The sequence below is a fragment of the Condylura cristata genome, unplaced genomic scaffold, assembly GCF_000260355.1.
Source record: "Condylura cristata isolate star-nosed mole 26May11 unplaced genomic scaffold, ConCri1.0 scaffold00004, whole genome shotgun sequence".
Taxonomy (NCBI): Eukaryota; Metazoa; Chordata; class Mammalia; order Eulipotyphla; family Talpidae; genus Condylura; species Condylura cristata.
The window spans coordinates 49,885,822-49,947,916 of record NW_004567105.1 but is presented as its reverse complement, the minus strand read 5'-3'; the positions used below and the strand labels follow the sequence as shown (position 1 = coordinate 49,947,916).

General features: G+C 38.0%; 1 long non-coding RNA gene across 1 annotated transcript; it reads left to right on the top strand.

The window, feature by feature from the left end:
• The first annotated feature begins 16,553 nt into the window (after nt 1-16,553).
• On the top strand, nt 16,554-48,528 carry LOC105854772. Its single transcript, XR_001146293.1, has 3 exons — nt 16,554-16,653; nt 25,659-25,709; nt 48,416-48,528. It is a non-coding gene; the product is annotated as an uncharacterized LOC105854772 (long non-coding RNA).
• The last annotated feature ends 13,567 nt before the right edge of the window (nt 48,529-62,095 follow it).

Below are 62,095 nucleotides of genomic sequence, written 5' to 3'. Positions count from 1 at the left end.
TGCCATGTGGTCACCTCCAGGGCAGGCAGGAATCGAACTCATGCTGAAGTGGCTTTAGCTTGTCAGTGCTGTGCTTTAACCCGCTGCGCCAGCAGGGAGGGCCCCTGAGAAAAACTTTTAACCAAAGCCCATCTTACAATAAATTGCTATCTCATGTACTTTATTGACTGCTGTATTGAGAGTCAAAACAGATTGGTTGTTTGGATCAAAATTCAAAATCTGAAGTATGCTCCTACCAAATCAATTTTGTGTCATGATAATGTCTAAGAATCCTAAATTGGAAATCATTTGTAGTTTGTTTAGCAATCTTCTGCTATTTATTTGACACATTTAAAAAAAAAATATTCTCAAAAGAGGTCCATGGCCTACAAGAAGTTAAGAAACCCAAATGAAGGGTAACAGACAAGCTTCCATAGAGGGACTTTGACATTCTTTCTCCACCTCCCAACACTGCTCCATCAACCTGCTACATCTACATAGAAACTACCCATCATGCTTGGCTTTCAAGACTGCATCTGAGGCTTTCTCTAGGGTTCTAATCTAATCCAGTTCTGTGGGAGGAGCACAATCAGTGATATTTAGAAAATAAACATACTCACCAATTTAGAATTAAGGCACAAGGCTTTAAGCCCCAGCAAGTAGCCACCTTCGAACTCAACACAACTACTTGGTTGCTTCAGGGGCATTTCCCACCCCTCTACCCCCCACCCCCCCACCAATTGTGAGGGTCCCTTTGTGAATAACATGTCTGAATTAGTTTGCTGAACAATTGCCTCCTCTTACTTAGCCTCTGATTGTCCTTGCTTTTGTGAGTCAAAAATCCTTAATCTTATTTGAATGCAATTTAATTCCCTAGAGAGCTGAGTCTTTAGTCTCAGTTTTATAAAGTGAGCGCTTAGAGACAATGCATGAGAGCTGACATGCTACTCCCTGAAAGCTAGGTCAATCTACCAAGAAAATAATTAGATAAATGTGTACTCCAATCAGGGATTGGGGGAGGAAAGGAATTTCTCCACAAATTACTTTTAGGACATTTAAGTGGAACTGAATTAGAATGTCAAGGACCAGTCAGCTCTCAGGAGGTCATTTGATCTAGGCCCCTATTGCCAGGCGAGAGCACAGATGTGAAAATCTAGCCCATACTTAAGTGGCTCAAGGCAGGGAACAAACATTTCACCTGAGTAGATTCTGCAAGGTAGGTGGGAAGATTGAAATTTAAAGGAATATTTATAACAAACCAAATAATAGCAGGTAGCCCATTAATTAGTTAATTAAGAAAACACATTATCTCGTGTCTTGGCCACTTGAGATACACTGATATACTCACCTTCCAGTGGGAGAAGGCAGAGAAATTACAGACTTGATAAGAAAATTAAGTTATTTTAGGAAGAGATGAGTGTATTGAAATACAAAATATGTATAGAGGGACCTCCCATGGTGCAGAGGTCAAGTCTCAACCCTATCACCACTGTGGGCCTGAGTTTGATCCCTAGCCAGGAAGCTGACACAGAATTCACAGCAGACCTCTTCTGTATTGCTTGCTGCTCCCCTCATCAGTGTATTTCAATAGATCTGCCTGTTCTGCTATCCACTCTGTCTCAGGTGAATCCTCTCACCTACCCCCTACCCCAACCCAACTCACCCCCCACAATCCTGAACTATACCCCAGATCTTGTATGCCTGCATGCATAAATCAAAATAAATCTAAAAATTATAGAGAATCATTAGGTAGAATGATGCCTACCATGATAGGTTCCTAATAATTAATATACACACATATATGTGTATACATATTTAGTGACATATGTATGTATGATATTTTGGGTCTCTTATATATATATATATATATATGACACATTGCAGATTTTTGCCACTTTAAGTAAAATAAGAATTTCACTAGAAGGGTCATACTGGCAGCTCTAAAGAAGCAAGTCAAGCACCTGCTACCTGCAGAAACCTCTCAACCTCACCAGCCGGTGCCTAGGCAGGATGAAGGAGAAATTCATCTCAGAAAGGAAATTGAGGAAAAGATGATGTAAAGGGTCTAAAGATACTTTTATCTCAGTTAATATTCTCATCTAGGTCTGTAAGATAAATGATTTACCAAGAAAGGTACTGGAGGAAGATATTACTTGGCTCAAGTACTTACCAATATGATGCCAAACTTACTTGAAAGAGATTTAATTTTTTTTTATTACAAAAGTTTATTTTTACATCTTTTTGTACATTTTTTTTCCATCTCAATTGTAATCCCCGCGGGTTTCCCATCACCAAGTCACCCATGTGCCATCACCATAATCCCGTACATTTCCCTCCCCCCACCCCGTTTTTGATCTTACTCCCCACTCCACCCCCACAAAATATCTCTGGCATATGGTTGTTCATTATTTTTGTTATTTTCCACCTGGTCCATTATACTCCTGCTATGAGTGAAACCATCTGGTATTTTTCTTTCTCTTTCTGGCTTATCTCACTAAGCATGATCTTTTCCAGCTCCATCCAAGTTGCTGCAAAAGACATGTGTTTCTCTTTTTTGGTTGCTGAGTAATATTCCACTGTATATATGTACCACATCTTTTTTATCCAGTCATCTACTTTTGGGCATTTGGGTTGCTTCCATGTTTTTCCAATTGTAAATAAAGCAGCAATAAACATGGGGGTACAGGTATCTTTTTCAACCAGTGTTTTTGTGTCTTTTGGGTAGATACCTTGGAGTGGGATTGCTGGGTCATAGGGAAGCTCCATGTTTAGCAGTTTGAGGAACCTCCAAACAGAAAGGGATTTAATTTAATAGCATATAAGATTTGCCATAATTTTTCTACCTAAAAAGTTACCACATTTGTTAGGAGAAAGATAGACTATAATGACAACCACAGTAATGTCATTCTTGGAAATCTTTAAATATGTTGTAGAGTACTACATAGCTCTAATGAGGGGAATTGATGTCCTAAAGGAATTCAGCTGGTTAACAGACGATGTGAAACCAGGTCACACGTGTTCTGTTGACTTGGGATCATCTCTTTCAAATCAAACAGAACCAATGTTGGATAAAACAATTTGCCCTGTACTTGGCTGTACTCCATGACATGCCTTTTTGCTGCCTTTCTGTGGATTTGTGCATCCGCTTACAGTTCTGTCACAAAAATTTGTCTATTACCCAGAGCGAAACCTGACTGCAATGAAGCTGAAAGGTATGTGGTCTATTAAAATTTGCTGCAGTGTGTCTAAGAGTATAATTACCAGTTCACTGTGATTTTCAAAAACTTTCTCATCTGAGACACAATAATTAAACACATAATACTTTCACTTGAATAACTGAAACACTTGATTTCCATCTTAAATTCTCTCAGTACACACTGAGACTGGGATCCATTTGCAGACACGACCTCCATCAGCACATTTGACTTTTAGTCTCTGGGCACATAGCTCTCCATATCCTCATGGAGCCTCTTTTTGAGCAGAAATCTCCTATTTTTCAATGAATCATCTTTTTTTGGATGTCAACTGACACAGGTGTTTAAAGATTTAGAGGAAGGATTTAAGTCTGAGATAGAAATGATTTGGGGTTCAGATATGGAAGACCAGAGAGACTTATTTTTTTTATGACCAAATGGAATAGTAATATATTTGGACATATGGAATTCATGTTATGTCTAATTTTCTTCAATGTTGTTGGCAGGAAATCCATAGCAAGAGGAATAGCTTTCTTTCCTCCAGTGGTTTTGTTTAAGCAGCAGAGTCACCAACCAGCTCAGGCTAAAGAGTCATAAGCTGCCAGTTAACAACAGGGTCTTCTGCTGTCAAGTGTTGAGGGAGTTGAAACTATTCAAACAGACTCATTGCCCATTCTAGACCTTACCATTCTGAGGGAGTACAGAGGGAGACGGTACTATAATAATTTTATAGGAGGGAAAAACTAAGCCAGAGACGCCAAGTGTCTACTCCAGGAATAAAGAATTAGTACACAGATGGACTTTTTCAATTCTTAAAGACTTCAGCACCACAATGAAATCTAGAGCTGCTCTAAGACAGTATTCTGAAAGTGTGACACAATAGTTTGTGTTGGCTACTAGATATTCATGGCTTCTAAACACTTTAACTCACTAACTTATCTTAAAAATCACACAATGGTGGGGGGGATAAGCATTGTTGTAAAATGAACAATAATGTACAAATATAAAAAATTTAAAAAATTAAATTAATTTAAAAAAATCACACAATAATACTCTGAAGCAAATAATCTTACATTCCCAATTTTACACATGAGGAAACAGATGTAGCGATGTTAGATGGCTGGCATCTTATTACAAAGCTAGACAGTAGCAGAGTTGAGTTCTAATCCCAGGTTTTCTGACTCAATGCGCTCTCAGCTATTCCAATGTACCTATAGGCTTCATATGTATATATGTTAATGAATATCTGAATTAAAAAGCTAACTAGCTATTGGGCCCTCTCTTATGGTGCAATGGGCTAAAGCACAGTACTATGAAGCAATCTGCAGACACTGCAGCACAAGTTCGATTCCCTGCCAGGGATGTGACCCGCATGACGCAGCAGACCTCTCCTGACTAGCCTGCTGCTCCCCTCAGCAGTGTGTTTCAGTCAATCAGCCTGTTCTGGTGGATCCTCTCACCCCTTGCACCTCTGGCCTATACTCCAGTTCTTATTTGTATAAATAAATGTTAAAAAAAAAAAAAAAAAGCTAACCAGCTACTACTGCTCTAGATAAGCCTAAGCAAGGGATGGATGCAGGGTGATCTTTCTGAAATAACCATGTGCCCGAACATGCTTCTACATCAGCACATTGGAAGGATGGGTTTCAGGACAGTTTCTGCTATTAAATGAAAGGCAACACACATATATTAAGTTGCAGGGTTATTTTAAATTTATAGATTTACACATATACACTGGTATTTATATGTGTATTCTTTAGACAAAGCTATTTTGTAGATATACTAGCCCCTCAAAAAGAAAGAACAAAAAGAATTTTGAAATCTATGTATGAATGAATGATTTGGGAAACAATGATTTTACTCCACATTATTTGTTTTGTAAATGAGCAATTTAAAATCTGGATTGATAAAGCAGGCTTCTAAAAGTATCACATTTAATTAGATTTAGTAATAGTGAAATATTTCCCCAGGTACCCTTCTAACTATTGTTATCTCATAATATTTTAAACTAGATACAACTGTAAATAGCACTGTTATCATTTCCATTTACACATAAGGAAACTGAAGCTAAGAAACACTATGTAACTTGTCCCTAGATCTTATCAGCATAAGGGGCGGAACTTGAGCTTCTGTCTTTCCAGTTCCAGAGATCGAGGTATCACGTGGGCAGCCATATTTCTACTCACGTGAAATATTAGTAATTAGTTAATTACAAAGTAATGGCCTATCTATGTTCCTTTCAATACCCCACCATCTTTCAGTTCTCTCACTCCTCTGTTTACTGAGATTAGCTGCTATGGAAATACATGTTTAGAAGGAGCAAATAGGGGAGTGTTACGTGAAAGTGTACCCTCTTCTCCAAATAACTCCTTGAAAAATTTCAAAATAATTGCACTTCAAAGCAGAAAGCTATTAACATATCTGTCACAGTAGCAAACATTCTTCATTTTAATGTGATGAAATAATGCCATGGAATTGAAAAAAGGTAATGGTGTACTCACAAATGTTTTGTAATATCGTGATGTTTTCATAACAATATGATCTAACTCATTAAAGAGGAGCCAGATATAATTTAACTTCTCTAAGAATTCTTCCTATCATACCTCTCTCGCTTCACCCTTCATCTTGTTTTATATTTTAAAATTTTACCAGGCATTGATATTACTTCAATAACAAACAGTAGCCTTTAGGTAAGTCTTTCATCAGAAGGAGAATCTCCGGGTTTTCTTTATAAGTAGAACCTTGATTAACTGCCACTCTTTGATGATGATACAATGAAGCCAAGCTAATAATATCGTACTCTCATTTCCAGTTGAAGAGTGTTTGTGTGTGGGGGGGGGGAGGTGCAGAAGAAACACGCATGCTTAGTTTGGGGAGCAATCAAACCCGATATTCTGCTGGAAACACGAAAGCCAGTTTATAGAGCTGAGCTGCTCTGTAAATGTGAGAAAGTTCTACTCTATGGAGAACCCCATCAGTGTTCCTGAGTCTTCTCTTAATAGATGAGCCAAATGTTATCAATATTGTACAGACATGGGAAACTGAGGCCACACAACTAGTGGGGAGTGGAACCAGGGAGCACCCACATCACTCTGCTTGTAAACACACTCTCACCATCATTCCTTCCTAGGGCAGGAGGAAGGCTGGCAGTGTACTAGGTAGGGGGCCGGGGAACACACACATTTCTAATCACCGCCTTTCCTCATTATTTCAGTTTCCTAAACACTTTTCCTGTGATTAAGGAACTGAATTAATTATTGACAAGGCAGCTGGCCAGCACATAGCAAACATCCCCCATCCCACTTGGGTTTACCATTCCTTCTAAATGGGAGGAATAAGGTGGAGTATTGTTTTGCACTTCCTTCGAGAAGTGACCTAGACAACTGGTCAGTGCCCAATAGCCTGGCCTCTTAGGCGACACAGTGGCTGCTATAAAAGAGGGCTGTCACAGGCCAGTCAGTCTGTTCTCCCTACAAAGTGCATTGCACTGAAAGGTTGACCATCTCAAAGTGAAAAGTAGAAGTTCTTAACAAAACATTTCATCACTGAATAATGTGATGTGCCACAGCTCATAAAAAAACATTTATTCTAATCACTGGAATGGATTTAATATGTCTCACAATAAAAGGGATCTTTCCAAGATAAAAACCGCTCTCAGAAAAGTACCCATATGCCTTACCATGGTCCCAAAGGCCTCCCACAATACACCTTCATGGCTCTCTACTTTCCCAAAAGACTATGGCCACCAAAGGTTTGCTATTCCCTTGGGCTGAAATGTCATCTCCAGTAGTCTTCTCTAGGCTGGCTCCTCTTTTTTCCAATATCAGCTGAAACTTTGCCTTCCTTAGAGAGCCTTCCCTTTCCATCTATATGGCTGTTTACACCACCTTATCAATATTCACTTTCTCAGTATTGATTGCTGTCTGAATAGCTGTGCTTACATTTCTTGTTACTATCTGCTTTGGATCACTAAAATGTAAGCTCCCTGAAAGTAAGGATGGTCTTTGGTCTGCAGATGTTTCCTTATCACCTAAAGAGTGTGAGGTATATAGTAGCTGCTCATTAAACACTTGTGACGTTTAAATTAAATGAGACCAGGGACATAATGTAGCTGTGTGTGTACAGGTATATATGCACATGCATTTATTATATATATATGCACATACACACAAATAAAATTGTATCTGTGTGTGTGTATATATATGTGTATGTGTATATATCTCTCTCTATATGTATATATGTGTATATTGCAATAGAAGTACTCCAAATTAAAGGTAAGAGGTACATAAAATGGAAGAGTTATCAGTGGATTACTATCAGCTAGATCTCTTTATTCTTAATTAAGTTCTCTTATGTCTATTAAACATTATCTGTAAGGTTTTTCTTTCCAGTTCTCAAGGCCACTGATGTAGTCACATTTAATACCTTCCTTGCCCCAACCTCCTCATCTCGTCCCCAGCTGTTTCCCTCTCCTCTTTTTTTTTTTTGCCAAACTTGCCACACCATTCTCCAGCTTAAAGCAATTTTATCACATGCCAGTGCCATTAGCACAAAGTCAAACTTTTTAGTATGACTTAGAAAATATTTTATTATCCCTCCAGAGCTCAGATCTCTAGCTTTATTGCTTGGCCCTTGCTCCCATTCCTCTCCACTCCAGCCATTTTTCTTTCCATTTTTCCTGCCTCAGGGTTTTTCCCATTTCCTGCCTCTGTCTAGAACACCCCTGCCCTTCAGTTAACCAAATTAACACCTATTCATATGTTAGCTTTGATAGAGAGGTCATTTCCTTCAGGAAGCTTCCACAAACACACCTTCTGCAGTAGTTTGTACTCTGCCCAATTTAGTACCCTCCAGACTGTGTTGTTTCTCCACCTTGCTAGTTCAGCTCCCACATCAGATAACATTTCTCTTGCAAACCCTTATATCCTTAGAGTTGAGCACTAGGCTGGATATTTCTTTGTTGTTCAGTTATTTAAAATAAAACAAAAGGGTGCTATTACATGGTAGAAGGAGATCTCTAAGTTGCCACTTGGGGACTTTTCTCCAACTGTCAAAGTGTCTGATAAACCCACATGCCCAGAACTCATTGTGGTTGCCTCCCCTTTTCAGCGATTACCTAGAGATATTGTAACCCCTGGGGACTCCTAGCCATTTAGAGTGTAATGTAAGAAATCCATTTCTGGAAGCTACATTCTGCAAGGGGGTACCTTTCAGCATAGTGAAAACTCGAAAAATAGGGTGGTCTCAGCCAAGGTTCAGATTGCAAATACAATGCTTTATGTATTTGGCAGTGCTCTAGAGACAAATACATAATCACAGAGGTATGCAATCTGGTTGGAAAATTCGGGCCAGATAGAATGACATGGACAGAATGCTCACACACAAATACACATAACAATAAGCACTCTTATTTGTAAAAACCACATTAATGGATGGCAGCTCCCTACCTCTGAAGTGATTTATAAATTAAAGTAATTGCCTCTTTGAACTGTTCAGATATTAATTGACCTATCACTAATGTATGTATAGTCTCTAAACCATCCAAACATTACCTAAACATTTTTATTCCCTTTATTCTGGAAACCCAAAAAAACCACAAAAATAGGCTCTTTGTTCTGGTGCCAAGGGTCATAAAGGAAAAGCCATCATCTTTGATGACTTTGCAATTCTTATTCTATTTCTTCATCAAATTAATTCTAAGTGAAATGGTGAGTTCTCTGAACTTGAATAAGTCTTCCCTCTACCCTCCCCTATTAACAATCTCATCTCCCAGCACATGGATCCAGTTCTGGCTCAGATTTCTGGTAATGAGAGCAGGGCAATTCATTATTCTTTTTTTTTTATTATTAATTTTAGTTTTGGGTCCACATCCCAAACTACCCCAAGATTATGGGCGCCAGCATTTCCTTCCCAGGTAAAATGAGGGAAAAAATAAATTGGCCAAGGCACAGATGTGCAGACTATGCAAGCTTGTTGGGGGCCCACTCTGTAAGGGCGATCTTGACCTGAATTGAAAGACAGACAAAAAGCATAGCGTTTAAGACGAGTTCCAAGGCAGCGATTCCAAAGCAGGGGTGATTTTTCCCCGATGGACAACTGGCATTATCTAGAGACATTTTTGTTTGTTACAACTTGGGAAGGAGTGAAAACCTACTGATGAATAATGAGTAGAGGCCAAGGATGCTACCAAACCACCTATAATGCCCGCAACAGCCTCCCACAGCAAAGGGTTATCAGTCCCAAGTATCAATAGTGCAGAGATGGAGAAAACACCCTAGAATCTCATATATTGAATTTATATTTCAGCTTTGCTCTCTTATGGCTCTGTGACCTTGGGAAAGCATCTTGATCTCTCAGCCTCAAGGTTCTCTTCTGTCAAATCGAGATAATGATACTGATTTTGTTGGCATTTTCTCAAACATGGCACTTGTCAGGATGTAACAAGATATTCTATGTTTGTCCGTCTCTCCCCCCCCCCCAGGTAACATTTATGATTTATTTTTATTTTTATTTATTTTATTTTGTACATTTTTTCATCTCAGTTGTAATCCCCATGAACTTCTCACCACCAATTTACCCATGTTCCATCACCATAGTCCCATGTGCTCTTCCCAGCTTTGATCCTATTCCCCTGTCCACTCTCCATCAAATGTCTCTGGTTTATAGTAGTTCTTTGTTTTTCATTTTTATTTTATTACATTTGCTCCCCCCACCCCAGCCCCGATCTCTTATGCTCCTGCTATGAGTGAAACCAGCCAGTTTTTTTTTTTTTCTGGCTTATTTCACTAAACATGATCCCTTCCAGCTCCAGCCATATTGCTGCAAAAAGCATGGATTTATCTTTTTTGATCACTGAGTAATATTCCATTGTGTATATGTACCACATCTTTTTAATTCAGTCATCTATTTTTGGGCATTTGGGTTGGTACCACATCTTCCCTATTGTAAAAAGAACAGCAATAAACATAGGGGTGCAGGTGTCTTTTTGAATCAATGTTTTTGTGTCCTTTGTGTAGATATCTAAGTGTTGGATTTCTGGGTCATATCATCTTTTAATGTATTTTAAATGATATGTGAATAGCCACAATTTGAGGGGAAACTGTCAATTCAGTTTGTGTTTTCTATTTGTGTTTTCTTTTCCCTAGATTTATTTATTTATGCATACAGAACTGGGGTACAGGCCAGAGGTGTGGGGGGTAAAAAGAGTCACCAGAGACAGAGTGGGGAGCAGAATAGGCAGATATACTGAAATCCGTTGAAGAGAGCAGCGGGAGGTGACACCATATGGGTCACCTCCCTGGCCAGGGATGGAACTCCTGCAGCAGTGGCTGTGGTGACTTCATAGTGCTGTGCTTTAACCTGTTGTGCCACCAGGGAGGGCCCATTTGTGTTATTTTTATTAGAGTACAATAGGATATAGAATTCATAATTCTATCCATAAAATAGGGTTGGCTAGAATTGACTTTTTATTTGATGTGACTAAGTAATATTAATTTCAAAATGTCAAAGCCCTGTCAGTTTTAATTCAAGAATAAGAAAGGATCATAGATAATGTCTTCCAGCACCAACAGAGATCCATGAAATACAGTAACACCTGCTTTAATACAGTAAATAAAAAACTCTCAAGTTTCTAATGGGCAAAGATACAGCATCCAAAAAATGCCTATGGCAGTAGAAGAAAATGGAAGTACAAATCGTTTCTGATATTTTCCTATATTTTTTACAATATAACTCATATTTGGTAATATTAGGTTAAGCAAAAATGACATCTATATAAAATTTAACATTTATTGTACAAATAAACCATTATGAATTTACGACATGCTTATAAAAAAGGTTTTCTGAAAATTTTATTTAAGTAGCACATAAAATAGCCGGCTAGCATATTATATGAACTGAAAATAGTGTGCCAAATAATTTCATATCTGAAAAGTGCCATCAGTACTTTTTTTTTAAAAAAATTAAAGGGTCATAGTTTCACATCCTGGTGAGTGTTTCTACAGTATGGGTATCCTGCTCAGGTGTGGTCGCCCTCGTTCTCCCACTACAGAAGCACTCATTATCCTGCACCATCATCATCCCTTGTGGTCTTCCAGTCTATTCTCATCCCTGCTCCCTCCACTGGAGGCCTAGGATCTACGGTTAGCTTCCAAGGATTGGTATTAAAGTATGCCTTTGTCTGACCCTTTGGATTCTCTATATTCCACACATAAGTGACACCATCTTGTATTTTATCTTTCTCCTGGCTTATTTCACCTAGCATAATCTCTTCTGGTTCCATCCATGTTGCAGCAAATGGCATGAATTTATCTTTTTCATTGTGGAATAGTATTCCATTGTGTTTATATACCACATTTTCTTGATCTCCTCATCTGTTTTGAGGCATTTAGGTTGTTTCCATATCTTGGCCATTGAAAAATGTGTTGGATTAGACACAGGAGTGTCATTTTATATTTTAATACACATTAGTGTTTTTGTGGACTTTGGATAGATACCTAGGAAAGGAATTGCTAGTTAATATGGAAGATCCATTTTCAGTGTTTTGAAAGCCCTCCACACTCCATTGGGACTGGACTAGTCTACACTCCAACCAACAGTATAAGAGAGTTCCTTTTTCTCAATATTCTCTCCAGCACTTATTGTTTCTGGTCCATTTTAACAGATGTATTGTTCTTAGGAGAAATGCCCATTTAGTTCCACTGCCCACTCCTCTACCCATGTTTTTCTTTATTTACTTTTTCATTTCATTGAGTTGTATGAGCTCTATGGATCTCTGATACCCATTCCTTGTCAGATGGGTGGTTTGCAAATATTTTCTCCCACTCAGTAGGGTGTCTTATCATTTTAGTTATAGCCTCCTTTGCTGTGCAGCAACTTACTTTTATGTAGTGTCAATTGTTTATGTTCTCTTCTGTTTTCCTTGCTGCAGGGGATGAATCTGCAAAGCTATCTCTGAAGCTTATGGGAGGGAGTGTTTTGCCTATGTTTCCATCTATGTATTTTACAGTTTTAGGTCTCAAAGTCCAAGTCTTGCATCCATTTGGAATTGATTTTTGTGTATGGTGTGAGATAGTGGTGGAATTAGTCCCAACACTTCTTAATGCCATAGCACCTACCTCTATACATGTCCTCATTCAATAGACTAAGAGCAAAGTGATTTTATGATTCTGTAAATATCTATAAACTACCACTCATGTGTTTCCAAGATGGGTGCTGGGATGTATCATGGTTTGGAACTTGCACATGGTCACAAGACAACATAGCTCAGTGAATAGGGTCTGGGCCGTCTAGAGGCAGAGAGAACCAATCTCACTTCTGCCTAATCCTCCTGTTAGCTGGTGACCCTTCAACAGCCCATGGCTGTTACTTCATCTGAAGAAAGTAAGCTGAGAGTATTTCTCATGTGTTTGTTTTGAAGATGCTGGCAAAAAGCATAGAGCTTGGGGCTTGCTATTCATTAAGAAAACTGCTCAAAAATGGTAGCTATGTTATTGTGACCATAATGATATTTTTTTACAGTCCAGGATTAGTTCAGTTTTTGAAAATGGTGGCTGTTTTTTTTTTTTCCACTGATGGGAGAATTTAAAAAGCATTACACACCAGAGGCTGAACAAGCCCTATTTCTTAGTGCAATGTGTAGAAGCTTACCAAATGGAGCCAGCTGTCACAAAATAAACTCAGGGTGGTGGTGGTTGTTGTTTTTCAAACTTGTGATAGCCAACTCAATGCTTAATCTAGTGGCTACACAAACTTCTCCACATTGTGTTGTTTACATATTTTCTTTAGACCTGGATAGTATTATGCAACAATCATGCAGTGTGCATACACTCTAAGCTGCTTTCTAACTGAAATTTGGTTAAATAGCTTTGTTTTTTATTGATGGCCAGCCAGTAGCAAAGTTCTCAATGAATCTGAAGAAAAATCATGCAAACTGCTTGGTAAATGGCATTGATTTTTTTTTTAAGATTTATTTATTTATGCATATAGAACTGGGGTGCAGGCCAGAAGTGCAAGAGTGGTGAGAGGATTCACCAGAGGCAGAGTAGGGAGCAAAACAGGCAGATTGATGAAGTACACTGCTGAGGGGAGCAGCGGGTGGGTCAGGAGAGGTCTGCCACACCATGGGGATCACCTCTGGGGCAGGGGATTGAACTCTCACTGAAGCAACTGAAGCTAGCTTGCACTATTGCGCCCTAACCCGCTGGGCACCAGGGAAAGCCTGATTCATTTTCTTTTACAAAGTGTTGTAGAAAAAACAAAAATTAAAAAGAAGAAAAATACACAAATTTACTGTTCATCTCATTCTTCAAAGGTAACTTTTCTTGTATGCAGTGTGTTAGTTACATGCAGTGTGTTAGTTTCCTTCAAAAAATTTTTTCTTATTTCATTTAATATTAGATTAGGATCTCTAAATGTATACTAAAGTAATTGTCAGCAAACGCTTTCTGTGAAGGGCCAAATTGTAAATATGCTGGACTTTGCGCGTCATGGGGGCTTGGTAAGAACCACCCAATTCTGCCCTTGTAGTAAAAAGGGAGCTAAAGATAATATGTAAGTTGGCGGATGTGGCTCAGTTTGGCCTGCAGTGTTGGGATTATTCCCAGTTTATAGTTTACAAGACATAATTAACAGTTAAAGTAGATTTTAAATGTAGTCACTGAATGCCCTCAATAGTTACAGTTTGCCACAGTAGTTATAAGGGAATGTGTATGACTTTCTAATCTTCTAGTTCCTAAAGATTTCTTAAAGGTTTATCATGTGAGTGCATTTTTGGAACCTAGTTATATAAACAAACAATAACCAGGCCTTAAAGAAAAATAATTTTCTGGAGGTCAATTAAAAATGCAAAAACTCTGACACTGTTCAAGATTAAATGCATGCTTATTCTACCACCACAATTTCCTAAATTCCTAATGTTATTTTGGGACTATTCATTCTCATGTAATGTCAGAAAATACATTTTACCCTGGGCTGTAAGAATCTGTTGTAATTTACATGAAGAGTGTGAGTCCCATTCTGTGCTACAATCACTACCAAGGTCCAGTCACTTTCTCAAATAATAATGTCATTTGTTAGTAGATTGTTCCAAAGGGGGAATTTTTGAATTGAGTTTAATTATTTGAATTTAATCCTTTGAGTTTAATTATTTGAAACATAGAGGCATAGGCTATTGGTTATCACTGTGGAAAACTCATTCTGGGACAAATATTAGCATTTAGGAAAGTTAGTAGGAAGTGCTCTTGGAATCTACGCCAAAAGCACTGGGTATGTGTGTTGCATGGTTAAATGGTAACAGCATTGGAGATAATATAGCAATTCTTGGTTCTAAAAAGCAATGATTTACACAATCTTGTTCAAGTGAACAAGGATGGGGCAAAAGTAATATTCCATTGTGTAAATAGAACTCATCTTGATCCAGTCATCTATTTGGGGGCATCTGGGTTGCTTCCATAGCTTTACCTGCTGTTAATTGTGCTGCAATAAATATAGGGGTGCAGGTGTCCTTTGAATGAATGGCTTTGTGTCCGTTGGGTAGATTCCTAGAAGTGAAATTATTGGATTATGTGAAACCATCTTTAGTGGGCTGAGGAAACTCCACACAGCTTTCCATAGTGATTGGACTGGTTTGTATTCCCACCAGCAGTGCAGAAGAGTTCCTTTTTTTCACATCCTTGTGAACATTTATTGTTGCTAGTTTTTTTTAGTATGTGCCATTCTCACTGGTGTAAGGTAGTATCTCATTGTGTTTTTAATTTGCATTTTCCTGATTACAAATGATGTTGAACATTTTTTTATAAGCCTGTTGGCCATTTGCATTTCTTCTTTGGAAGTGTCTTATTAGCTCTTCTGCTCGTTTTTAGACTGGGTTGATTACTTTGTTTTTGTGGAGCCTCCTTAGCTCTCTGCAGATATTTGTGATCAGTCCCTTATCATTAGTATTGTGTACAAAAGTTTTCTCCCAATCAGTGGGATGTCTCTTTTTGGCTAATGTAGGGTGGAGTAGGCAGAAAAATTGGGCTGTGTTGGATTTGTAACAAAGGTTTAAGCTGACCCCAGGGAACTCTCTAGAGCTGGTGGTGGCCTTTCAGCATGTCGTGAGTTGGAAAGAAGGAGGCTTTCTTTTGTGCATTGATAGTTTCCAGTGATTGGCTTCCATACCCAGTAGGGAGAGGTAGCTATTTTTACATAGCAGCTGACAACCAAGGCTGCTTTCTGAAAGCGCCCCTAGAAATCAGGAGAGAAAGTCCTTTGTTGTTGAAGATGTTCCTGGGTGACATCAAAGCATCTATGCCTCCTAGCTCAAGTCCAGGTGAGAAGCTTGCCCAAGTCAAAGATCTGCTCTTAGTTTGCAAACTGAGCATAGTGACATTTTGGTGTGATTTTAACTCTGGTTTAATTAAGCCAAGAGGCTTATAATTTCATTCAGTCATCTCATAAATATCAAGACCTCTAAGTCCTGTAGGTACAAGGCACTGTAAGTTAGGTATAAAAGCAAATGCAAGGTATGGTTCTTATTCTAGTGGAGGTATAGCTTCTCCGGAGGAGTGCAGGAATATGAGTTGCATGGTTAAATGGCAATAGAATTGGAGATGATATTGAAGATCTTGGTCCTAATAAACCATGGTTTACCCAACCCAAATGCATACAGAAGGATATCATTTTTTTAAGCCCCTGTCTTTATAAGTTTCCAATAAATGAAAGTGATAATAATCACAGCCTGATTTCTGCTGCAGGGGAGCCTGGGGTTATAACCAGAATGGAGATATGTAGCAAAACTGGAGTTTGGCATTATGACCCAGATTTACGGTTTCCAATAGACACTTTGTTATTTGAAGTCTCCTATGTGAATTAATCCAGCTCTAGCACTATGATCTACAACCTTTTTTAGGATGTCACTTTTTCCTCCCCTCATGATTGTATATATTTTAGTAGCATATTACAATACATTGCAGATATTACTCAGAGGCTCAATTGTATAAAAATACTATGTTAAAAGTGAACTTCAACTCACAAATGAAATGCAGGTTCAGCTCTTTTTCACCTGCAAGCCTAAAATGAGATTCCTATACAATTAAAAAAGCTGAACTGTGACTTCATATTGGGACCTGAAGGACTGTGCACCCAGTTCAAAATTATGAAAAAGAATATGTGGAATTCAAATAAAAGTAAAAGAGATCTCATTCAGAACCTATGCAAGCCCAAAATAACTGCTTCCATATTACATATATGCAAGGCATATAGAAACATGAGATCTCATAGTTATTAGAAAATATTGACATCACATAACTTTTCTCCAATTCCATACCAGTGGTTTAATTTACTGATGCATCATTCATTTATTCATTCTTTCATTCAAAACAGACCTGCTGTGATGGACATTCGCTAGCAATTCTGTCAACATTATTGTCTATGAGATGGTACTCCTTGAATCAGAGTATGCAACCACATTTGGTGACCTCAGCTCAACAATATACACTAGGTGAGTGTGTGTGCCACACACTGTGCTAGGCACTGAGAACACAGCTGTTAACAAACTTTGATTTTATCTTCATGGGGCTTTATTTGATATGAAGTCAGACCAAAATAAATGAGTAGCTCAAAAAAACGTAAATTGAGATAAGTCCCATGAAATATAGGAGCAGAATAATATAAAGACCTTTAATAGAAAATGACTGTGCTGGCAGTGAAGAAATTTAAGAAAGCAACATTTAAGCTGAAGCCTGAAAGATACATGTGTTTATGGATGTCAAAACTGGCAAAGGGGAGAATGTTTCAAGAAGAGAGAATAATAAGTAGGTCAAGCAGAAGTTTGAGATTGCCAAGGAGTTAAACCAAATCAATATGGCTGGGTACAGAAATGGGAGACTGAGGAGATGGAGCAAGAGAGGCTGTCAGTGGTCAAATTTTACAGAATTTTGAACCAGGTATTGAGGATTTTTGTCTTTACTGTAAGAAATATTAGGAATGAGAATACTCTCATTAGAAGTATAAACTTTAACTCAGTCTTGCTGTATGAATTATGGAAGATATTTGACATGGACAAAAAGATAAATGGTTGCCAAAGTAGAGTCTGTTTTGGTAGTACAAATGAGAGATGATGGTGGCAGTCTAGAGTAAAGCCAAAGTAGATGGGAAGAAGTAAACAGATTAAAGGGTGTTTCAAATGAAATGCCTTAACCTTATTTGGCTATTTGCTAGCAAGTCGCAGTTATTTTGACCTGTAAGTGCTCCCAGAAATTACTGAATATCAGCTATTGGAACACTGTGATGTTAACATCAAAGACCATTGCAATCAAATTCTGAGTTTGCCTGGTAATATGTCATGTAGCCAATAAAATAGTCATTACCCTTTTAATTTTTCAGAAGCCTATTTGACAAACTGGAATTTAATTCACCTTGCCTCTTCCAGAGTACTTATCCATTTGGGATCATGTTGATGATTCAAAGATACAATACATATCTAAAGCACTTAGCTATGTCATATTGTAAATGCCCATTATGTCATAATTATTGTGAACTGCTATTGCTATTATTCATACCTTTATTATGTTGGAGGCTTAAGATGGATTTTAATCACATCCTTCTCCCTCTAAATTAGAAACCAAAATTTGAGAAAAGGAACATAGCAGTCATAACTGGAGAGATGAATATATTATCTTTCTTACTGATACTGATGAATTCAAGATCATGGACAGATTTTTCTTCCAACCTCTACTAAACCTAGAGGTTTAGTACATCTAACCCAAGGAAGCCTGTACATTTGTCCATCAAAATTACTCTTGTACCTCCATTAGGGACAGAAAGGATACAAACAGAATCTAAATGCTATGCCATCCCCAAGTATGCTTCTATCATGGAAGAACTGAGCAGAACACTCACTCCTCAGGTAAATCAAAGAGCTGAGAATTTGGGAGCATAGATCCAAGAATTAGATTGCACCAACCTAGTTCTGCCATTCATCAGCCAAGCAATAAAGCAAGTCTCCATGTTTCTGTGATTCCTTCTTCTCTTTATCTATGAATGAAACTAGTACAGCACAACCTCATAGTTGTGTGGACTGAATAAATGAACATGTTGGTGTCTGTCACAGAGAAACTCTTATTTTGGGGGTCAATTTCACAACCTAAGAGAAGACAGACTACAAAAGGCACTGAAACTCATGATTCTCCAATCACACCTACCAGAGAGGTTACTCTTCTTTCTAAGGGGAAAAGTAACTGAGGATAAAAATCTTTGAAAGGGGATCAAATGCTTCCTGGGCATTCTTTTCCTGGGACATAGAGTAGAAAATTCTTTCTGTGTGCTGAACACTGAGAAGAGGGGAACAAGAGTCTGCCTACATATAGTCTATCACTAACGATGGGTCTTGAATCTGTCCTATCCCTGCAGGTTTCTGTCTTCACCTGGAGAGAAGGCATTTTCTCATATTTACTTTCTGTCATTATCAGAACACAGGGACATGTGCTGTGCCTTCAGTCAGCACAATCAGTAGTGGAGGGATTCAAACATGAGCATCTTCTTCTAAGTGATTGGTCCCTAATGGACTAAGTCATGAGAGGATGTTGCCTGGCAGCAGAACACAGGTCCTGACCAGGAAATGAGAGGTTACATTTGACTGCTTCCCTTTCTCACAACCATTTGACTGCTTCTGGATCCTAATTCTCAGGACCACCTGAAAATCATAGAATTCTAAAATCTATCAATAATTTCCTTAGCACAGAGAAAAGACTTTTTACATTCACCTTCCTCATATGTACCATTTCCCTGACCTGTAGTTGTTGTAATTCTCTGTCGAAAGGAGAAAAAAAGCATTTGGAAAAAATTTATTAGAGGATGAACACCTTGATTAATTTATCCCCTTTATTTGTGTGCTCATAAGTTAGGTTAAACTAAATGTACAACATAGAGAAAGGATTGAAGAAAGTATGGCCTGGCAACTAGGGAGGATATTATGAGATCAGAAATATTACTAAGTGTGAAGATTAGGCAGCTCCATAGAAAACATTCACAAAATAATGAGCAAAAGGAACACCTAACTGAAGGTATACCATGTGTCTATTATGAGAAATACATGTTTCCTTCACTTTAGTACTCTCTGAAATGTTCGATAATTACAAATTGCACAATGGATATTTCTTGGGATTTTGCTTTGTTTGTTTCTTTAGTCCCATGACCTTGTAGCAGGATTTGGCAAAATGTGACCAGCTGACCAGATCAGCCCTACTGTCTGTTTTGTAATGTTTTGTAAATAAAGTTTTATTGGAATACTGCCAGACATATTTGTTTACATATTTTCTGTGACTGCTCTTGCCCAACAACAGCAAACCTGAAAGCTGTGACAGAAACCATGTGGCCCTCAAAACCTAAATCTTTAACTGAGTGACCCTTTTCTTGAATTCTTGACCTAATTCCAGTGAGGGTATGTATAGAAACTCCCCATACCAACAAGCAATTCCCAGATACCAGGAATGTATCCAAAAATTCAACTCAATTCTGCTCTATTCTGACACTATCTGCCCAGAAATAGTATCAAATTCCACAGATTAAGAGCTACTTCTCCCCAATCCATCCTCTTCTTTGGATACCAGTTGCAACGTCAGGCTATTATCTGGGCTTTTAACCAACCAGAACATCCAGCTGCAGACTGGATGTTCTCATGACTTCCTCCTCAATCTTCAAGTGACAGCTGCAGATTAGATTATTTTCTGTGCTACTCATTGATGATCTAAGAATCATACATTCCCGCAATCCCCTCCTCATTTGATCAATTTGCTAGAGTTGCTTACGGAACTCAGGAAACCACTTTCCCACTAGGTCACCAATTTACTATTAAGGATACAAAAGGGTATGAATCAACAATCAGATGGGAGACATAAAGGGCCAATATGGGAAAGGGCACAAAATGTCCACACCTTCTCCATGTACTCCATTCTCCCCAGTCTCCACATGTTTACCAACTGGGAATATCTTCCAAGTTCCCTCCTTTTGAGTTTTTTAGGAAGCTCCATGACAAGGCATGATGATTAAATCACTGGCCATTAGCAATTAAACTTAATCTCTAGCTCCCTCTCTTCCCTCCTCCAGAGGTCTTGGGAGTAGGACTAAAGTTCCAACATTCAAATCACAAGCTTGATTCTCCAGGCAGCCAATCCCCATCCTTCTGTGTCCCCATAAGTCACCTTATTCACATAACAAGAGACAACTTTATCATCCTCAATACTTAGGAAATACCAAACCTTAACAGCTTTGAACCAGAAATCAGGCTGAAAAACCAGTGAATATGAGAAACACATGATGGTCATAGGAATATGTTTCTTATAAGACATGTATTTTGTATAAGTCACAATATTACAGGTTAATTACAGAATACAGTTTACTGATCTCTGTCCTTAAATTAGTAATTGACTCATATTAAGTGTTTATTATATACTGAAGGCTAAATAAGTATATGAATAAATACATGTGAAGAAACAAGAAAATTTAGATCTCTGGAAATAGTATGTTCAAGGGATAGGACAATGCTTTACATTTTTTTTTTCATTTTCTGTTCTGTAATATTTGTTTAACAATGCCATTTCTTTTTTTAGAGTAGAAGCCAAATTTTAAAAGTAACTATCAGTTTGCAAATTGTTTTGAGGTCATGTGGTTCAAAAATTATTGTGATTCTAGATTACTGAGATGTTTGTTCATGTTTTCATTTTTAGTTCCAAGGCAAAGTAACTCATTACTAATTACCCTTCTAATTGTGAGTTCACAGGGAAAGCTGGCCCACTGGGATTACTTGAGAAGCTCTTCCATAGCAGACTATATGGGCTGTCAAGGCAGCAAAGGAACAGACCTGACCTGTGTAGTAATGTAAATAATATTTACCAAACTGGTCATTCATCAAAATTAAATTGACTCAAGGCCCCAGGAGGCCTGCTTATCGTAGAGTCTATTTCAGACATAACACTGACCTGATAACTCCCAGTCCTTTTCAACACGACTCTTCTTATTCTGGCCTTCAAAAGGGGTCTTCTTTGTTAAACTCAATCTGTTAACCAAGAAAAAGGCAATCAGTGAGCCTTTACATTTTTAAAAGATCAAGACAAGAAAATCGGAGAAGAGACTTTGTTTATTTCACCCAAAGATGAACATTGGTCGTGTTCAGTGGCTCTTTCTCTCGCCAAGCGTCAGTGAACCCTGAAGGCTCTTCCATAACTATTTGGTTGAAATTCCTTCAGGGGACTTTCCAAATAGTAGTGCAAGCTCAAAGGGGAGAAGTAATCTATTTTCAAAAGGTTATATTTTTTAAAAGACCTCTTGCATACTCCATTTGACAAAGAAACAATGGTTGCAAGAACTCAGGACCATTCATTTTTCACAGGCAAAATATTCATCTTTAAGGCACATAGCCATAGGTTTAAAAAATAATGTTAAGCTTGTATATGTTGGCCGAAGTAACGCTGTTCAACACTTCCTCCAAGTTCCCTGCTGCAAAGGAGCTTTACCCCACTGTGTTCTGTGTTTTTCTTTGCTTTTCAAAGCACTGGAATCAAAGGTAATTGAGGTTCTATGTCTGATTTGGGGGAGGTGGGGACATGTTTCTGTGTGAATTTACATGTAATTATGTCCTTAATGAACAAAAAATTAATTTCCTTAAGTAACTCAACAATAAGGTGTAGATTATTTGACACTTTTTGGTCAAAAGCTTATAAAAGATGCTCCAGAAAGATGGGTGCTCACCTAGTGGCCTCCTTAACTATGATGGCTTCATCCCTTCCATTTGTAATTTATCACTAATATGGCTGAAAACCTTAAATAGATTAAATAGAATCCAACAGAATTATTTTGTAATTTACCTCTTTGGAAGGGAAAATGTAAGTATTTCTTAAACCCAGGGAAACAAAGCTCTTTCTAAAAATTGACTTTGTACTTGACTCTCCTGAGTAGAGGGTAAAATGTCTGATTCTGCACAAAATAGGCCCAGAGCCCCAGTAAAACAACACTGATATAGATAAACACAAGAGAACGAAGAGATCAAGTGGAACAGGATGCCAACAGGCACTCAAAAAGTCATGCCAGCAGAAATGAAGCAGGGTAGTGCCTGTGAATCTACTTCATAAAAGACATATTTTCTTAGTCCAATAACATAGCTTTATATACAATTTCAAATGTAGGGTATCACTTAAGCCTCTTTTTTCTCCATATCTAAAGCCACAGGAAGTCCAGCAGCCATGTTCTATGCTTTTATTAGGTTGAATATATCCAGATGATTTTAATAAAGTTTTAAAAGGACATCAGTTTCCTGCTATTTCAATGAAAACCACTTGCAAGATGAATTTAAAGCAATAGATCTATTTCTTGTCAACACATGCCCTTTCTATACAAATAGTCTTTTATAACAGCCAACAAAACAATACACAGACACAGTCCACAACTGCCTGTGATGTGGGAGAAAGGTGTCATCATTGCAAATGCTTAAGGATAAAGAAATGGCTGGAATGGACCCCATGGCAGACTTCCTAAATTCTTCTTTTAGGACTGAAGTTCTCCTTATTACAACTGTTGGAAGCTTAGAATCTTGATTACTGGAAGCTCTTTCAGAGAACTGGGGGTCAAATAGGACACTGTTCCAGGTCATGTCCATTCTTTAGGGATTGATTAATATGTATATGTGAGTTGATAAGTGGGGAGAGGTTATGAAGGCTTGGTTCCCTCAAAGTGAGGAACCAAAGAGCCAAGACAAGTTGATACAATTAAGACCTTCCCATGACAACATGGTAATTCAGAATCTCTCTGGACCCAGATCGACCTCCTGCAGTACCCTAGTGAATTTAATCTCTAAACACTGCATGAAAATCCCTACCTCCCAGCCAATTTCCAAAGGCATCTAACCTAAGAAAATGAACAATATTCCTCCCCAATTTTCTTCATAGGAGTTTTATTTTTAACTGTAATCATGGAAATTGGCAAACATACAAAAGTCAAGAAAATAATATAACACATCAATCTTACAGTATCTTGCTATTCTTTTAGTATTTAAATTTTCTTTTAAACTAAAACTGAATTATTTTAAAATAAATGATTTAACCCATAAATAGTATATATCTAACATATAAAGATTTCTCATCAAAATACAATAGCAGCATATAAAACAAATTGTAATTTTCTAAATTTATGCTTCTTATGTTCAAAATCTATTATTTTTCTATTGAGATAAACTTGGTTTATTACACTGTATATAACTTAGGTTGCAGAGTGACACCTTTTCACATGTAAGTAACTTATACCATCACACCCACCACCAAAGCACCCACAATCTTCCACTATAGTCCATTGGGTTCTCTTTCCCCTTTGTTTCCTCTCTCAGTTCTCCCCTTCTGGAAACCTCAATTTACAGTTATTTCCAGGATTTGTTTTGGTTTAATTTTGTATGTTCCTATTTTAAGTATTTCACATATGAATGAAGTCTCAGTATTTGTCTTTCTCCTCCTGACTTATTTTACTTAGCATTATTTTAAGTTCCATTCATGCCATTGCAAATGGTAAGATTTCATTTTTGTCATATTTACACATCATTCCACTGTGTATACACATATGACACATGTCCTTTACCCACTCCTCTATCATTGGGCATGTTGATTGACAACTGTAAATAGTACAGCAGTGAACATAGACCGCATATGTCTCTTCAATTTAGTGTTTATGCATTAGGGGTAGATACCTAAAAGTAACATTGCTGGATCATGAGATAGGTCTTTTTTTTTTTTTTTTTAGAAACTGTCATGCTATTTTCTGTAAAAGCTGGATCAGTCTACATTCTCACCATCAGTGTATGAGGATTCTTTTTGTTCTGTACCCTTGCCAGTACTTGTTCCTATGTCCAATAGTTATCAACAGATTTAAAAAACATTTTATTACAGTGCACAATGGTTTGTGAGTTTTTATTTATTCCCACTTCTCAGGTTCATCATCCTTATTCATGACCCCTCACCAAGCTCTCCTTTCTGTAGTCTTGTCTCCACACCACCTCCCACTTCTGAAGCTTTTCTCACTCTGCTATTATTTCCCACCACAAATAGTTTCTTAAACTCTGACCTATGGGAAACTGGTCAGTCAACTGTTTTATAAAAGAAAGGAGTAATACCAATAATAAAATGATATTCTACATTTAGGAAATACATTTAGGGAATGCTGTCAATTTTATTCCTTTTCTGTTTGTCTGTAGTACACAGCAGCCCATTCAAGGTTTTGGGCTGTTTTAGAGTGAAAAACCTGTAGAGTTTTTTAATCTAGTATTTTCTAAACCTGTCTGGTCATATAAAAGTGTGTTGAAACACTGTTAAATCCCTCAGAAACTGTGTTCTGTGGAATACTCCTTTGGAATTTATGTCTTCCTGCAAGGATATTCAAGGTTCTGTGTTACTTGGTGCAGGCACATCCTCTAAGGTGTAGAACATTCTTCTTTGGCCATTTGGTAGAATTTTCTTTTTTGGTCATTTGTGCCCTCTTCTTTACCTGGTATTTTGCTGAATTCCTTTTTGTTGAACTCCAGCACATGTTTGGATTCTCCAAACATGCAAATCTTACACAAATCTCCCAAATTAATTTTTTCTTTCTCTGAATTCTCAAAGTACCTGTGTACTATACAGCAGTGATAGAAATACCAAGCTTTGAATAATCATTTGCAGTGTATCAGTAAAATGACTTGCTCATCAAAGAAAAGGGAATAATGTGGCATTTGCCTTCATCAAATTGTTTCTTAGATTAATCAAAAGAATAAATAGGGTGTTACTAATCTGAGGTCTTAAATTCAAGGATTATATAGAATTTATCTGTATAGTTTCTGATAAATCTGGTACTGTTTTGCATATACTAGATCTTGATTTATGTTTGCTAAACTGCCATAAGTGATTGCTGACAGATTCTGGATCACATATTATAACATATTGATGAGATATATTATCTGTGCCTTTGGAGGGAAGTTCTGTGTCTTAGGCTATGATAATCCACGCTATTTATACCTTATGTGCCATAACACATGGGCTTCATAAAGGTCACTTTCCCCCAGGGAACTCAGTTTTCAGATTTATAAATTTAACCAATTGAAGTAACCAATGATTCTCATAATTTTTAAATCAAGAATCTTTAAAAGTAATTCATTCCATAATTTGAGATCTTTATTTAAAAAAAGCTCTAGTTGAAGTAGAAGTAATAATGATCTTCCTATGTTTTATAAATAAAAATTATATATGAAAGTTTCTTCATTTTATCAGAACATAGACATTTTTCTTCTCTGGGTTTTCAATAATATTGAAGCAGTATTAGACACTCATAGCCATTATTTATCCCTGATATTTGTGCAACATAAATTGAAGGCCACTGTTCTTAATAATTTTTATGAAGCTTTTTTGTTTAGAAAGTTTTGCAGAACTTTCAGACCAATGGCGTCATCCAAGATTCTTAATAGTTTACTAACTTATTCTCTATTTGTTCATGTAGGACCAAAGACATGGGACTTACAGTAGAGGGGCAGACTTCTCATCCTGAGTGGTAAGTAGGCATGGTGCAGAAACATGATCTGGTAGAAGGACACAGTATGTTGGCTCAAACTTGAGAGACCAGAGAGAATGTGTGGCATTCTGGGGAACTCTGTGTGTGTGCAGGTGTGTGCATACAATAGCACATGCACATACACACACAACCACACTGGTAACAATGGAAAATGTAATTCAATTTTTGAGTTGAGCTCCGAAAAGTTTACTCACTTCCATGATTCCATACTTCAGGAAGCCTTCTTGCAAACTGCTGCTACAAATCACCAGGGGGACAGGTAGTAGACATCAACAAAGCATCACAAATTCATCTCTCCCACTAAAACCTGGGGCTCAAGAGAGCAGGTCCTACAATAAAACTCAACCTTAAAGAAAGACTTGCCCCACAAGACCTGGAAATGGAATGTTTCAGATGGAAGCATCAGTTTAATGTATTTTGTGTTTGTCAGTGGCAGTTCTGGGCCATTTCTGCAGTGTAAGATATTTGTGGTCTCCTCAGCTTCCTGTGGTGTAGTCCCTCTTTGCTTAGCATTTACCATGGGAGAGCTGGGACCTGCCATCTGTGCTGGGAACTTCAAAGATGTGTTTTGGTTTACATTCTGTTACAATGAAGTCAATGCAAATTGTTTTTATGTTGTCTAATTTTTTTTTTTTATTTTACTTGTTTTTGGAAGGGGGAAGGAAGAGGGAGGGGAAAAAACACTGTCCGTGGTTTAGAGTATGGTGTTGGCCTGACTTACAAAGAAAAAAAATCCAACAGATGTTGGTTTGATTCATTGTTTTCTGTGGGAATCTACTTTTCACTATTTTTTGAATTCTATTTGGATCCAGATTTGTCTTATTAGAGGAAAATGCTAAATTTCCACTTAGATATATTTGCTTTTACAAAGGCAACTTGCCAATCTCTCCTCCTTTCTGTCCTTATTTTTCTTTTAGTAATAACACAAACACTTCCTTGAGCTTGAGGCTGACATGAACTTTATTGAACACTCCTTTAAAGGTCAACTGGAAGGGATTATTTCTCATGGAGAAGACTCTCAATCAGAGATTAGAGTGAACCAGAAAAGACCTTAGACTGAACTTAATCCAGTTCCAACTGCTTTTGCAGATGAGGCATTGGGTCTCCAGAGAAAAGATGTGAATTACCTGAAGGCTGAGCTTAAGAGGACCAGAAAATGCTCTGTACATTTAGCAGCACTGATTCCTCAAATGTTTGGCAAGAGACCCTCAATTTGGTAGTATCATGGAAAACACGACCTGCAAATCAGATAAAGCACTGCCTATTTTGTTACTGGCAAGAAAACTCCAAAAGTAATTGATATTGTAGAACTGGACATTACATTTATTGGTTGAGTTTATTATCATAGTAGGAGTCTCCAAGATTATTGATGGTTTTAAGAGTATATACTGTGATAAATATTAAGATGGAAGGGAAAGTTTCCTAAGGAGAGTTAATGGTTCTTATTTGATACATAGAATGATCACCCTAATGTGATTATTGAAAGCATATGAATTATGACCAGAGAAATTACCCAAATAACACTGGAGAGTTAGAAATGAGGAAGGAAAATTCCTAGTAATTCTGACCAGAGTTTCTCAACTTTGCCAATATTAACATTTTCTCTACCAGATAATTCCATTGTGTGGGACCTTTCCATGATTGTAAGTTGTTTAATGGCATTCCTGGTCTCTATCCAATAAATATCAGTAAGAACCTCTGTTGTGATCACCAAAATGTCTCTAAACCTTGCCTTGCCTTAAGGGCTGAAAATGCCCCTAATTGAGAGTAACTAATTCAGACAACTCTGGATGTTTAAGGGATTAGTTCTCTTATCAAGAAAAAAGGAAACTGAGGAAGAGAGAAAGAGTGCTGGGATGAGTGAGGTGTTTACTATTTCCATTTATAAATGCAATGAATACTTATATTGACAAAATTTGCAAGCATGTTAATTAAATTACAAATTACCTCACAGTCAGTCTCAGCATGTTGTCAAAGTCAACAGTCACAAGTTTGATATCTGAAAGTCAATGAAAATAAGTTTATCTCTGTACAAATCTCCCAAAGATATGGAGGATATGAAATGTAGTTCATAACCTATGAAATTCCCTTAAATCCTCCTCCAACTATCTATTAGTTTTATCGCTGTAGATGTCTTTCACAATCTTTTTTCTTCTCTCTCAAACTCAACTTTAATTCTTTTCTGCTGCAACTCTGTCGCCTCACCATGTCCACACTCTAGAATCCATCCACTCAGTTCTTCCACATGTGGTCTTGGCCTTTCTGCATGACATCTTGCCATGTGGCTGCTTATAGCCACACAACAAATACTAATACCACTAGTCATACTAATAGTACTATCAACAATCTCTAAATCTTTGTTGGCATGTTTTGAGTGAAGGCATTAAACCCTTTCCCAAGACTATTCTTATTCCCTATTGGGAATAAGAATAGGAGAAAATGAGATCATCCACAATTTCACTACACAAAAATTAGTCATTCAATGGATGTTTTAAATATGTAGTTTTGACACCTGGAGCTATAAGGAGCAAATCAAGGAGAAAATGCCTAGTGTGCATTTTTCTTATCGTGGAGGGAATGATGACCTTTGCTTCCATATTCTGTTTTTCTTTGAAGCATGAAGCTAACTTCAGGGTATTTCTATTTGACATGGGATCCTCATCATTATCATCTGTTAACTATTTTCTATGTGAGCATTTTATAAGGATGTCATATGTAACTTTCAATACAAGTACTAACACAGGTGCTATAAATATTTCTAACTGACAGGCAAGAAAAGTGAGTCTCACAGTGGCAATATAAGCTATCTAGGATCATATAACTATTTTTACTTGCAAGTGCAAGAAAAATTTCTTGCTCAAGAATTCTCAGCTCTCGTCTCTTTGCTATGTCAGTTTGAGCACTTGTGGCAGGTGGCCAGGTGAGAGACACTTGGAACCATTTCTACTCGTCTTCCAGTGTCCATGGATGACCAGATAAGGACCGGTCAGGTAGGCAAGAGGAGACATGATTTCTACCATAAGCACCTCTACAAATATTGCTCCCCATGCACATTAGCCAAGCCTACCCTAACATTTTGGTGAGTGGCTTATGGCCTTGCTCTTCAAATTATACTTTCTAGATCTCCTGTGTTAATGCCATCTGAGAACTTGTGAGAAATACAGAATCTCTGGCCATTCTCCAGAGCTGCTGAATAGTTTCTCACATGATTTGAAAACAGTGCCCGCAGAATGTTAGAAGGCAGTTACAGTACAAGACTTCTATGGTTTCACACTTGAGCACTCATCAAGTTCATTTAAAGGGCTTATGAAAACATACTGCTGAGACTCCCCTCTGCTCTAGGGTTTTGGATTTAGTAGATTTGGGGTAAGAACCAAGAATATACATTTCTAATGATTTCTCAGGTGGTCTGGGTACCACAGCTTGTGAGCCAGTGCTGCAATCAAATAAATTGTAAAAATGCTATAAGTTAAACCAACTGATTTTGAAACAAGTCTGTAAGCTTTTAATATGTTAATACTTTGTTTCCCAAACTCTTGACCCATTGAAACCATTTTTATGTGGGGACTTTATAGATCAGTGTTTAACAGAATGAACATTGGGAACTAGTGACCTACAAGCAATAATTTCTGGCAATTTTTATTATAAGAAAAAAGATTAGAGTGTAGTAAATGACCACCTAGGTTGGGTAAGGAGTAGTCTTGGTTTTGGTAGTGTGTCAGCACAGCTGTGAATAGCACATTTCTCCCAGGAACTTGTGCAGATTGAAGATAAATTATAAGTTGCTGAACTTCATATAACATAGATCAGGAACTAAGAAGGGTCAAAAATATATCTGCAACAACATTTGAATTAGTATTTCATTCCACCCCTCTTATTGAAATATAAGCCAAGAATAAAACATTGATTAAATAGAGAGCATTGACATTTTACTCCTGTGGTGCTGGATAACAGCCTAGACAAAGAGTCAGTTAAATTCAAAAGACAAAGAGTCCTTTTGTGAGGCAGTGAGTTCATCTGGGAGAAATATTAAGTCTCAAAGGAGAGCATTCTCTACTTCTTTACCTACAACAGTCATTGAGCTGTAATTGGCAAAATCACATTCAAATATATAGGGGAAGTAGGATGAGGGGATTCATAAAAGGCTGGAATTGGGAGAACCATAATATTCCACTTTTGTCTGTAGCAAAGAAAATTTATATTAGGAAATAACTGTCAAAATGAACAATAAGGTATAAGCAAGAGGACATTTTTTTCTGAGCAGACAACAGACATTTATCAATTTTATCATATTTTCTATGAACAGGAGATGTAACAATGGACAAAATGGACATCTTTACTCTCAGAGATCATACGTTGTAATAAGAAGTATGGACTTAAAATATGAAACAACAAATCAAAAATGTATTGTGTTTGAAGACCAAGAGAAGCAATAGAGACTATCAGGGTTTAGGCAGATTTGCTTTACAAAGTGTGCTCAGGGAAAGCTTTTCTAAAGATTTATTTGAGCTAAGAAAGAAGAAATGACCCATGTAAGTGTTTGAGTAAAAAGCATTCTAGAAATTCTGAGTAGTGTGAGAAAGTATAACTGGGAAAGAAATTGGATTATTTATGGGCGTGAAAGGAGACCATATTAGTGGAATATTTGCTTAGCACAGTGATTACACTGAGTCATGTGTGTGAGGTGAGAGTATATGCCTGTAAATAGGTCACCTCGGAGTGGAGGTGATGGTAAAATTGGCCTTCTGACTTTGGCCATGCCATTTTACAGGATTCATTCACGCAGTCCCTGCGTGTTTAAACTGACTTCTCCATGTTAATAGAGAACAAATAAATTATTTGATTGTGTCCAGTTCTACATGCAGAGTCCTGTATTAAAGGATTATTTTGTAGCTTATGCCTAGGAGGGAGATTGTCCTGACAGTTGTGGATAAACAACTTCGTCAATTTAAAATTGCTCAGCAACTTTGTTTACTTAAAGCATTTTTCTTATCTTTTACAATACAATTAGATTATGCTAATAAAACCTATCCGATTAGATTAGCTAACAGTTCCCTTGCATTGCCTTAAGTTTTAAATGCTTGTTCTATTTATTTTCTTCTCTCTTACCATGTCCCTTTCCATCTTCTTCCTCTCCTGATTAACCGCAGTCTTCAGGATACTTGTTAGCTTCCAATTGTTTTTGAAAGTGTTTCATATTGTTGAAATGATCATTATATTAATGTCCAATTTTTGTTTTTAATCATTCTGACTTACTTTGCTATGTGTAATTCTTTTAAATTCCCCTATTTGTGTGAAAATGTCTGCATTTCCTCTCTTATTGTGAATAATGAATACTCCATGGTATCTGTGTAGCATTTCACATTTTTATAAATTGAGTTTACAATGCTGTTTCTATTTCAGAGGGATCATAAAACTTTTTTTTTTAAGGAAGTTTCGGCTTCCTCTTCCACCACACATACCACCAATGTATCCATAGTCTACAAACATGGTCCAATCCCTCCAATAGTGTAGAATGCTCCTTTTTCACCACATATTCATCGGTACTCATTTCTGGTTTTGCTTTTATTTTGAAATATGGACCATTCTCGCCATGGTTTTGATTTACATTTCCTTGTTAATCAGTGATGCTGAAAACTTTTTCATATGTTTATTAGCCACTTGCTTTTATTCGTTTGGAACAGTGTCTACTAAGCTTTTATGCTCATTTTGTTATTGGGTTGTTTGCTTTGTTTATATTAAATTGTCTGAGCTCTTTGTTGATCTTAGATATAAATCCCTTTTCAGATGTATGGTGTGCAAATATTTTCTCCCACTTTGTAGGGTGTCTCTTCGTTTGGCTACTTTTTTGCTCTACAGAAACTTTTGAGTTGATATGGTTCTAGCTGTTTATATTCTCCTTTGTGTTCCTTGTTTCTGGAGATGAGTCCTCAAATATGGCTTTAACCTGCATCCTGGTGCTACCAGAATAGTAGGGGAGGGGATATGGAGGACTCTTGGAAAAGATACTTGGAAGTGAGATGTGGGTGAGAAACATGGCGAGGCTCTGACCCCTGGTCATTCATGGAGAAAATGACAGCCATTATCTTGACCTTATGTTGGATTATGTGGCATATTTTGAATTTTGAGTCTCTGCTTCTGCCCCAGTTCTCTGGATCTTGGCTAACTCTGTTCTTGTGGTTCCCTGCCGGAAGGTATTGAGAATTGTTGCAAGTTTTCAGACCTCAGTAGCCCCTCTTTGAGTCAACCCTGTTTGGTTGGGCATTTGCCCATAGGGGAATGAATACCTTTTGGAGTTTTATTGGTAAACTATTGTTTTAAACTATTTCTCCTCTCTCTCTGTCTCACTCATTCTCTTTCTCATTTTCTCCCTCCCACCTTCTCGATTCTATTTAAAACCTGTAACATGAAAAGTATGTTCATTTTGCCTTTGTGCACAAGGATGACCAAATCCCTTTCTAAAGTATACACCCCTTCACTGTTTGAGGTCCTTGGGTACCTCTTGGTTGCATGCTAAAAGAGAAATAAAATAAAATGCATTTAGAAAGATCCTAAAAAGTTGGGTTAATTATCAAATCATTCTACTCAAGTCTTGCAGGATACTCATTCCTGGAAGACAGAGGGTTGGCAAGCAAAATCAAGGAAAGCAAAACAGCTCTGGCTCTAGAAAGAACACATTTGTCTTCCCTCGTGTGATTTCTACCACTATGAATCTGAGCGGAAGTCTTCTTAGAAGCTCAGATTCTTGAAATAGAAGCTCTCCCACTGTCATTTTACAGTATAGGCCATGTGATTACTTCCTCACCCAAGAAAAACCCCAAATATTGTATTTTCTCTATGCTTTCAAGTGGCATCAAGCTAATCAAGGCCGGCTGAAATCATTCAAAGAGGCAAAAATCTGCTTTTCTTTTCCTTTCTGCGAGATGGCCTGATTGTGTAATCATACCCCAGCAGAATCTGGCTTGTGTTGTTAGAGGAATTATCTCCTCATTAAAAACAAATCTTAATAGGCCTAATTTGAAGACTGCTTTTGTCTGTAAAATGATCAAGAGGGTAATGACTGTGAGCCATGCTAAACGGAGGGGAGTAAAAGAAAGACAGAAACATTAAATAGTGCAGATTACAGTCACATTAGAGTGCTTTTGAAATGCAAATAAAGTACAAAAGGCAAAAAATAAAATACCAGTGAGCTTGTTTCTATTTCATTTCTTGATATTCTCCTTAGGGCATGCAGGAAAACTTAAGTCCTAAAGAAATGATTGCCTCTGAGAGTTATAATTGCTCTTTATAGGGCCTTAGTCTCCTCAGTTATAAAATGGGGATAATAGTGTTTATAATTATGATGATTACAAGGATGAAATAAGTTAATATATGTGAAGTCTTTAGAATAATGTCTGGGCTTCCTGTCCAAGCAGCACATGTTGCCAATACTTACTAAACTTTAGCTGTTATGATTTTTGTTCTGGTACCATTGTTGGACTTTTCCCTACATGCTGCATAGTCAGGAATACCAGTCACAGACTCAAAGAATTTTGGAAGTGGAAAAATTTAGGGTCATGTTTGCCGAACTATTTTCCATGGACATCCACTGTTACTTAAGACACTAATTTTTTGGGAAATGCTAGATTACATAAAATCAAAAACTTTTTATCATAGGACCTCAGAGGGTAATGGTATTGCATCTTTCCTAAATTGACTCCAAATGCTTTTTTCATGGCCTATTTTGTTATCTTTGATGAATATTAATTCTTTTTTTTTAATTTTTTTTAAAGATTTATTTATTTGTACATACAGAACTGGGGTACAGGCCAGAGGCTCAGGGGCGGTGAAAGGCTTCACCAGAGACAGAGCGGGGAGCAGAACAGGCAGATCGACTATGTACACTGCTGAGGGGAGCAGTGGGCGGGTCAGGAGAGGTCTGCCACACCATGCGGTCACCTCCGGGGCAGGTGGGAATCGAACTCATGCGGAAGTGGCTTTAGCTTCTCAGTGCAGTGCTTTAACCAGCTGCGCCACCAGGGAGGGCCTGAATATTAATTCTTAAAGAAAAATATGAATTAAAACTCAGTGATATCTAAAAAGTAAAAATGACTTCCCCACACCTAGCTCATTAGAGACAGAGTTCCTAGAATAAGACTTTTGTTCTGATACCTTCACTGGGGTACTCTGCAGAAAGCTGGCAGTTCCACATTCCTGAAGAAAAAGATGCTGGGTGGAATAAGTAAAAACCACTCATTAGAAACTACTCACGAAAGTGCCCAATTCCCATTACTTGATGTCACCCAAGTTATTTCACTCCTGTGTATTGTTTTTTCCTTCTTTAAGAATGGAGCTAATTATGCACTTGCTTTGTGGGGTCCACGAGAATTCAAATGAACACAATGCACGTAAAATTCATACACTGATTATAAACAATTTATCACTGCTGCTGGGATAGTGCTCAAAATATGTTGCCAGTTATTGATAAAAACTGACTTTAAAAGGTGCCAATCCCACCGTAGAGAAGGAGATCTGAGAACATTCCCTTGTTTGTTGTCAACTTCTTTTTTAAGAATTTGTCATTACGGGTCTTCCCTGGTGGTGCAGTGGGTTAAAGTGCAGCACTGCAAGCTAGCTGCAGTAGCCTCAGTGTGATCTCCAGCCCTGGAGGTGAACCTCATGGCGTGGCAGACCTTTCCTTGACCTGCCTGCTGCTCCCCTCAGCAGTGTGCTTTGTCAATCTGCCTGTTCTGCTCCCCGCTCTGTCTCTGGTGAATCCTCACCTCCTCTGGCCTTTAACCAGTTCTGTATGCATAAATAATAAAATCTTTTTAAAATTTTGATAATTAAGGAGTTTGTCATTACTGTACTGGGAGCCATCTAGGAAGCTCTCTAAAACACTGAACCAGCCCTGAAACAAATCACTCCTCTGCCCCTTTCTATGGGCAGGGATAAGAGGACTGTCAACTATTACCAGCAGGATAGGAATCTTGACCCGGGTTTGGAAGTCTTTGGATGGTTATTCCAAGAATGTCTGAGACAGGAATGGTGGGAAGGGTCTCTAGACTATCAGTCAGGGTAAATGCTGTCGTGGCCCATGGATCAGGTTTGTTTGTGAATTTCTTTTAACCAATCCATAATGAAGTAAGTATAGACAGAGTCAGCACTTGAAAACTTTTACAACAAATTGCAGAGTAATTTTATGTCTCTGCCACTGTTGAATCCAAGGAATAGTTCTTAAAAGAGGACATATATTGGTATGCCTTATTATCTTTCATTTTCTTAGTAATTTCTTTGCATTATATTTAACCAAAGCAACAAGAGAACAGATTGAAAATTAAAACAAACAAACGGTGATCTTTACTTTGGCTCATTTGAGATTTAGACTAGAACAGTGGTCATCAGAACCATGGTCCTAGGCCAGCAGCCTCAGCATCACCTAGGAACTAAAGAAGTGCACATTCTCTATCCCACCCAGTTCTACTGCATTGGAAGTTCTGGAGTAGGATCCAGCAACCTTAACTTGAATAAATCCTCTGGGTAATTCATTCATAAACAACAGTTTTAGAGCTTTAAGAACATTTCCAAGATGGCTGTACCCCTTTTGAAGTTTAGTACAGTACAGTCAGTATTATTTCCCAAACTCTGGTATGCAAAAATAATAGGGCAGCATTTCTCAAGTGAGTTATCATTCACTCAGGATGGAAGTAATTTCAGTGTCAGCCAGGATTAAGTTCGGTTATGGGTAACATAGACCTAGAAGGACAGGGATCTAATCAATGAACACTTTAGAGGCCAAGCAACAAGGTTCTCTTGAGGTCAATTCTGCTTTCTGGCCTACTGTCTAAATCCTGTAAACAAGTGGACAGAACCCTACAAAGCCTTTTTAATGGAAAAACTTGGGGATTCCAATTATTAATTGCCCTGTCAACAATGGTGTTTAACTATCTTGTGTGGTAATCCTGGAACAATACCTAAAAGTTTGAGGCCTAGCCTTACGATCTTGGGTTTGTTCATTCCTCAGGTAGGCAATGGTTAAATAACACTGTCACTGAGTTTTTAAAACTCCCTTTATAGTCTTGGGAACCCGAACTATTTCCTTATATTCCTTCCTGGTCTGTCTAGGATTCTCTCACTTGTATTAGTTTTTTTTTTTTTTTTTTCTTGGTACATTTCTTTGTAATTGGAACTCTCGAGCAAAAACAGGGAGAAGGGTGGAAGCACATTTTATAAATTCACTCTCATGCCTCTAGCACTGAAGTCAAACTAATTGAAAAATTAGTCTCTGGGGGTAACTAATTAGATCTTGAGATTGATGCTTTATACAAAATTTAGTTTCTTTCCAGTCTGGCATATTTTTCTACGTTCCTTTTGTCATTATTTCCAGTTTGTAGCTAAGGGATAACATACACCAACAGTCTCGGCTACTAGTAATAAAGTCTGTATGGTGATATTTTTTAAATCTAAGTAAAAACACTGGCAACATTAGAGTGAATTGTGATATATTTTCCAATTCACCATGTCTAATAAAGTAATGAATCATATAATAATTTTAGAATACTAGAGAATAAAATATAAATTTATTGAATTCTTACTTGTAAGGTTTCTAAAAAGAAGTATCTAGAAAACTGAATGTGACTTACTCCTATTTGTTTTCTAATTATTCTTTCTGTTCCACCTTTTGTTTTAGTCAAAAATCTGCAGAAAATATAAGCTTCAGACTTTAAAATATTTGAAGCTGGTTTTATTCCTAGATCTATTTTTCTTCTTGAAGAAAGCATTCCAGAAAATAGTAGGCAAAAGGGAAATGTTATTCAATCAAATATTATATCATACACATTAATTTGATAGGAATAACTTGACTTGCAATTTTCTTTACTTCCCCTTACTTTCAAATCTAAATATACCCTTTCCCTCATTTCTCTTGCCTAGAGTTAGGGAGGAATAAATTATTTACAACCCCACTCAAAGATACCATTTTGGGTATTTTGTTTCCTTCTAATATTAATGAAAAGATATTTTAGAGACACTGCCTTTTAAAATAACTACATGTATTGTACTTCTATCCTATGAATGACATATAAAGTTATATACACTTGTAATTGGAAGTTGAAACCAAATAAAATGTATAAAGAAAAAAGTCAACTGCATTTTGTGGCCAGGCTTTGGGTCTATTTGTTTAAAAATCAAGTACATCAGCCTGGCCTCAGTAACTATTGGCTGGTTGGTAGTAAAACTATTCTGCCAAGTGACTGATAGGATAGACAATCCTCTAGGGTCCCTAGTTTGGTTTGGATGGAATCTTTATGAATTTCAAAATGACATTTAAAACATATGTTCAAGGGGTTAAAGCACAGCACTATGAAACTATCCACAGCCACTACACAGCAAGTTCAATCCCCAGCCAGGGAACTAACCCACATGGCACAGCAGACCTCTCCTACCCTGCCCACTGTTCCTCTCAGCAGTGTATTTCAGTCAATCTGCCTGTTCTGTTTCCCACTCAGCCTCTGGTGAATCCTCTTATCCCCGTGTCTTTGGTCTATACCCCAGTCTTGTACATATAAATAAATAAATCCTTTTAAAAAAGCCAAACAGGGCCCTCCCTGGTGGCGCAGCGGGTTAAAGCACAGCACTAGGAAGCTTAAGCCACTTCTGCATGAGTTCGATCCCCGCCTGCCCCGGAGGTGACCACATGGCGCGGCAGACCTCTCCTGACCCGCCCGCTGCTCCCCTCAGCAGTGTACTGCGTTGATCTGCCTGTTCTGCTCCCCGCTCTGTCTCTGGTGAATCCTCGCACCCTCCGCATCTCTCGCCTGTACCCCAGCTCTGTATAAATAAATAAATAAATCTTAAAAAAAAAAAGCCAAACATATGTCATGGGCCTCCTTGGTGGTCCAGGGGCTAGTCTCAGCACAATCACTGCAAGGAACCCAGGGAGGGTACCCGGCCAGGGAGATGCCCACTTGGCACAGCAGATCTCTCCTGTCTCGCCAGCTGCTCCCCTCAGCACTATATCTCAGTTGTGCTGCCTGTTCTGCTCCCCACTCTGTCTCTGGTGAATCCACTCACCCCTGCACGTCTTGCCTGTACACCAGTTCTTCTATGTAAAAATAAATAAAATCTTTAAAAATAGCATAACATATTGTTTTCCAACACTTTCTCAGTAGTGTCAAACTTATTCCTGAATGTTTGATAGAACAAATTGCAACAAGAAAACCTGGTTAACTGAGTGTGAGATTTAAATCTTTGTGTAAATCTTTAAATTTTAGCAAAATGCACGGGACAGTTTTTTTTTTTTTTTTAAATCCAGAAGGAGTGAGGGGCAATCAAGAAGAGACAAAGTACAAATGTTGTTTGTTGTCAGTTTGTACATATAAAGAGCAGAACAACCATGAGTCAAGCACATTGTTCTGCTCTATTTCTACATGTGAAGGTTAGGTGAACCTTGTGTGTACAAATACAATCACAAAAATATAAAGCCTATAAGTCCCAATATGTTGAATTTTGCAGTTAGCCAGATCTTTCATTTTGTACAACCAATAAAGCAGTGGTTGTGAGAGAGAATTTCCCGAGTGTTTCCTTTCATTCTCTCAGACCAGAATCTGTTAGCTCTTGTTTTCTGAATGAAAGAAGATGAATTCAGAAAAAATGAGGAGCATGAGTACAGAAGATTTATATTTCTGATTAAACCCTGACAGCCACTGCTTGTTTCAGAAAGTGAGGGGCAAGAAGTCTAAGAGATAAAAATAGGGAAGGGAGGCAGAGAGGGAGGGGTTGTGGCATCCTTGATTTCACCTCTTTCCTGCTCTTGACAGACATTGCTAATCAATCAGGTTACATTTCCCACTGAGCTTAGATATAGCCTCAGAATCTATCTTAGCACAGACCCCCTGGGCGGCTGCTACTAATCTATCTGGGGTTGGCTTACGAGATTGACTTACCACATGTATTATTTATTCATTTATTCAACATTTATTGAACAGCTAAACTGTGCCAACATGCTAAAGGCATTCAGGAGCAAGACATGAAGTTTACATTTTAATGAAATGAACCCTTTTTATGGCTTTTTTTTTTTGGCCCTGTACATTTGCTTGGCATGCAGTAGGTGCTCAATAAATTTCTTATGTCACATTATATTGAATTGGCTTGTGGAGAGCATTCTGGCATCAGCAACCCCAGCTGAGAAGTAAAGTGTGGCCTTGGTTTTCCCTCAAATAATGAGAACATTTGTTCCACCTTGATTACTTCCTGCCCAAGGTCTAATAAAAACAAACTCACCATCAAGTTTAGTTTGCTAAGATAGCTAAGAGAAGAATCATACATGCAAACACATCTCATCCCTTAAATTTGACCTCTGCATGTCTTTTAGATCTGCTGATTGGATTCTTGCTAGAACACAATCTCAGACTCTGTCCTCAAAGGAAATAAATTAAACTGCACCATTAGAGGACAAATGGTTGACATTGTGCTCTTGAAGCATCTTGTGTGCAGCTGTGAACAGCTGTGTTGGTGCCAGTGAAGCTGTGATAGCGTCATTGGGGAGAGAGATAAAGGGCAGTCCTTTCACAAAGCGCTATTCAAAGGGCCTCACAGGTGCATTGGAAGGATTGGTTTTCTGCTATCTCCCTCTCTATCTAAAATTTATACTGAGTTAAGGTGATTGGGCAATGTAATTCTGCCAAAAGTATTGGCCTTCTCCCTCCAGGAATGATGATTTAGGAATGCATGCCATGGAATTATTAAACAAATATAAAACAGAGAAAAGTACCCTCCCCCAAACCCCCCACTTTACAAACAGGCTTAGCTTCTGAATCTCTGGAGTGATTCTTTGATCATTTCTGCATTCCCTTGTGAATAAGCCTCAGTTTTCATCCCTCTGGTAAAAGAAAGTTCAAAACGTGCCAAAGAGAGTAACTCTTAAAAAAAAAAGTTATCACTTTTATAATTTTTCTCCTTAAAAGAACCCATCAGCTGCTCGTCCTTTGATCACAAATTGTCAACTCTTGGTGAACAAGGATGGGGTCAGATGGAACTGCTGATAACAGGGACAAAATGAGCAAAAGGAGATGGGAAAGGGCATTTTGAAAAAAGAGACTAAAGTAGCATTTAAATGTTTTAAACAGAATTCACATGGTGTTGTGAAGGGAAAATACTGTATATGAGATGCCCACTGAGAAATGGAGTTAGAAGAGGAAGTAGCAAAATATAAATTGGTAGAAATTCTAAGGTAGTTTTTTCTAATGCTGACACAGTCCATGGGCTACCTTTTTGGAATCAAGTGGCTTGAAATTTTGATAAGGCTGTGTGTTTCCTGGTTTCACTACAGATAACGGAATCACTGACATCAGTGTGGAGCACACTGGGCAGTTATTGGGGTGATGGCCTGGATTTAGCTAATCGCCTTCTTCAATGAGTGTAGATTTGGGAATTACAGTGGATTCCAGAACACACACGCACACACACACACACAATGAGATGCAAATAGAACCAGAAAAAAAGAGATGGCAGGGTGGCCCTTCTTTCTGTAGTGAAACCAATAAATAGTATGTTGTAACAGTAAATAATTAATTGAAGGCTCACTATGTATTCAGTGCTGATCTCAAGTAATTTATGCACTCTAAAAAGATCACAGCCACCTTCCCCAAGTCAGGTTTCAAACTCAGGAAGTCTGGCTCCAGAGCCTTGACTCTCAACCATCACCAGAAGGATCAAGTAACAAAGATTTAAAATGTAATGCCGAAAGTATAGTGTGCAAAGTACAAAGAAACTCAGAGATCTTTACAGGATTACAAAGATGGCATGATCCAGAATAGGGAGAGGACTCTCTAAAGGTAGAGACACCTGAGTTGAAATCTTAAAGAATAAGTAAGAATGAACCACAGGGAGACTGGAGGGAAGGAAGGACTTTCCAAGAGACAGTATGAGTGAGACCTCAGAGAAAAGTTCTGGCATCTCAGAGCGTTGTTACCAGGAAACAGTGAATGGATACTTAGATGGCAAGAATGATGGCTACATACTCAGTTATTGCAAATGACTATTATTTAATTGGTGCAGATACCAGCAATATCTCAGTAGTTTTTAGTAAACCAGCATAATTGGTAATGATGGCATTGTATAACCTGTTGCTATCTTGAAGAACAACTCCTCTGTTTTGCTCTTGGAGTCAGGAGCCCTGACAAGGCACCAGTGGGACTATTTGAATCAGCTTCTCCATGTCTGGGTCCTCAGAAGGAATGATTTGGGGCAATGAACACCTGGGTCTGGAAGCCTTACTTCCAGGATGACTGGAAGTTTGGACTCAAATGGGTCAGTGGGCCAGAGAAGCTCCTGCCAGAGAAGCTCTCATGCCCGGTGGAGTGGGGCTTCTCACAAGATGGGTCAGGCTTCTGGTGAACAAGGTGGAGACAAAACCTCTTTGAGCTAGCTTCGGAAGACACAAAGTGTCACTTCCACCATACTCTATGAAGGTAGGCATTGAGGCTTCCAGGCTCAAAAGGAGAGGGCAAAAGTCTACCTTTCAGGGATGTCAAAGAATCTGGAAACAAATTTTAAGATCACAACATATGATCAACGTTTACTGAGTGCTTTCTATGTACCGGGCACTATGCTAACCACCCTACTATGGATGTCTCACTTGAAATTCACCACAATGGTATTGAATTTCATATTATTACTGCATTTTAAAGATGAGGGATCACAGGCTAAGAGAAGATGTGTAATTTGTCAGATCAGCAGTAAGTTTCCAAAGTTAGGACCTGAACCCAAATTGGTAGGATTTAAAAGCTAACACCCTAGATGGAATTCCCTCAATATTCTTTATAATTTGGGTCAGACTCTTGGCCCCATGTGCATAGTCAGCTCATTCTGAATGTGGAAGGGAAGAAATCACAGCACATCTAAGGGGACACAAGTAAGGACTTTGGAGGCAACAGTCTGGTTGACAACCATTATATTCTCTTGCCCTAGGCAGAGGTGGAATCTCCAGGAGTCAAAAGCTGCATATCTCTTAGGCCTAACATTGGCATTTCTCAGGTAACTACACAGGTAATTCTCTACCTCATGTCCTCATTTCCAGACACCTCATGCTCGACCCTGAAATAAAAGAAACAGTTGAGAGCTCTTTTCAGAGTGCTTTCGAATCAAAATTCTCACAGATCCAGGAAGAAATATCACAAATTGGGAACATTTATTCCCAAGAATATGGACAATTATCTCTTGACTATTCGTTTATAATTTACAAGATCAGAAGAGTAATCAATGTATTTAAACTTGAATTTTGCTTTCATGTATCCAGTCATGCAACAGATACCTATTTTATACCCACTGTGTGCTAAACATGATACTGTATTGTGAAGACACAGCAGTAAATCAGACAAAGGTGGGTTCTTCTATCACAGAGCATGTAGTCCTGTGAGAGAGACACAGAGGAGCCAGGGAACTCTACAAACATATTCGAACTAATTCTCAGAAGAGCTGTGAAGGAATTAATAAAGTAAATAAGCTAAAAATAAGACATAAAGTAAAAATAGGAAATATGCGTGGTTGTTTTTTTTTTTTTTTAAAGATTTGTTTGTACATACAGAGCTGGGGTACAGACCAGAGGCGGCGAGAGGCTTCACCAGAGACATAGTGGGGAGCAGAACAGGCAGATGGACAAAGCACACTGCTGAAGGGAGCAGCGGGCGGGTCAGGAGAGGTCTGCCACGCCATGTGGTCACCTCCGGGGCAGGCGGGAATCGAACTCATGCGGAAGCGGCTTTAGCTTCTCAGTGCAGTGCTTTAACCCGCTGCACCACCAGGGAGGGCATGGTTGTTGTTTTATATGCATGGTTGCTGGTTTGGGACTCTCTAGAGTTGTGATGTTTGAGTTGAAGACTAAAGAAAGCGAAAGAGAGAAGGCTTGATCCTGTTTATTTTTATCTGGACATATTCTTTCATCTCAATCCTTTCCTTTGAGTCCAGACTCTATTGCAAAGGGAATGAAACTATGATTGGAACACTGACAGAAGGAAAATCTAACTAGTCCTTCCTCTATCATTAGGTCTCTGTACCTAGACTGTAATGACAAGTATAAACACTAAGACTTAAGGGGTGACCTGAAATCTGAGTATAGCCCCAGCTACCAGCTTCAAATGCCCAGGCATCAGTGAGCCCTCCAAGTTTAGGGGTGACTCATGCAGCTTCCTGGTGGGCCATTCTGCCTGTGTGCAGAGTACGTTTAAACAGCAGAATGGGGCAAGGTCTTCAGGCTAGAGGTCACTGAAATGTGTGCTTCCAGAAAGTTCACATAAATTTTATTTTCATTTCATCAACAGTTACTTATCAACACTGTGGAACTGATAGTTCAGGAAATCTGGCTTTGGTGATGGGGTGTGGGGAGAATTCCTGGTAATAATTACTCTTAAGTTAGGTGTTAATGTTTAGATATTCACTGATCTTGTGAAAGGAGTTTCTTATATCTGAGCTTCCAATATCTGTGGCAGATAGGAGGGAGATTTCACGGGTTTAGAGATGTCATATTGGTGCAATTTATAGTTTGTGGGATATCTACACTAGGAACTGTTTCAATCATGTATGTATAATACTATTTATGCAAATATTTAACAGTAAAATACCATGCACACATTAATTTTAGAATTCCTAAAAAAAAGCTAATATTATAGTGCACACTCACTCATCTCATTTAACTTGTACATTCATATAAAATTGTTATTCTATTACATTCTTTAGGCAATGAAGTACTAACATAGCAGACTCCGGGAAGATCTACACTACCCAATAGAATAACCTGTAGTTATAACTGACTAATAGAAATCATTTATAATTAAACTAAATTTTAAAATGGTCAGTCTTTCAGTTACACAATGTTGATAAACATTTTCTAGTCACAATAAGTTTTATTGGACTGCTCTAGAGACTAGTTCAGTTTCTAAACTTTGGCAATATTGATATTTGGGGTCTGGTAATCGTGTGAGGTATTCTCAACATTGTAGGATGACTGCCCACTAGTCACTGAAAGCACCCTCACCCACTCAGTTATGGCAACCCATAATGCTCCAGGTGGTATTCCTGTCCCCCAGGGAGAGGGAAATAAAATCATCCATGATTGAGAATCACCATTCCAGATGAAGCCTTGGGATTAGAGGCATGGCAGTAAATTACATAAATTGCTTTCACTTCCTTGAGCTTAATTTTCCTCACTGGTAACAGCATGATAAAATAGAACTCATTTTCACATGGTTCTGTGGGGGTTAATATTGTAGATAAGCACTTGGAGCTTAATCACAGCACATCCAATGGTTTTGGAGACTATCATCCCTCTCTCACTCATACCTGGGGGATAACTCATGTGGTATTTGGAAGCCTGGCAGCCAAACTTATTATGGTTGTTGCATTTGCTCTATCTGTGCACTTGAACTTCCAAGTCTTAGATAACTCAAGGCAGATCAGTTTGATTTGTTTAGGCTACAATGCCTATGGACAAAGAGATCCAAAACAAACCAAACTCAATTCTAACGTAACACAGAAAACCATCCTTCTGCCCCATTGCCTGAGTTTTGTCAGGATGAACCTAGGAGAATGTAAAACAATGAGACAGTCGTTTAATAAGGGAGGTTTCTCATTTTCTATAAAATCAAACATTTAGATTAATTATAATGAAACCTAGATATATTTAGATAACGGTCCCTATTAGGTTCAGACTACCATGTTTGTAGAGGAAAAGATGATTCAGTGAATATTTTGTAAGTTTGGGCCTACCTTACCATGAAAAACAAATATAGGATTTAAAAAAAAATTAGAGGAGAAATTAGCATCACTTTATCACTGAATTATTCCCATGATTTATAAAGTTAAGTTGGGTATAACTTTCTGAATGTAAGATTGCCACTAGAGTGGACCATATGAACAAAGACTTGACTTTTTTTGATGCATCTATAATTTTTAAAACTAGTATATTGAAGATTGGAGCAGAGGAGTTGATTTCTTCACTCTGTGCTTTAATAACTGACAGCTGACAGGTCATCTCCCTGTGAAACAGGTTTGGGCTCACCACTCACATTCAGCAGATTTGCAGTATTTCAGGCCTTGGGTTAGGAATTAAACATTACCTGATAAACCCCACTTAAATGTCACAGCAGCATAAAGAAGGTATCATGTTTCCCATTTTTGAAATGAGAAAACCAGTCTGCAAAATGCCAAAGTTTTGGAAAAAGAAAAGTGGAGAAAACTTAGAGAAATAGAGGGCAATGGAAAAGAATCAAGATCATTAGAAGGATCTGCAGGGGAATAGGAATTGGAAGAATTGAGGGGGAAAGAATTGGAATTAGGGTGAGAAGAGGAATTAAAGAAGGAAAAGAGAATGCCTGGGTTTTAATTCCTGCACCCTTGGTTGACCCTTTTAAGAAAAAGCGAGAGGGAGTGAATGTTATTTGTTTTGCTAGCTATGAGTTCATTATATATCTCCTTCCAAAAAAAGTTCAAGTGACTGAGAGAACAAAGGAGCACCTACATTTTTTAAAAGAGAGAATGTATAGCTTTCAAAGAAATTGCCTGTTCTTTCTCCAAAGGACAGGCAGTGGCCCAGTAAAAGTGAACTATAAAGTTGATAGAAAAAGTGAGGTGTGATTTCAAGATTCTTCCTCATCCTTCACAGTTGTGGCAATCCTTTTTGGTATTGATGTGATTCTATGAGTTTTTAGTAATTGACATGGATGTGACAAATTCTGGAAACAGACCAGAAATGTTTGACATGATGCTTAGGCTGTGTTGGCAAATAGTATGGTCTACCCATCCATGAGACATCGCCATCTGTAGAAGATGAAGCCTAAGAAGCTGACCATCATCTCCTGGCATACTAAGAACTATCTCATTTCTGAGCAAAAGAACAGCCAAACAAACAAACAAACAAACAAACAAACAAACAAACAAACAAACAAACAAACAAACAAAAGCCTATTGACTTACTTTCATATTACTGCAGTGAACAACTCTGAGGATAACATCCCCAACTATCTTAACCAAGCAAGAAACAAAGAACAAAAGAAAGAACGCCTCTCAGTATCCTTTCTGAAGGTCTATCTATATCGTAACAACTTTCTTCTTCCCAAAAGTTAACTCTAAGGCTGAGGATAATGACTTTATTTGTACACACCTTAGTTCATGGGCAGTACATATTATCAATCTGTCAAAAACATGAAAAGGAAGCATGAAGTTAGCTTTCCCAGATCTGCAATCCACTGGATGTCAAACTTGTAGTAGAGCTTGTAAAAGTTCCACTGCTGTTGGCATCTGCAGCTACAACAGAGAGACAGCTGTAAAACACATCTTCTTGCCAAAAACGTGATTTGGGAAAGATTATTCTATTACAAGATTTATTTACATTGTTTCTCCACAGTACAAAGCGTTCTGGTGTGTACACAGAGCCCAGAGGAAGAAGAGTATTGAAATAAATCCTTAAGACCCACAATTCACAAGCATTGTGTAGGCGAAGGACATGTGTGGTGTAGATTCTTGAGCTAAGACATTCAATTCAGTGCAGCTTTTCGGTATCCATCAAATTAAAAGGAAAGTTCTATCATGGTGAGATCGATTTTCTCCCCAATCCTCTGAGGGTCCATCGGTAAGAAACATGATTAGAAGTAGAGCTTGCTTTGGTAGATACCAAGAACAATCAAAATATTCTCCCCCTTTCAGAGAAGGAAACATAAGTCTGCTTTATCGATTGGTTTTTCATGGTTTATCTTCTTTACACATTGTGTTGTCATTTTAAAGGGCTTAGATGTCCTTTTCTGGATTTCTTTTCCAGAAGCATGAGTTTGTTACATTCTAAACAGACCTATGGTGCTTGACATGGAAAACTGAATATCTTTTAAAATGAAAACAGATGGGCAGTTTTGTTTATCTCCACTTGGCTCTATCGTGGTGTCCTAAACACGTGGGTGGGATTTTTAATACCAAGTTTATAACAACGACAAGTAGGATTTATGGAATTAATACTTCTCTGACTATATATTTTATTTAACTTCCCCCGATGTGGTGTCCAAACTACATTTTCTGGCTTTCGTTTTTTGTTTAATCATTTTGTCTCTCCATTCATTGCCAAGTGTGTCATCGTTGGAATCAAGTAATTTGAAAATGAGGAGCAGTTGAGTTTTCATCCTGGCCTTCACAGGATAGTTAGGGTTGTGAGTTTGTTGCACCTCTTGCTTCACTTGCTGAAAAGTCCACTGTTGATTGAAAAGATACGACTTGGTTTACAATAGCTCCCCTCAACCCAACCGTATTGTAGCCAATACAGTCCTAGGCGTCTCTTGGGTTTATTGTTTGTTTTTACAACTATTTACATAGGTAGCAATTTGCAGTATCCTCTAGCCAATTGTAAGTTCTTTTATAGAGCAGACTTTATCACCATAGCTTCACAAATGGCTCACTGGGGAATGTCTGTGGTAAGGATCAGATTCTCTGTGGTATTTTTTGACTGATTTGCCTCTTAGATGAGAAGTCTGATGTCTCCATGGAATTCCATCTGAGAGATATTTTAAAATTAGTTTCATGAATATTCAGCAATGCTACCTGGTTGTTCAGCTCCAAGTGACATTCACGTTCTCTGCATTTTCCCTTTAAAAACACATTGTTTGTACTCGGGAAGGCATTTTTAATAGAAAATAATTTTAAGTTATATTGCAAATCTGTATGGAATAATTCTTTGAACTACTGAATTTTAAAGCTCTTCAAAAATAATTTTACTCTAGCAAGGTCACTTTAGAGGACAAGGTGATTTCTTAATGGCATCCCTCTGCTTGAGGCCCACTGTATTAGTGTTTCCAAAGATCACAAAGCCAATACAGAATTGATCTACATTAAGTGCATTTTACTCTTCTTTTGCACTCTGTCTGAAAGCAGAATCCCAAATCATACACAGTCCCATTCAAAATTAGGAAAATTACCCCCATGCTTAGGATAGAAATAATAATACAGGAAGTCTAAGGTATAAAAATAGTTACCTAAACCTTGCTGTAAGTCACAAAGGTAACTTGAGTCACTCCAAAATCAGAGAAATTGTTATATCTAAGCCCTTTAAACAAAATAAGCAACATAATAGACAAACTCAGAGACCAGGAAAATTATTTAGGTTATATTTGGGTGTTTTGTAAGACAAGTAACAAAAGTTACTTTTGTTAATTTTGTTAGCACAATTAACTGGGACCAGCAAAAAGGCACTGTGAGTTGACCTTCTCATTAGCTAAACTACCTCGACTTCCTATGGGAAGTCAATACCCAGAACATTGGGTTCAAGTCCAAAGTCAGGAGTACTTAGGCCAGTTTCTTTTCCATAGTGGACTGTGATATTTCCCATTTTAAACATAGTCTATCAATTTACTAGAACCCAACTAAATGAGAAGTCATTGAGAACGGTATAATAACAACAATGATAAAATGGTACTATGAGTTTTTCTTACAAGTCTCAGTATCCCAACCTTGGCAGAGAGAGAATCTTACCCTCCTTTTGCAATAATTGATATGCCTGGAGAGGTCAGTTACAAAGGATGCAAAGTCCAGACCAGGGAATGGAAGCCAACACTTTTATGAGTTGTGAGCAAAGCTGTACAGTTAAATACATATATATTTTAGTTATGCTTCCAATAATTGAGTAACCTTGAGTGAGTCACTTATCTGAGCTTCAGTTTCTTCATTTTTACTAGTGAAAAAGTGCTACTAACTCAATGATTGTGAACATTAAAAGAGATCATCCGGCCCTCCCTGGTGGTGCAGCGGGTTAAAGCACAGCATTAAGAAGCTGAAACCACTTCCGCATGAGTTCGATTCCCGTCTGCCCCGGAGGTGACCACATGGCACGGCAGACCTCTCCTGGCCCGCCCTCAGCAGTGTATTCGTCGATCTGCCTGTTCTGCTCCCTGCTCTGTCTCTGGTGAAGTCTTTCGCCACCCCCAAGTCTCTGGCCTGTACCCCAGTTATGTATGCACAAATAAATAAATCTTAAAAAAAAAAGAGATCATCCATTCATTCAAAATTGTTAGCATAGTGGCTGAGTCATAAGCACTTAATAAAACTGATATCTATGGAAAAAGAATATCAGAGAGCAGCACAAAATTGATTTCAAAAGACTCCCCCAATGTGTTGAAGGAGATATACTCAAAATACTGAGTGTTCTACTCAACCTCCATTCTCAGGAAAGAGATTATAGTAAGAACTGAAGAGGAAAATTATGTTTGGGGCATAATCTGGTGTATGGTATTAAGAGAAATAAGATTAACAATGTTTACTGTGATAACTAAGACAGGAAGGTGAAAATACACTTCAGAAAGCTTTCAAAGAGCATCAGTGAGACAATAAACCCATTTCTAGTTCGCCTTCATTTACCTTTAAAATCAATGGGTAGTCTGGTTTATAAAGTCTTATGGTTCTATAAGCCTCTTCTAACTACAACAAGCTTAACAAAAATTAAAAGAGTAAAATTTCAAGTCTATTTGAAAGCAATTGGGATTCTCTTTTTAACTTCCCTGTTTCGGATCTCTGGTGATTTACAGCAAAGTCTACTTGACCTTCCCATAAAGGCTTCAGCAATTTCGGGAATAAGAAAGATGGGAGGATTCAAGAAATCATAGGGTCACTAAAGCTGCCAAGGCAGACAAAATGATTTGAAAACAGAACACTTGTGCTTCAAGCCCTTTCCACAGGCATGTTACTGGCAGGTCCAGAGCAAAACTCCTAGCTGCTGGCAGGCAAAGTTCAGTACAAAGCAAGACAAACTTCACTGCCTGGTTCCTATTGCTGGTAAGAGTTGAAAGGGAGGCATCCCTGATGAGTTGATGAGGGTGGTATCAACCTCATTTATGGAGTGTTAAAGTCCTTTGGAGTCAGTCAGTTGCTTTTACTGAATGGAGGTACAAATGTCCTCAAACAGCTGAAAACATATATGCAGTAAAACTTTCTACGGTATAGTCAATTTGTTTGTCCTCTTCCGACTAAGGTCCATCAAGAACCAGTAGAGGCTTCTTTCTTTCCTATTTAAAACTCTCAATCAGGGCCCTCCTTGGTGGTGTAATAGGTCAAAGTGCAATACTCTTTGCAGCCACTACAGCATAAATTTGATCCCAAGCCAGGGAGGCGACCCACATGGCATTGCAGAATCCTCCTGGCCTGCCAGCTGCTCTCTTCAGCAGTGTGTTTTGGCCAATCCACCTGTTCTATTCTCCACACACTCCTCGGTGAATCCTCTAACCCACTGTGCCTCTGGCCTGTACCCCAGTTCTTACATGCATAAATCAATAAATAAAAAAAAACCTCTCAATCACTGCACAAATACTTCTTCCAAAATAACAAATTCGCATCACCTTTGCTGTAGACAAATCATATTTCCTTTTCTTTGTGGTTGCATGAATCTATTCCCTTTTGAGAAATAGCTTTGGGAACTTTATTGATAACTAATAAAAACCTAGTGACCTATTTAACCTTGAGACTTCTTACCAGAAGTCTTTCCCAATCACTGGGAATATTAAAAGTTCAACTTTTAAAAACAGTTCATTCTGGATCGTCTGCAATAGAGAAAGGGGATGAGAACTATTTTCAACCACTTTTCTTGTGACATTTACTCCTTGGCTCCCCAGGAAAACACGTCACCTCCATCAGTCTGCAGCTGCGTGTATGTTCCTGCTGACTGCAGTGCCTGGCACTGCATCCGCAGTCCTCAAAGGGGCCATCACTCAGAGCTGAGAGCTGGACAGAAGCCATTACTGGGTAACAGTGTTCAAACAAATCGGTCCCTTTCTTGTCCTAACAGCAAAGAAGGAAAAAAAAAATCAAGGTTGATGGGAGTATGGAAGAGACAATGGTATCAAGACAAATGTCTCAACTTGCAAATAAGGCAAAAAGATTGTTGTGAGCCCTTTCAAGGCAAACTATCTGCCTTTTGTAATTAACCCACTAATAGTCAGGGGATATTGTCCACTATAGTAGCCATTGGCTACATGTGGTGATTAAAATCTCAATCTGAATTAAAATTAAGTAGAAAAATCAGTTCGATATGAACTCTAGCCACATTTCAAGTGGTCGACGGCTACAGAAAGGTGGTATATCACACAGCACATACGGAGATTTCCATCTATGTAGAAAGATCTATTGGGCAGCTGCTCTAGGGAAGGTAACTTTATCTTAGAATTTACTATTAATTAGAGCTCAGACTATAACATTAGATGCTTATTGACAGAACTGATAAATTATAAATAATTTTTCCCCAAAGAGGTAAATGAATTTTGTCCATAGGAAGAAGTATAGCTAAAGATCAAAGTTTTAACAGCCCTGAAGGAAACTAATCATTTCTGTATCTAAATATGCAATCTTGTTTCAGCATTAAAAAATATATATATATATATATACATATATATATACATATATATATATTTATGCATACAGAACTGCAGGTGGGGTATAGGCTAGCGGCTGGTGGTGAGAGGATTCACCAGAGACAAAGTGGGGAGCAGGATAGGTAGATCAAAGAAGTACACTGCTGAGGGGAGCAGTGGGCAGGTCAGGAGAGGTCCGCTGTGCCATGTGGATCACCTCCAGGGCAGGTATCTAACTGCACTGAAGCGGCTGTGGCCAGCATGCAGTGCTGCATACTTACCTGTTGCGCAAGGAGGGCTTTGTTCCAGCATTTTTAACTGACTAAATATATACCAGTTTCTCCTGTCATACTCTGAAACAGCCTTGACATCTTGTGGAGTCTCTTGTTACTGAGCTAGAGAAATCCTTCATATGGTCTTACTATACTGGAGAATATTATGTCTCTAACTTTTATCGAATTATACACTGGCAAAGGAATTGAACAGACACATCCAGTAGAAATTTGATTTTAAAATGGTTCTAATTAAATATTGGGGAGATTGTTCTGATGGTCCACTTTATTTAAGTGCTTCCCAGCTTTCCTAACAATACAGCGATACAGAAAAGAGATTGAAAGCCAAGACTTTGGAGATATTAGTTAAGGTCCTTAGAGATTACATCTCAGATAATACACAAGAAGGAAGTAGGAACATATTTAAAAAGTTGGGGAAGACAGAAACTTTTCCCTTTTTAGTTTAGATACTAGTATATTGTTTGATTTTTTAAAAACACTAATGAGCACAAAGACCCACATAATTAAAGCTAAAACTAAAGTTATATTTATAGGAAGGCAGTTTAGTATTAAGTCAGCATTCTACTGTTTACTGTATGACCTTGGGCAAGTTATTTAATTCCTCTGAGCTTCAGCTTCTGCATATGTAAAATGGAAATCATAACAACTAGATTATAGGGTTGCTATGATTAAATGAATGTGTCGCCCATAATAAGCCCTCCTCAATACATGTTAGATGTTACTGTGATCACCCAGGGGACCTGGAAGCTTTTCATACAGTTATTCATTAAAAGCAGTATTTAATGATGCCCCCTGCACTTGAAAATTCATGTGAATTCTGCATATTCATCTATGATTTATTTTATGTTAATTTGAACATGATTTCATCTTACATTCTTCCAGGAAAGATGTGTCACATTTATCTTGACTGTGTCTTTCTATTCTTGGTAAGCTCAGCATATCATCAAAAGCATACCTACTTCAAATGGAAAAGCATGGTATCCATGATAGACATTGAATATGAGTTCAGCTCTTTAAACTAATTTTAGGGGATATTGAGGAATCAAGAATATCAGAGAAATACATATACATTCACACAAATACACACATGCCATTAACATCACACCAACACCAACACTATCCAAACAATGCTCAAACACTACCCAAAAACTTATCAAAATTGTAACAGACAACTATTTTTCGGTAAAGGCAAGAAACAAGACGAAAAATGCTGTTTATAACATAGTCACTCTTAAGGTGCCCTAACCCTGTACCAACCCTGACCTAACTGGTCAATGTTCTCTTCCTTCTAGCAGAAAGGAAGTTATCTGTTAGACTATAGAGAATCCCATGGAAGGGAAGCTCATAATAAACAAATGCATCAGTTCCAAAGAAACAATTTTAAGAGGATCAAGACCCAAAATAGCCTGGAGAGTCTCCCTGGGAACATGAAATCCTTTCTTACATCCTACTTCCCAGGGGACGTATAGGATCTTCTGCCCCGCCCACGCTTATGGTGGTATGGGGATGTCATTATGTGTGTTTGTGGCTGCCTCAGGGAGAACTTAGGAAAGACAGAAAGACGTTAAGTCCTTTTATCTCATCACAGTGAATGCTAAAAATATTGGTAGCAAGTATAAGGAAGGATTTTTGCTAAACTAGTTCCCTTTTCCAGACTTATCTAATGTCCTTAAAGGATCATTTAATATTTTTTTATAGGGCCTCCCTGGTGGTGAAGCAGTTAGAGTCTCAGCAATAGTAAGCTACTGCCAGACACTGCAGCACCAGTTCTCTCCCTGGCCAGGGAGCTGACCCACATGGCACAACAGACATCTCCTTTCTCGTCTGCTGCCCCCCTTAACAGGATATTTCAGGATATCCAACTGTTCTGCTCCCAGCTCTGTGTCTGAAGAATCCCTCACACCCACCCTATACCTCTGGCCTACACCCTAGTTTTTGTATGCATAAATAAATGAAAAATAATAAAAATAACATTATTTTTATTAATAAAGGACGTATTTAACAGTATTACTTTAAAAAAGTCACCTCCACTTGTTTGGCTATAAGTGCCCTATGAATGGTCTATACCACTGCAGCCTGTTATTTTGACAAACCTGTTTAATCTTTCATCCCCTTTGTGCAATGCTTAACATAGTACATGAGACCTTGGAACGCACTCAGTAAGTGTTAACTACCACTATTATTACTATTGATCCAATTGTGGGGATCATCGTAAGGAAGCCATTTCCTTGTACTCTTTAGACTTACTGAGGAAAAGTTATTTGTGTCAATTATCAAGACCTCAACAATAAAGGGAATAAAACACGATCCCTACGATGGTTAATAGGATAAGACACTAATGAAGGGAACTGTGGATGTGGTAAGCTAGAGATGATGAGGCACCTGGAAACTAGCAAACCCAAGTAGACATGATCATGGTCTGAAAGTTGTGTCCTCCCAAGTTTATTTGTTGAAATCCTAACCACCATAAGTTCATATCAGAAGGCTGGGCTTGGGGAGCTAATGAGGTTCTGAGAGGGGACCCATGAACGGGATCATGCCTTACTAAGACGACACAAGAGAGCTCGCTTCCCACTCTGCTCTGTGTCAGGTGAGGAGACAAGGGTATAAGGTCACCTGCAAACCTGGAGGGGCGCCCTCCCCAGATACTGATTAACCAGCTGGAATTCCAGCTTCCAGAACTGTTAGACAATACATTTCTGTTGCTTATGGGCTGAAGCAGTGACAGCGTTAGTCACTTGCAGAGAATAAGTGACAAAACTGTAAGGGGAAAGGGCAGAATGCTTGTGGAGACCCACGTTAGCTAGCAAATCAAGGAGCCCCAGATGCAGCCTGTAGTCAGCCTCCCATGACATAAATATGGGGACACATTAACTCTGGGGGAAGAGACAGAACAACCACAATTTAAGAAAGTGGAGTCAAATGTATGGATAATTTGCCAATTCACTGCTGATGTTGAAATTCGTTCTCTACAGGGGTCCTGGCCTGGCCTTCTGACCCAAGTTCTGGCAATCGCCTTTCCATTGTTAGCACATGCTGGCCATTAAAACAAAAACCTAAGCAAGTCAGAGAAAATGCAAAGACAACTTGTGCTACTTAATTTCAAAGCCCCAGTCCTTTGAACAGCATTAAAGTCTGTTTTTCATAGAAGGCAAATTAGTTAATTTCAAATGTGCTCTGTGAATATCACAGACCACCCAAATGTTTTACTTATTTTAGTCATCCTAGTAGGTTAAAAGAACCCATTTGCTTTGAGAGAAAGAAGGGGTAGGCACTCATGCATATAAAATTATCTAAATTAAGGACCACTTCCATATTAAAACAACATTAATTATTCATTTAGCGAAAGAGAAAAGTTTACCTATCATAGAAAACCCCTAGGGTTATATTCTTTTCTACAAATATGTTTCTAAGCCAAATAACATCCTAAACACCCCTTTTATTCAACTACTCTTTCTGGAAATGAGAAAAGACTATGGAAAGAAAAATAAATGAATGCTGTAGTCATGCCATGTCTTCAGGTTCAGTGGATGCAAGTTCTCTTGGACCAGGAGGTCAAATCCAGGATTTCAGAGTTGAAGAACCCTGTGTGGAAAAATCCTTCCCTCTGGCTAACAAAGGTCAATCTTTGGAAAACAGTCAGTGGGTTATGCCCCAGCCTGAGAATTGAGACTATGACAGAAAAGTACTGAGGCGGAGTCTAATATGTGACAGAATTTCCAGGTTCTCTTTATCTTGTAGTTCCCCAGGAAATATCTGGAAGCAGATCATTGTCCAAACTTAACTCACAGTTGCCCACCTAGTGAAGAAGCTATTGTTCTGCCAACTACAACACTTAAGATTATTAACAGCAGACTGAAGGCATGGCCCACGGACTCTAAGAAGAAAGGTATCCAAAGAACAAATTTTCATCTGTAAAAAAACAAGTACCTTGTTCATTTAATCATAACGAAGTCAAGAATCTTTCTACTTGGTCTGAATAAATCTGTACTTACTACCCCTTCTGAATGTGGGATCATGGCAATGTCATTTTTCTAGTTTTAATAAACTAAAAGTCTGATGTGCAACCTACTTTCATAAGTTCTGTGTATGAACTGAACACTGAACTCAGGGGTTTTACAGTAGCTGTCCACTCACATTTACCAAAGGAAATGGGATGCGGGATACAGATCTAGAAAGATCCTCCCTTCTGTTTGCTTCCATCCTCTGAATCTTTTGAAGCTAGTATCTTTAGAAAGTTCAACTTTCTTGCATTCTATGAGCCCTATATTTGCATATAAATACCATTAGAAAAGATACTCTTAAAAAGGGGGAGTTTCTGAACAGTTTGAGGAAAGAAAGTCAGGGTACTCAACTACTCTGTAATTTGAAAAGGTGTGAGAAACACTTGCATCTACTTTATAAGTTTTCTGCAGGTTTATCACTGTGACATAAATTTCTGTCAAATGAATTTTAAGGTTTCCAATATCCTGCTTAATAGCTGTTTGGCCTTTGGCAAATCCCTTATATCTTCCAACTCTCAGTTTTACTATCAGTAAGATGGGGCAGTAACAACTTAAAAAGGCTTTGTGAGGATTACATGAGATCTTTTATGTAAAGTTACTAACAGTGCTGAGACCATAGAAGGCACTCAGTAAGTAGATATGATGATAATAATCCCATCTGCTCCCTACAAACAGATAAATAAAGAACACTTAAATGTCACATAGTAGGAAAAAACAAGGAAGAAGCAGATGGTTGGGACATTTCGATGGCAGCTGGCTCTGTTTCACTCTTGCACTACTCTGTCCCTTGCTGGGGTAGGAATAGGGAGGCTTTAAAAAGGAACTGTTGTTGCTTTTCGTAGAGTTGATTCAACTCAGAAGAGAGGAGACACTGGGGGAACCATAAATAGATGCAGCTGTCTGATCCTCAGGTTCATCCCTGCAAGAATATTTACTTAGCTCCATGGAAACAGTTTTTTTTTTTTTCTCTCCAGATTATGGTTTTACATTTTCTTGCATCTGAATGCTAACATTTTCTTTCTCCAATTAACTGATTTGTAGCTTTCATAGTGTGGCTTGTAGATAACATTTTCTGGGACTACTAGCATTCCTGAAAGTTAACTGGTCTAATGCAAGCCTAGTGCACACTTCATAAGTGAGGGAGCAGAAATCAGGGAAGATGCTAAGAAACAACAACTGTGTGTTTGAGGCATGCAGGTTTAAGTTTGGTGATAATCCTCATTTTTCTTACTAACAAAGTTTGCAATGAAAGGAAAATGGTGTAGATAAGACTTTAGTTTTCCTGAAAGTGGCTCAAAACCATCCCATTATTTTTAGTGATGAACGTCATTCCCAGGGTATATTTTTCTTTGTATATGCATCTGATGGCTTGATTTCCTGGTGATACACTTAACCTCTTAAAGAATACCCATTTCATTAAACAAGTAAAGCATACTTGCCATGAGTGCATATGAAATCATTTAGGGGGAAAGTAAGGATCAAGGTTCTACAATAATTGTAGAACTGAACTCTGACATTCAGTGTACTGCCACTGTCACCACTGGGACCATGGGCTGCCCAGATTATCTGTCATTTTCATTTAGTCAATTTGTTCTCTAGAAAAAAGTGACCTTCTTTCTAGTTCAAAATAGCACTTTGTCAACTGAACCCTAACATCACACTCTGGGGCCACCATGTCTCAGATATCATCAGGAAAAGGCTCTAAAGGCTTCAGATCCACCATGTGTGACCATACCATCGCAGTTACATATCCATTTACTCATATTATCAATGTGACTTGCAACACCTACCATACAGGTGGAAAAGATTCCACTCTAGTCCAAATGTAGATATTCTTGTCTCATCCTATCAATTAGATATTCTCAACTATGGTGGAAACCCTTTAGGTTTATCTAGGATTTTATCCAATGTCTATGAATCTTCAGAGTCACCAATTGCCACATCTTTATTCCCTGAGCATGGACATTCCATGCACACTATATTACAAAGACCAACAGCTTTCCACTAACCAGCCCTCACTTGGTTAGACGTATTAATGTTAATGCCACACTCCACCTTTGAAGGTACAAGACCAAGTAAATGTCAAGTCTCTTCTGAGAAGAGAAAAATGGGGAGCTCTTGATCTGATTGTGCCATAATCATTTAACAACACCTAGTTTATGCACAAAGTGTCACAATTTGAGTGATAAAATATGTTCTCACTATGTTTCAAAGTGTCATCCTCATAGAAATTACCTAAGAAACTGTATCATTCCCTGTTACTCAGTTGGGTAAAAATTATATTGCTATAACAATGAGGTCCCAAAATGAGGTTCCACCATTCTTAAAAGGATTTACTTGTCTTCATGTTTAGATCTGTGTTGTCATTTGGTTTCTACCTCAAAGGCAAAAGAAGAGGAAGTATGGTGCAGAGAATGTCCAAGGGTTCAAGACACAGAAGCAAAAGCAGAGCATGTCACCTCTGCTTCCATTACTGTCTACAGAAATCTAGTTACATGACCATAGTTTATGTCTTAGCTCAAGTTCACTTGAAAACGAACCCTGGAGTATTTAAAACAAACCCCCGTGCTATTTTTTTGGAAATATAATGTTAAGAAGCAAAAATGAAGGACACAAAGGAATGCAGCAAAGAAAAAGTGAAAGCAAATATGAGGGTGTTATTACTGTGTTCGCCAACTCTTGCTATCAAATGTGACCATTTTTCCCTGTGGAACCATCTTTCAGTACACCACATGTACAGATAAAGAAGAATTTATTCTTTAGTACCCATTTTTTCATTTTGCTTGTTTCTGTGGTGTGAATAAGCTTTTTGGTTTTATGTAGTCCCATTTGTTTATTTTTGGTTTTATTTGCCTCAGAGTTAAAAGTCAAGTCTTCAAGGGCATCCCTGAAGTCAGTGTCTCCAAATGCTTTGCCTATGTTTTAGTCTGTATGCATTTATAGATTCAGGTCTTAATGCAAGTCTTTAATAATTTTGAGTTGGCCCTCCTGGTGGCCAGCGGGTTAAAGCACAGCACTGAGAATCTAAAGCCACTTCTGCATGAGTTCAATTCCCGCCTGCCCCGGAGGTGACCACATGGCGCGGCAGACCTCTCCTGACCCGCCCGCTGCTCCCCTCAGCAGTGTACTTCGTGGATCTGCCTGTTCTGTTCCCCACTCTGTCTCTGGTGAAGCCTCTCACCACCCCTGAGCCTCTGGCCTGTACCCCAGTTATGTGTGCACAAATAAATAAATCTTTAAAAAAAAATAATTTTGAGTTATAGTACTATATAGTTACTAAAGTTATAGTGCTTTATAGTACTATAGTTTCATGCTATTGCATATGGTTGTCTCTTCTCCAAAACCTTTTATTTAAGAGATATTACTTTCTCTATTGTATACTTTTGGTTCATTTGTCATATTCACTGTCTGTAAAAAAATGTGTCCTTATTTCTGGGTTTTCATTTATTCCATTGGTATGTGTCCACTTTCACTCTAATACCATACTGTTTTAATTACTATATCTTTGCAGTATAATTTGAAGCCTGTGGGTGCATAACTTCTGTTTCTTTTTGTAGAGTCTCTTCTGGTTCCATGTAAATTTTATGAATGCTTGCTCTATTTCCTTTAAAAATGTCATGAAACACTGACATGGACTACATTAAATATATATATTGCTTTGGGTGAGATGGCCATTTTAACAATGTTAATTCTAATCCATGAGCAAATGATATATTCATATTTCTTTGTTCTTGTACTTCTTTTAACAAAACCATGGGTTTCCTTGTATAAATCTTTCACTATATATTTGTTAAGTTTATTCATATTTCATGTTTTGACATGACTGTAATTGGATTGTTATCTTCTAGTCTATTGTTTGCACATGGTAAATCAACAGAATTTGCATATTAAGCTTGTAGTTTGCCATTTTATTTTAACGATTTATTATTTCTAAGAGTTTTTCATGAAGTCTTTATGGTTTTCTGTGTATATTATGTCATCTACAAATAATGGTAATTTAATTCCTCTAAGTAGGACCTTATTGTTACATTCAACAGTAGTGGCAAGTGTGGGTATCCTTACTTGTACCTGATCTCACAGAGAAAGTTTTCAGTTTTTTACCATTAAGTATGATAATAGCTGTAGGGTTTTCATATATGACCTTAGTTATAGAGATATTTCCCCTCTATCTCTTTTTTTTTTTTAGAAAGTTTAATATAAAAAAGGGGTATCAAGATACATTTCCAGGAAAAGTTTTTTATATTTTATTTTTGTGATTGAATTCTACTTTGATACCACTATAATGAGAGGAAATATTCAAGGATTTTTGATCTGCATGAATTTATTAACTTTGTTTTATGACTAATATTTTCTCTACATCTATTATATAATCATATTATATTGGTTACTTTTCATATATTGAACTATCTTTGCATCCTGGAATAAATCCTAGTTGGTCATGGTGGATGATCTTTTAAAGTACTGTTGAATTTTATTTACTAAGATTTTGTTAAGGATATTTGCCTTTATGCAAATATTAGTCTGTAGTTGTCTTTTCTGTGTGATATCCTCGTTGATAGAATTTTTGGCCTTATAAAATGACTCTGGAAGCATTATCTCATCAACATTTTTTTGCAAGAATTTGAGAAGGATAGGTATTAGTTTGTAAAGGTTTATATATCTCACTTGTAGAACTGTTATGTCCTGGTTAGTTTTGTGGGGAGATATCTGTCTCAATTTTTCTGCTTTCTTTGGTCTATTTGTATTATCTGTTTCTTTCCAACTCAGTCTTGGAGGACTGTATGCTTCTAAGTACTTTTCCATTTCTTTTAGGTTATCCAAATTTTAAACACAACAGTAACTTATGATTTTTCATTTTTGAGATGTTTATTATAACTTCTCCACTTTCATTTCTCATTCCATTTATTGGTATTTCTCAATTTTTATCTTAACTGAATCCAGCTAGAGTTGCTCAGATGAATCTCCTTGAGATAGCATAACACTAGATTTTGTTTTATGATCCATTTCATGTCTTTTAATTGGTAAATTCAGTTGATTTACCCAGTGAGCTCTTTCCACCCTGAATCTGTTATGTAGAAATGCAATCTACCTTCTTTTTAGTAATTTTGTTTCTGAGATCGTTCATTTACTGTTTATTATTATTTTTGTTGTATCTCTTTGGTTAGTTGCTCTCACTTCTTTTATATCACTTTGACTTGCCTTTTTGTGTCTTCTTCTGTCTCCTTGATTCCTTACTATAGTAGTTTTGAACTCTATCTCTGATAGGGTGATGAAATCTTCCATGATTATGTTGATGAATTCTAGAAATTTGTTCTCTCCTTGGACTCTCCTTGGAAGTTGTATTCTCTTGAGGTCTCAAGTACCATGTACTACATATATTTTGTTTGCCTATTTTGCTGCTTTAGATTTCTCAATTTTAAACATATCTGTACTTAGTTGAATTATTTTTACTTTGACTACAGCTGGCATTGTGAATTTGCTTGATTTTTTTGTCCTTTGCATTGTCCCATAGGTACTGAGACCTGTTTTGTTTTTACCGTTGCAGTATCAGCAGGGTAAAGAAATGGCTTGGAGGGGTCCAGTTGCTAATTCTGATGAGCCAAGGGATGAGGGAACAGGCTGATTGATAAGGAGGAGGGTGACTAGTATATCCCTCTTCTTGGGGTTGCCAGATCACAGACTGCACTAGGTGTACTCTAGCTGCAGCTCATGAGGTCAGTACCAGTCCTGAGGGTGTGGGAGAAGTAGTGGAGTCCAGACTACCGTCTCTGGTCTTGTCAGAGATTCAGACTCTGTGGGGCACCTCATCTCCTCCACATGTATTTCCCCATGATCAATAGTCTGTGCCTACAACCATTTAGACCTCTTTCTACAAGGCCCCTGACTGATGACTCTGCTCTGCTGTCCGTAACCCTCACCCCAGACTGCAGCCTCAGATATATCTCTCCACCCACCTCCTGTTCAATGAAGTGTGACTCTCTCGGCTTCATTTTCTTGGTTGCCATATGTGTTGGTCTCCAATGTTCAAGCGATGTTCCAATTTTGCTCTGAGGCACAGGACTTGCAGTGTATAGTGTCCCTCTGGTTAACTGTTAGAGTTTCCTCTCAGGAATAAAGCAAGCAACCTTCTCTGTCATCATCTTGGTTAGAAGCTTCTAAGATATTTTTTTTTTATGGAAAAGAAAATAAATCTAGCAGTACACCATCCTGGGTTATAAACCCAGTTAAATCTTCACTGAGTTTCATAATGCCAGCTAAGAATAATTTCACCACAACTCCACTCCACAGAGGCAGGAAGGATATGGGAACTGTGTCCTAGTTTCCTAATGGGGGCTGACCTTGATTGTTTCAGAACATTACCCTTCACCTGCATATTCTGTTATTGGCACTCAGAATAATGAAAATGGGAAACAGTCAGATTCCCCTGGCTTCTCCTGCTGATTCAGCAAGCAGGGGATTCCAGGAGAGTTCATGGCGGTTTGGACAAGCTAGCACTCAGGCTCCACTGAGATTCACCACCTCCTGGGGGCCAGATGGGGGGGTAGACTTGTTTACACTGCATCTCAGACCAAATAGCTAGGAAATTTAACCGCTTTCATTTTCCCCTGCTGCCTTAAAACAGAAATCTGATCATATCACATGAACAATGCATTTTTCTCATTCTTTGTTCCCCTCATTCTTTTTTTCCTCTATTTGGTTCTTTTTGCCCTCCTCTCCTCCCC